The 72,089-nt window shown below is 34.7% G+C and overlaps 7 protein-coding genes across 15 annotated transcripts in view; 2 read left to right on the forward strand and 5 right to left on the reverse strand.

The window, feature by feature from the left end:
• The window catches only part of LOC114177794 (RUN/FYVE domain protein), a 7,184-nt gene extending 6,650 nt beyond the window's left edge, over positions 1-534 (reverse strand). For 3 of the 8 annotated variants that reach the window (XM_028063330.2, XM_028063327.2, XM_028063328.2), the window contains exon 1: positions 1-143. This exon is cut by the window's left edge. The gene's annotated coding sequence lies outside the window, so the exon portion shown is untranslated. The other 5 variants (XM_028063332.2, XM_085671379.1, XM_028063326.2 and 2 more) reach the window with 5 other exon arrangements.
• Positions 535-16,069: 15,535 nt separating this feature from the next.
• Positions 16,070-21,899, forward strand: LOC114179958 (3-oxoacyl-[acyl-carrier-protein] reductase 4-like). 2 transcript variants are annotated; one of them, XM_085671610.1, is made up of 10 exons: positions 16,070-16,495; positions 16,715-16,768; positions 19,943-20,023; positions 20,105-20,150; positions 20,230-20,324; positions 20,422-20,454; positions 20,616-20,750; positions 20,839-20,936; positions 21,013-21,121; positions 21,358-21,899. In XM_085671610.1, the coding sequence occupies exons 1-10, from the start codon at positions 16,238-16,240 to the stop codon at positions 21,388-21,390; spliced, it is 942 nt and encodes a 313-aa protein (XP_085527736.1). In that variant the 5' UTR covers positions 16,070-16,237; the 3' UTR covers positions 21,391-21,899. The 2 variants fall into 2 exon arrangements, with proteins under 2 accessions (XP_085527736.1, XP_027922276.1); XM_028066475.2 differs by having other exon boundaries at positions 20,839-20,932; positions 21,039-21,121.
• Positions 21,900-22,490: 591 nt separating this feature from the next.
• Positions 22,491-25,322, reverse strand: LOC114178915 (zinc transporter-like protein). The gene has a single exon (XM_028065062.2). It carries the CDS (start codon positions 25,237-25,239, stop codon positions 22,813-22,815), a length of 2,427 nt encoding a protein of 808 aa, XP_027920863.2. The 5' UTR covers positions 25,240-25,322; the 3' UTR covers positions 22,491-22,812.
• Positions 25,323-29,639: 4,317 nt separating this feature from the next.
• Positions 29,640-30,386, forward strand: LOC114175127 (uncharacterized). Its single transcript, XM_028059894.2, has one exon. It carries the CDS (start codon positions 29,640-29,642, stop codon positions 30,384-30,386), a length of 747 nt encoding a protein of 248 aa, XP_027915695.2.
• Positions 30,387-43,335: 12,949 nt separating this feature from the next.
• LOC146887568 (uncharacterized) lies at positions 43,336-43,767 on the reverse strand. The gene has a single exon (XM_085670284.1). It carries the CDS (start codon positions 43,765-43,767, stop codon positions 43,336-43,338), a length of 432 nt encoding a protein of 143 aa, XP_085526410.1.
• Positions 43,768-57,508: 13,741 nt separating this feature from the next.
• On the reverse strand, positions 57,509-59,748 carry LOC114179961 (lysine histidine transporter 2-like). Its single transcript, XM_028066479.2, has 7 exons — positions 59,681-59,748; positions 59,189-59,572; positions 58,678-59,071; positions 58,432-58,537; positions 58,243-58,334; positions 58,082-58,150; positions 57,509-57,673 (listed from the first exon to the last, which is right to left on the reverse strand). The coding sequence occupies exons 1-7, from the start codon at positions 59,731-59,733 to the stop codon at positions 57,575-57,577; spliced, it is 1,197 nt and encodes a 398-aa protein (XP_027922280.1). The 5' UTR covers positions 59,734-59,748; the 3' UTR covers positions 57,509-57,574.
• Positions 59,749-66,362: 6,614 nt separating this feature from the next.
• On the reverse strand, positions 66,363-69,399 carry LOC114178511 (uncharacterized). Its single transcript, XM_028064459.2, has 2 exons — positions 68,314-69,399; positions 66,363-67,783 (listed from the first exon to the last, which is right to left on the reverse strand). The coding sequence occupies exons 1-2, from the start codon at positions 69,028-69,030 to the stop codon at positions 66,467-66,469; spliced, it is 2,034 nt and encodes a 677-aa protein (XP_027920260.1). The 5' UTR covers positions 69,031-69,399; the 3' UTR covers positions 66,363-66,466.
• Between the last annotated feature and the right edge of the window lie 2,690 nt (positions 69,400-72,089).

A 72,089-nucleotide genomic window follows, 5' to 3' on the forward strand; every position in this document is an offset into this window, starting at 1 on the left:
CTGGAGCACCCATTAAGCAAGTTCAGAGCATACAGCGAAACAAGGCTCACCAAATTCCCAAGTCAAATAGCTTCAAACACAGTGCGAATTCTAAGATTAAAAAACAAAATATAATAAAAACAAAAACAAAAAAATAGAGCTTAAATGCCAATTACAATGCGACGAATGTTGTCCCAGACACCCGGATCTACAGCATTCATGGCTTCTTCTGAGCACCCAAAAGTACAGATCAGAACCAGTGTGATCCAACGGTTCCAACAAACTCTAAAAAAATTCCATTTTCTCTCTCCTCACACAATTCTTTTTTTTTTTCAGCTCTGAAAAATAAAAAACATAATATTGAACTGCAATTTGAGAATAATAATATTAATACTCAACCATAACCTTTGTTGTTGTCCTTTGATTTGCTGTTTTGTCCTAAATAGCAAGCATTCTTTCCTCTCTTTTTTCTGTTTTTCAGCTTCCTTTTGAGTTCCTTTTTTTTTTTCTGCCGTTACAAGTGCCTCGTAGGTTCCCTCTTGTTTTTTTTTTGCAAACCTTTTTTTTTTCTCCTAAATGGCACTCCAATATGGTTAAGAATTTTTTATGTCTTCTATTTTTCTCAATTTCTGTGTTTGCGTAGAAGAACTAAAATACATTAATTAGTCGATTTTAATGTCTAGGATTTTTAGTTCCACTTGATATTATAGCTCATGAACCATTTTCTACCTTTTTAATTGCTAAACATCAATTGGATTGAATGAGACATTAATATTATAATCGTGCTGGTCGAAGGTTACATGTGTAGGTAAATGCCTAGGGTGTTACATGCCACATTGGAGACAAGTTTGAACTTTTGGATCCTTCATCGCATAAACGAGCCATAATAATAAGCGATAATAATATTTAATGGCTGGGGTCAATTTTTGGGACTAAGCTATTAAATTTCTTATCACATTCAGTAATATTAAATGTACGTTACCTTACACTGATCCGTATAGCAACTAAAAAGTTTTGACTCGTTGAAAGCCCCAAAAGGAAAAGGAAAAACAAGAGCTATTATACTAGTAGTATTAGTAATATTTTGGCCAACCATGTTCTAAAATTTGAAGTTCAAAGTAATGAACAAAGTTAGCATTATTTAGAACAACGTTGGACAGTGTATGAGAGACCCAAAAGTGTGTATAATATAAGAAAGTCTTTCTCAGGAGGACTGAAGCATCACGGTCAGGGGTTTGATTTTGGTGAGGCTTTGCATTTTGAAATAGTTGATATGTCCTAATTAGTTTTTTTGTGGCCTAAGGTTTCTATCCATGAAGGAAGAGAATGGTATTTTAATTAAAGAATAGTGCTTGAATTGGTGAGAAAGAAAAAACTCTATTTGAATTAAAGGATGAAAAAAACCCAGAATTAAAATATTGTATAGATGCAACAGATAAATAAGGCTAAAAATTGTAATGGGAAAAACTTGAGAAGAAAGGAAGGAAGAGAGATAAAAAAAAAAAAAAAAAGTTGAGTGGGGACTAGGTAGGAAAAAGTCAACTTAACAACTGAGTTATGATTAGGCAATAGATAGGTGTGTACACTAATGTGAAGATTATCGAATCATGTCACTTTAATTGGTAGGTGATGAAGGAAACTTAAAAGGCTACTTACTATGCTAATCATTTTCATTGCTTTATGCCTTTATCTTCTCTTTGCTTTGCTTTCATTTCATTTCCTCCTTAACACATTTTCCCGAGCAGAGTTTAACTTTGCCAACGGTCGTCGCCAATTTCTACTTTTTCCGTCAAACACAAAAATCACAGTTTTTAAACAGTATTTTTAATTACAAATAGGAATTTCGATTTTCGTTTTTAGGTTTATTACTTTTCATCTTTTAAAATATTTATTTATCTTTATTCGTAAAAAATATCGTTTTTTCATTTAAATAAAGCTCTATCGCGAGCGATGAGTGCATTGATGATTTAGACTTGGTACCATTTATCATAGCAGTCCTTTTAATAAATAACCCCACAGGTTAGCTCAACTGTTATAGCATGACGATCCATTAAGACCAAGAGATAAACATGTTTTTAAAATATTTATTAAAAATTAAGATAAAAAATTATTTAAATTATTATTAATATATTTCTATCATGTTTTTCCGTGTAATTTATTATTTTTATTAAAAATGTATTCTTTTTACTTCTTAACTAGTGTAGTATATTTAGAATATTTGTTATTAAGACTCGGTATATTATCCAATCATGTGTTTCTCTCTATCTAGGTTAGGTTTCCATTCTTATAAGTGATTCAACGACTTTTCACACAGTGAGATGAAAATGAGATTTTCTGCTATATGGATCATTCCGGAACGTGAGTGTTGAATGTCGTAGTATGTTAATACATATGCAAAATTTAATTTTAGTTCATTAATTTTTGCTTAATTTATGTTAAAGTATTTTTATCTAAAAAAGTAGTTGAACTATTTAAACATATCGTAATATATTCCGTTTTTATCATTGAGTATTTTCAATGTTACACATCTAGTGTTGAGTTGAGTTAAAAAAATAAATAAATAAGTGTAAAAAGTGAATTGTTGTGAATCTTAGATAATGAAAATGAAGAATAAAAACATAGACAAAGTGTGAAAAGAATAAATCGTCATGTGCTATATATCTTTTACTTTGCATCATTTGGAACATAAAGAATGGAAACACAATGCAGTTATAAGTTAAATATAAATCCTAACTAAATAACTGAATATAATACAATGATTATCGATCATGAACAAAATATAATGATTATTTATCATGAAATAGAATATAATGATTATTGATCACTAAATAATTTATTGTTCTTTTCTATCCCTAAACATCCTACAATGAAATGGTCTATTCTAAAGTGAGTTAAGTATTCTAGGCTTGTTTGAAATTACAATCTCTTTCACCTCAAATTATTATTATAACAATCTATGTTCAATATGTGAAGACAATGCATGAACTTAATCATGAGAAATGCCTTCATAAGACATTTGACAAATTATTCTTGATGGTGATTTTCTTCACTTCAGTCATCTCCTTAATGCATATCTAGCATTGGTATGTTATCTCCCACCGTGTTGAACATGATCCTTAGTTAGTCACATTCAGACTACCATAAAAGAAAATTGTCTTTCCATCAATGAATCTTAAATTATCCGTCAAATCCTTCAACTCCCCTTTAGTCATTTTTACTAACATCATATACTCTAATTTAGTGGTAGACAAGGTTATTGTTGGTTGGAAAGTAGTTTTCTAACTAACCAACGAACATGTCAATTCTGAATGTGTAATATGTAACAGACCATCTAGCATACAAGTTCACGACAAATTAAAGTCAGAGAACCCTACCAAAGTACATTGTAAATCAGCCTAATATTGTTTACAATCACATACATTAGATTCTCCATTATTAGCGTAAAGAACACAAGATATGTATTCTTTCTCCTTGCTAGTTTATAAATAGAATTTGTTGATCAAAATCATGAAGAATGAAGGTTGTTTTTTCTTCTCTAGATTGTGGTGTGATGATGTAACAATACCATTTGTATTGAGCATTTATAGTTTTCATGCTCGAACGTGTGTGAATGTATAAATGAAAATAAGATTTATTTTAGAATAAAAAGTATAATCATTATTAGCCTTCATTTTCTATAAGATGTTTTCAAAAGTATTTAAAAAATTTTAATTGGCTATTAGTTGCCATAATTAATTATCTTAAGTAGAATAATCGATTAAACTTTAATTGATTATCTTTAATAATAATTGATTATCTTAAAGTTGTTACAAAACATCATTGTACAAATAATCCATTATGTTCATATTGAGTTATCTCATGTTTTAACTTGTGTAATTAATTGATTAAATGAGAAATAATTCATTAAATTATTATAGTGTTGTTTCCATAAATAACAGGTAACAAAATAATCAATTAGTTTTAAACAATAAAGTTTCTTCTAAAAAAAATGTATACATAGTTTCAAAGATATATTGAATTGTAAATCAATGGCTTTATACATATTACGATATTGATTTCATATATTATTAAGATATGTTTTAAAGAGTTAAAATTTCTCTTGTTTCTTTCATTTTTAAGAAACACATCCATCAAGGCTAAGTGTTGTAAGTTTGATTCTTTACTTTTTGATCTTATCTTTTAAATATTCATCATACAAATGATATATTTTTCATTTTAATGTGTGACTTTTGTTACAACTTATGGTGTAGTATGTTTTTGCATTTAGTTAGTGTTTCTTGAGAATTTGTTTAAGTGGGTTTTTGTGCATATTTTTGTGTAATTACATGTATCACATGTGTAATATGGATGTACTATGGCATTTGTGAGATAATGAAAATATCTTAGCTTGAGTAGATTGATATTGGATACAAAATCAAGTTAGTTTGAACTACTTTAAAATCCTAAGCATCTTTCTACCCTCATCTTTTATACTTTTTGAATATGTATATTCTGCTAGAATCTTATCTTCTGAAATAAATAGTCAAAATTTTTTCCAAATGTCTCTTAATTGATCAATAAAGTGAAAACCAATAATTCACCTTCCTCTTGGTAATGTTCAACCTTATTTTCTTTACAATTGACCCTAGAGTTGGTCTTTTATAGTCTTTCAAAATAAAAGATCATGGTTGGATAAAACAAACCTTTGATGTTCATGCATCTATTAACAAACCCCTTTGTTCGTTGGAAAAAATATCATGTTAAGAAAATTCACTTGAAAATATTTCTTGAATCAATTGATAAATGGTTTGTCATGTTGTTACAAATGGTCCTTTCATTCCTTTTCAACTTAAGAAAAATATGCATATTTTGAAGGACTTCTCAACTTAAATTATAGAGGAAAACAAAAAGCTGAATATGATGTAAGAACAAAGAATGTCATATCATATGGTCTAATGCTTAATGAGTAGTTCTATAAAGCATCTATATAATCAAAATGTCAAGAATGTGAAAGAGGTTCTTGAGGTAATGCACTCAAATATATTATTATCACAATAATTTCACAATACAGTTATCACAACATTGTTTAGGAAAACAACATTTTCTGTGCTATTAATTTTTTGAAAGGTTTAGGAAAAAAGAATTTTTATTAGTAGCCTTTATCATGTATTAGCTTTTACATTTTTCCTATGCTATTAATTTTTTGAAAGGTTTGGGAAATTTTTTTTTTCATTAATACCCTTTATCATGTACATTACTTTTGAAAAACTCTATGTTGCTTTTGGGAAATAAAATGTATATAAAATTTTGTTAAAAACATTATGTGAAGATAGAACTTTTAGCATTATTTGCTTATAATGAATTTGGTCAAAATGAAAAATATTTCAAAACATATTTTTGTTTACAGAAAAATATTTTGAACACTATAAGAAAATCCCTAAATAATGACCAATTTTAGTGACAAAAAATAATTAGTCACTATAGTAATCAATTTAGATACCAATTTATAAACTCAAAACTATTGGTAACTAAAATAGTTTCTAAATTGGTCACTAACATTAACTACCAAGATTTTGCTTGCCAATAGAATTAGAGACCAAATCCTTTGGTAGCTAAAAGTAACCAATTTAAAGATCAATTCACTATAGGGACCGATTTAGGGATCAATTTTTAAACTATTTTAATTACCAATATTTTTAGTTTATAAATTAGTATCTAAATTGGTCACTATACTTAAATATTTTTTGTCACTAAAATTGGTCTTTATTTAGAGTTTTTCTTGTAGTGAAACATCAAGTAAAGTTATTTGAAAGTAACCATCATAATGAATATTTATTATAATATTAAAAGAACTAATATTGCATTAATTAAGACTTCATTCTTCACTTTTGCCTATGTCTTTTAATTTATTTCTTCATTAGTTTATCACTTCAATAAAAAAACTTAATTTGGAAAATGAAGTAAAATTATGCATACCAAAAGAAAAGGAAAATTCTTTACATTAACCCATGATAGTCTTTACAAAATTATTTTATATTCTTGATTTGGATAAAAATCTCCGTAGTGTTTGCAGATTTGAATAGTGCTTATAGATTGAAATTTCTTTTAAAAACAATTATTGTTTTACTATTCATTCATGATTGTGAAACTCAAACTACAACAATGGAAGTTATTAGAAATAACTTTCATTTTTTCATGGACTTAGATGAGGATCATGATTTTACTACTACAATTGGTAATTGGTGAATGTCGATATATAGTAACATGGGACACATTGGAGTAGATCAAATCCAATAACAGAGCATTAAATTGATAGAAAGTTGAAAGGGCCTAAACGAAGTGGATTATATACATCTTAAAGATTATATAAATTTATTCTTTTAGGCTTCGGAAGTGGATTATATACATCTTAAAGATTATATAAATTTCCTTTGGTGTTCTACAGATTGTTATGGAGTGTTTTGCCTAATGGAAGAAATTCCCAGTAGACCCAATATATGCATTCGTCATGTTTTGTAAATCAATCTAGTAGAAATGATTGTTAAAACTAATGTAGAAAAAAGATTAAGGACTAACCTCCAACCATTGTCATTGTCATGAGAATCTTTTAATGTGTTTTTTAGTTTCAAACCCCCCACTCTCTAAACTTTGATAGTATAGTATATTGTGGAAGAGAACAAATTTGATGACACAAAGCACTTGTGAAATTTATAGAGCTCTTTGCCCATCACAGACTAATTGCCATAATAAATTGTTCCCAATTATATGAGATTATGATATCAAAATTTATGCAACAACTATAAAATTGATTGACAAATGGACCACATCTATGGAAATAATTTATCATGTGAATATCTCATATTATCTCATATATCACATATTTGGAAAATTTCCAACATTCTCCCACTTGGTCCATTTATCCTATTATCAATCAATACAAGAAACTAAATACAAAGATCATGGTGACAAGTCCTTCAAAAAGAGTATTATCTCTCATGTATCACAATATATCAAGTCTTTCATCAAAGACTCTTAACTATAATGAATAAATCATATGTTTATTCTATGTCAAACAAAATTTCTCAAAATAAACAAATATGTGCACAACAAAATGAGAAAAAAATTGAATAATAGGTTTATCAAAGTAAAAGTAATGATTGTCACAACATGGAACCAAAACCCGTTTATGATAAATGATCCTTAAAATTATTTAATGGCATGCCTTTGGTCAATGGACCGATAATCATCAACTCAATGCTAATATGCTCAATGACCACTTAACACATTTTCTTATGGTTAGATATTTAATGCCAATGTGCTTAGTTTGACTTTCGCTTATATTATTCTTAACCATAAACAATGCAACAAAGTTATCACATTATAACTTCAATGGCCTAGCAATTGAATCCACAACTCTAAACCCAAATATAAAACATTTCAACCATACACCAAGTGAGGTAGCCTCAAAATAAGAAACAAACTTGTTCCAACAAAAAATGGATATTTCTTACCAAAAACAAAAAACTCTTCTGAACTCTTGGTGAAATTAAGTTTACTAAAGTTAGCCTTTCAAAAAGAGACCCCCCTCCTACTAGAGGAGTATTCTTGTATTTATAGATAGAATATTTACATTAGATATTTTTCCCTATTATGTGGGGTTGAGTAGTTACAACTACCCTGCTCTTTGAACTTATTTTCGTGGCGAAAATTTCGGGAGTGTGTTGATATTTACGTCGTGCTATGGGCTCGTGAACGCCTTATAGACCCAACCTACGTGTGCTTTTGTTTATGTTTTATACTTGACCATTGGGCTCTTCGACCAACTTCCCAGGTGCATACAACATGGTTTCATCCAAGCTGCCCTCTAAGTACCTCGTTTTCTAGCCTAGCTACCTTACGGACACCTTGTCTTCTGGCCTAGCTGCCTTCTTTGCACCTCGTATTCTGGCCTAGTTGCTTTTTGGGCACCTCATCTTCTGGCCTACCTGCCTTCTAGGCATCTCGTCTTCTGGCCTAACTGCCTTTTGGGTACTTTATCCTATGGCCAAGGTGCTCCCCAGATGCTTCATTCCCTTGAGGTCGACCTTGTCTTTTGGACTAACTGTGAAAGGTCAGGTCTAGTGCAAACTTGAGCGTACATTAAACTATCAATAACTTAAGTATATGAAACATTCTTCATTTGTTCCTGCTCAAGATCATTATAATCCGATTCTTGTAAATACATTTCATAATCACTAGAAATTGTTGATTGATATTTTTATCCTTGTAATCTTCTTAGTGTTACTTTACTACCTTATGGGAAACATTTTGTTCAATTGGCTCCTCAACAACTTGATCTATCCCTAACAATTTGTGGAACTCGAATAATTAGTTGTCTAATACGCTCTTGAACTAAAGGAGCATGAATGACAACCACTCTATCATTTTATTTAGAGGATTGAACTTCATTATGATTATTTTGGAATTAAATCACTCTCACTACTAAAGTCATCCTTAGGCACTTCATCTTGTCTCTAGGATGAAGATCTCATCCCTTGGACGATCTGGTCCTCAAGTGCTTCACCTCGCTTTTGGGATGAAGACCTCATCTTCTGGATAAGTTGCTTTCACAAGCGCTTGGACTAGTCTCTAATATGAAGACCTTATCCGCTGGGTGAGCTGCTCCTCAGGTACTTCAACTTGTCTAGAATGACGACGTCATCCTTCGGATGAGCTATTTCCCAAGTGTTTCACCTCGTCTTTGGGATGAAGACCTCATATTCTGGACGAGCTACTTCCCAAGCGTTTCACCTCATCTCTAAGATGAAGACCTCATCCTCTAGACGAGCTGCTTTACAAGTGCTTCACCTCGTCTCTAGGATGAAGACCTCATCCTCTAGATGAGCTGCTCCTCAGGAAATTAAGTTCATCACCGTTTTGAGGTGCTTGACTTGCGTTGGGTGCTTGAGTCTTTAGACTGAGAAAATACATATTATGATACGTCTTCATTGAGTCGTGCTCCAAAGTAACTATGTTGAAGTCGTTCATTCCCTGGACGGTACAAAACCCAACCTCCATAGTGGAAGTAGTAGTCAAGGTATGCTTTTTGCTGTTTTAAAATATAGCTCCACTAGTTAGCATAAAAATATAACCAAATATTGATTTTCTGGTATTAATGCAACCAATAAAATCTGAATAAAAATAGCCTATCACCTCTAAACTATCAATTTGTTTGTATATGAGCATGAAATCCTTTGATCCTTGAAGATATCTTTTTACCTTCTTTGCAACTTTGTAGTTTTCAATACTTGAATTACTCTTATATCTTCCTAAAACTCCAACTATGAAAGGTCAGGTCTAGTGCAAACCTGAGCGTACATTAAACTATCAATAACTGAAGCATATGAAACATTCTTCATTTGTTCCCGTTCAAGATCATTATAATCTATTCTTGTAAATACATTTCATAATCACTAGAAATTGTTGATTGATCTTTTTATCCCCATAAATCTTCTTAGTGTTACTTTACTACCTTGATGAGAAACTTTTTGTTCAATTGGCTCCTCAACAACTTGATCTATCTCTAACAATTTTTAGAACTCGAATAATTGGTTGTTTGATACGCTTTTGAACTAAAGGAGCATGAATGACAACCACTCTATTATTTTATTTAGAGGGTTGAACTTCATTATGATTATTTTGAATTAAATCACTCTCACTACTAAAGTCATTTATAAGAAACTTCACATTTCTTGATTCCACAATTCTAGTGTTATGAGATGGACAATAAAACATTATAACCTTTGGACTTTTCAACATATCCAATGAAATATTGACTAATAGTCTTAGATTCTATAAAATGTCACTTTAGATGGACATCCCAAAGGTGTATATGTCGTAAATTGGATTTCCAACCTTTGAATAACTTAAAAGGTGTTCTTAAAACAACCTTGGTTAGAACTCGATTCACTATATACATAACCATCTTAAGTGCTTCAATCCACAAGAATTTAGGAAGCTTCGCATGACTCCTCATGTGTTTTCACCATATCCATTAAAGTTCAACTTCTTCTTTCTGCCACACAATTATGATCCAAAGAACCAGCCATTGGGTAACAATCTCATGTTCTTGAAGAAATATGCAAATGGACTAGGTGCTTGTCCCTTAATAGTGTATCTACTATAGTACTTTCACCTCTATCCCATCTCACAATCTTAAGTTACTTTCTACATCGTAATTCTACTTCAACCTTAAAAACTTTAAAGGCATCTAAAGCTTCATCCTTAGAATAAAGCAAGTAAATATATATGTTATAAGTAACCATTTATAAAGGTGATGAAATATCGTAGATTTCATAAATATATGTATAAATTATTTTTAGTAGGCTTGAACTCCTTTTTGCACCTTTTATTAATTGCTTGATTATCTTAATAGAGATATGTTACAATCTTTGATACCATAACATAAAGGAATTCTCATTCACAACACATTGTTTTAACCTAGTAGAAACATGATTGAACTATAAGTAGTGTAATTTGTAATTTACTAGAGTAAATACCATCACATACTCACAAAAACCAACAACTTTCGATTTATTCAATAAAGTAAAACCATATTCCATAAAATTAAAAGAAACACCCAAAGGTGCAAATTAGAAAATGGAAATTAAGTTTTTACCAAAACTAGGAAAAAGACCTTTTCTAAACACAAAAATAAAACCATTGTTTAAAACTAAATTGCATATCCCAATGGCCTCCACGTTGAACTCATCTTGCTTCCAAATGTAATGTTCATTTCCCATTCACCTCCTTAGGTTTTGCATACCCTATATGGTATTAAAAACATGGATTGTAGTTTTAGAATCAATCCACCATGTGTTATGATTAATACTAATCATATTAGATTCATAACAAACAAACCAAAATATATCTTTCTTCTCTAGCCATTTCTTAAACTTTGGAAAATCCTTCTTCACGTGTCCCTTTTTTTCTTTACAAAAGAAACACCTAGACTCCTTTGCTTAGCAGGCGTCTTTCCCTTCTGATTAATCTGATTCTTCTTATTCTTAAGGAAAAGTACTCAAGTTCACCATTCCACCTTCCTCCATTGTAATATTTCTTCTTCTTGAACACACATGGTCATAAAATGCATAATTGACCACTTATGGTTATGTGTGTTATAAGAAATTTTAAAATGAGCATATTTATGAGGTAAAATGCACAAAAATATAATGTACTAGAAAGGAATCAAACGTGGTAACATTCAAAGCTTTCAGTTGAATCACAATGTCCCTTATGCGCATGATGTGATCGCACCCCTCTTAATCTTGGTAAGTTTTAAAGATGAAATACATGTTCATCACCATAATTTGAGACTATAACAAACATCATGTTTTATTGATGCAAACATGTATTAATGAATAAATCTAGTGACATAAAACTTGTTTGTGGGCTAAAGTCTTACTCAATTAGACTTATATAACCAAATGATGAAACTATTATGTTTTACCGATGCAAACACGTGTCTTAATGAATGAATCTAGTGACATAAAACTTGTTTCTAGGCTAAAGTCTTACACAATTAGACTCATATAACCAACAAATAAAACTATTATGTTTTACTAATGTAAAACACAATTAGACTCATATAACCAACAAATAAAACTATTATGTTTTACTAATGCAAACATGTCTTAATGAATGAATCTAGTAACATAAAAATTTTTTGTTGGCTAAAATCTTACTCAATTAGACTCATATAATCAAATGATAAAATTACTATGTTTTATCGATGCAAACACATGTCTTAATGAATTAATCTAGTAACATAAAACTTGTTTGTGGTATAAAGTCTTATTCAATTAGACTCCTATAACTAAATGATAAAACTATATTATGTTTTAGCGATGCAAACACATGTCTTAATGAATGAATCTAGTGACATAAAATTTACATGTGTGGTTAAAGTCTTACTCAATTATACTCATATAACCACATGATAAAACTATTATGTTCTACCTTCCAAGCATTTCAAACATTTAGAATAAATATTTGCACATCAACATTATTTATAATGCAATCAAAATAAATAATAATATTCAATATATAAATTAAAAAATTAACCCATATGGTGCATTTACGTAACGAGTTCAAAGTTTTTTCTTTCTACAAAATAATTATGTCCAACCATAATTATATAAGTATTGGTCTCGTACAAAAGTCATATATTACGTACAAAATCATATAGTGATATTTTCTTTAGTTCTATCTGACGGAGTTCTTTTATAAAATAGATTTAAAATGAATATTCATATATCAATCCTTAATAAACTTGTGTCGTAATTCAAACAAAATGCACTACTTGATAATCGCACAAGAAAATATTTCATGTTAAAATATGGATATAAAAAAATTATATACTCCTCATTATTTTAACAAAATAAAATGTGCATTTTTAATTCATCTTTAATCTCAAAATAATAGGCACACCCATTGTCCAAAAAAATGGTGACAATTGTTATAGGTAAGTGATAGCGTTCTACACACTACATGAGTACATAAAACACATCTAAGACTCCTTGGAGCGATTTTGACAAAGCTTCAAAGGGTCGTAGTGTCGATGCTCTGAGACCTTTTGTACCTATAACAACAACACCCAACAATGGGTTAGCGCCACCTTATCAATGACAACACCTCTAAACGCTGATAATATTAAGTATGACATCAAACACAACGAAAGAACACAAATAAAGAATATATAAGGATAACCAGAACATATTCAAAACAAAGGTATTTAACCTTGCTTTAAAACTAATGAGGACAAAGGAATAACGACTAACCTTCAACCATTGTCATTGACATGAGAATCCTTTAATGTGCTTTTCAGTTTCAAACCCCACTCTCTAAACTTTGATGGTATAGTATGGTAGAAGAGAGTAGATTTGATGAACCAAAACACATAGCTCATGTGAAAGTTATAGAGCTCCCATCATAGTAATTTCCATAATAAATTGTTACCAACTATATAGGATTACGATATCAAAATTTATGCCATAACGATAAAATTGATTGTAAAATGTACAACATGAAAATAATTGCCATGTGAATATCTCATATTATCCTACCTATCATGTATTTGGGAAATTTTCAACAATGCCTAAATACCCTAACATTGAGGCACTAGACTACATAGCTTGCACACGAGTGAGCAAACTATTTTTTGTTGACCATTCATTTATATATTAGTTTTATGTTTGTCTATGTATTCAATGCAGTGGTTGTTAATCTGACTTATTAGGAAGGTTTATGTGTGAATTGAAACATCTTTATTTAAATCGTGATCTTTTGGTATATGGGTTGAGATACTCCAAGTGTGTCTTATATGTGCACAACGCGAACACAGACACAGACACAGACACACACACACACAGACACAGACACACACACACACACACACACACAAACACATACACACACGTACACACACACACATAGATATAGACACAAACACACACACACACAAACACACACGCACACAAACATTTTTATTTATACTTACACATATTTTTTTATTCTTTGCCAATAAAAAAAATTGTAACATGGGGGAAAGAGTGAATGAGTAATGCGTGAGAAAGAGTGAACAGGTGATCAGTGATGGATCTTTCAGGGAGATCACTAAGGAGATACAATAATATTGATATTTGAGTTTAACTCACAAAAAGAATTAACATTACTTTGAACCCAATGACGTACCATTGGAGGGAGGGGGGAGCCGTGGCCCCCCAATTTTGTTTGATTTTTTTATTTATGTTATATGAAAATTGTTCTTTTTTTCAAATTATATATAAAAAAATTGACTTTTCGGAAATTTTTAAATAATAAAAGCATGTATTGGGAATTGATGAAAGTTAAAATAGGTATCTTTTTATTTATTTTATAAAATATAACATTTAATGTTAATAAATAATAAAGTATAAAGTATAAAATTAAATCTAATAAAAAATAAACAAATTTATTAAGATATTTTTTATTTTTTCTCTCACCGTTTTCTGAGTTTCTCACATATTATACCCACTCTAAACTTTTACTTGTTTTGTTTTCTTTTGTTTATAAAGAAAAAAAGAAAATTGAACACAAATTCATTATTTTGTGCTCACATTTTTTGTATGCTTTCATCCATTATTGAAAAAAAAAGTAATTTTTTTTCTCAATTGATAATGAAATATTATTTTAATAATTAATATTATTTTTTATCTTACGAGCATTTCGTATATTCAATTTTATAAATATAGAAGAAAAAGTAATGCACTAAGTATTTTTTATATCTGATTTTTAATTGTGATTTGATTATCATATATTTTTCTTTTATTAATTATGTATTGCAATTTTTATTTAGATTATGATAAATTATCTTTTAGTCTTTTTTAAACATAAGTATATTGATGAAGAAATAAAATAATAAATTAATTATTTAGAAGTAATAAAATGGAAGATAACGCGAGGAAGAAAATAGAAAAAATCAATCTTTGACAAAAAATAGGAAAGGCAATTACATCTACTTGATTGATTTTTTAATTCGTCTTGTCTTATTTTAACTCTTCTTGGTTCTACAACTATAATAGAAAGATAATTTTCTACAATGAAAATTATCAAAACAAGATTGCGAAATAAAATAGATGATAAATTTCTTGCTGACGATATGATTATTTACATTGAAAACAAAATATAACTGAAAATTTTAATACTGATTCAATTATCAATGAGTTCAATAATTTGATTTTAAGTGTATTTTGGCTCTCGACAAATATTGAGTAAGATCCGCCACTATCTGAACCTAAAATCTTAATTTAATGAAATTATGGATCTTGTTACTCAATTTTCTCGTTTGTATTTAATGTAGGACTTAGACTCACATAGATTTTCAATTGTATTCAATGTCAAGGGTGAATTTGTTGTATTTGAGTCAAATGTGTGTTTTAGGAGAATTTTATTTATAGAGAGGCTAGAGAAATAAGATAAAAGTAGTTGGAATATGTATGGAATTATAATGTGGAATAATAAAATTATTAGTATGACAACTATTTAGTGCAACAAGCGTTATGAGCTAAAGACAACATATGTTATGATCTAAAGACAACATAGTGACATGTCATTCTACAAGAGTAAAAATAGGTGTGAGGTTGATACAAAAGTCAAAATTTGGAAAAATAGTATTTTAAAGCATACTTTTCTATCTCTGTATCTTAAGACAGTGATTGGTACATCTTGTGTTTTTGCTCTTCTTATATGTTAGTAGTGTCTATTTTTCCTCTCCAAAAAAAAAATGGAAGTTATAAACATTAACTCGAAGTCATACAGAAATGAATTTGAGATGACAAATCTAAGACATGGTTTTCAAATATAAGAACAGTTAAGTTAAATAAATACAAATGATAATGATTTAAGCCGGAATAGAATAAAAACTGATGAGTAAGTTGCTAAAATTTGGAGCAAGCACTTTTAATACAAGTTCTTATGGAGCCAAAGATTGCCATTTTGAGGACAAATCTCAAGGAGCAATATTAGATTTATGATATTTTGTCATACTTCGAATTTTAAATAAATTTTAGAAAATAATTTAATTATTTTATAATTTTTATTTATTATGATTTCTTTTAGTTAATTAATTCAAATTTTAAATAAATTTAGGGATTCTAATTTAATTTAAAGTCTCTATATAAGTATTCTTATTACGACTTTTACGGGTTATTCTTTATGTAATTTTAGCTTTCTATTTTGTGTACAAATTTAACTATTTCTATATTTTATTTTACAAAATATTTCCAAACCCATGAATGATTAATCCAAACAGGGCACTTCCCCGACATAACATTCGAATAATTCTTTTTCCTTTAGCGCGATGGATTTCTTAATTTTATCTCCACTTTCCTATTTTCTTAAATGAGCCAACATAACTTTTTATATGAAATTCATTCATGGTAATAGTCTTATTATAATGATAGGTGACATTCATTTCTTATGTATTATAGATTTCATCAACAAGTTAAGTTTGATGAATAAAGTGTTGTTGTTGTAATGTGTGATTATTGTAATGTTGTTATAATCTTATACTTACCCTTTTGTAGAAATTGGAATCAGAATTGGTTGAAAAAAACTATTAAACCAATAATAACATCACCTCTTCAATTGCCTCTTTGTGACTTCCAAATGGTAGCCTCACCAAGAAAGAAATGAGTGTTTGTTGTTTGCAAATTACAACCTCATTGAACTTGTGCGTGTCTGAGAAAGCATAGGGAACTTGATGATGATGACTATGGGTTCTCTGGCTCGACCAAACTCCCTCTTTTTCCGAACCAGTGGAAGGGCATTTACCCATAAAGTAGGGAGCAACAAGGTTGTGTCTTTTCAGAAGTTTACATGGAATGGTTCATTTCCCTCTGAGAAGCTTGAAGTTGAAGCAAGACAGAAGAACAAAGAAGCACCTGTTGTTGTAGTCACCGGAGCCTCCAGAGGCATTGGCCGTGCCATTGCACTTTCCTTAGGTAAAGCCGCTTGCAAGGTAAGTTCACCAATTCAGAAAATTTAACTATCTTAATAACAGATAAAGCCAACAAAATAGTGTATATAATCATAGTAACTCTCACTTCAACGCTTTTGTGAGGTTAAGTAGGAACTCCAAATTTGAAGATTTAGTGCATTTTGCATACATGATATATACTACTCTCACACTCTCATGTCATTCTCTTATTGGGGTTGCATGTTGTCTACTCTATTACAGGTTTTGGTCAACTATACCAAGTCATCCACGCAAGCCGAGGAGGTTTCCAACTTGGTAAGTACAATCTCAAAACTTCTTCCTCTTTTTATGGTGCTTTTAATTCTTATACTTTGTGACCAAGTGCATGCATAATTTATAAGATGCAAACGACTGTGTATGAAGAAATATTGGAGTAACATCGAGTGATGAAAATATGATAGAAAAGCAGATATGATGACTTGAACATATGTAAAGAAGACTATTGACACCACAGTGGTGTGAATGGTGTGTGATTCCAATGTTGGGTTTTTAATAAACTTAAATGTATTAATCATTATGGGTAACTAGCCGTTGTAAGAAACTAGCCGTTGTGAGTAGTTAATGCACTAGCTATTGGAGTCTAGATAGTTAATAAGTTAGTCGTTTGTAGCCGTTTATAGCCATTGAGAGTACAACGGTCAGGAAATGTGGGTCTATAAATTGTATTGTGTATTGTATGAATAAACAACAACAAGAGGTGAATAAAGTTTTTTCACAAGATTAGAGAGTTGTTGTCTACAAAGTGGTAACAAAATGGTATCAAGAGCTAGTTAGCTTGAGTGTCCGAGTGAAAAAAAGAGAGAGCTAGAGAGTTTGAGTGTTTGAAAGAAGAGAGCTAAAGACCTAAGTGATTGAGAAAAAAGAGAGTGAGATGGCCAGTCTTACAAACAATGTTTCCTCGCCCAAGTTGACAAAGGTTGTCAACTATGACAATTGGAGTCTCAAAATGAAGGCCCTTCTTGGATCCCAAGAAAATTGGGAGGTGGTTGAAGATGGTTTCGATGAACCAGCCAGCACTACAAGTTGGTCAAATGTCCAGTTGAAACTGCTGAAAGACGCACGTGTGAAGGACAAGGCAGCTTTGTACATCCTGTACCAAGCTGTGGACGAGTCTGACTTTAAGAAGATTGCAAGTGCCAAATCTTCAAAAGAAGCGTGGGATATTTTGGAAAAGACGTATAAGAGAGATGACCGAGTGAACCAAGTGCGACTTCAAACACTTAAAGGTGAATTAGAGAGCATGAGAATGAAAGAGACAGAAGGAGTAGCTGAGTACATTACTCGAGTTGAAACCGTGGCGAACCAACTTGCTAGAAACGGAGAGACGTTACCTACTAGCCGAGTTGTGGAGAAGATCTTGAGGTCATTGACAAACGACTTCGAGAATGTGGTGTGTGTGATTGAGGAGTCCAAGGACCTATCAAAGCTCACGGTTGAAGAGCTTGCAGGATCTCTTGAAGCACACAAACCACGAAAGAATAAGAAGTGGGAGCCACTTGATCAATTACTCCAAACGAAGATGTCAATTAAAGATGAGAAAGCTCAGAACACTCAAGGTAGAGGACGATATCGAAGAGGTATAAGAAGCGGTCCTGGTGGTAGAAGCCGAGGATCAAGAACAAAAAGAACAATCTGGTCAACAAAATTGGCACGGAGGAGGACGAGGTCCATGGAGAGGAGGTCAATCAAGCAACTCAAATGTTGAGTCCTTCAAGTGTGGCAAGTATGGTCATTATGCAAAGAAGTGCTACTCGGGCAAGTGTTTCAGTTGTGGTAAGTCCGGACATTTTGCCAAAGATTGTAGATCTGAAAGTAGAAAGGAAGAGACGATCAACCTCACAAAAGATGTTGAAGAAGAAGCAACATTGTTGATGATGACGCGTAGCTCGAGAGCATAAGCAAGTGCTGAACTCGGCAAGAAGACCGAGTAGCGTGGAGAATTCAGCAAGAAGGCTGAGTATAGTCGATAACTCGAAAAGACAGTCAAGTAATGTGGATAGCTCGGTAAGACAACCGAGTCGGTTGCATAGGATGGTGAGACATGTAGATAGCCCACAAAGGGTGGTGGAGCATGAGGCCAAACGCCTACATAGCTCGGATAAGTTGGTGGAGCAAGTGGATTACTCAGATAGCTCGGTTGAGCATGTGAAAAGCTTGAGTAGCTCAGAATTTGAAGAAGAAGAGCTTCTAATCCAAAGGTTAGAGATTGCAAAAAGAGACTTGCAATAGAGTATTGAAAAGGATGTTAGAGACAATTTAATTCTACAAGCAAGTTTAGAGAGAAGGAAACAAGCTTTGCAAAATCGGTGCTTGGAATTTGAAGAAGATGTTTCAAGTTTGCAATAACAGTTACAAGTTGAGAAGGATTTGAGAGCTGCACTGGAGGTGCAAGATGGGAAGTGGCTACTTGAAATGGATGAGGAGATTGAGCACAACAATACGTGGGTGTGTTTGATCTTTCAAAAGGAAGTCGGCCTATTGATAAGAACTCAATTAACGACAAGTCGGCCACAAAGACAAAGAACCCAATGAGTAACAAGTCGGCCAAAGAGAAGAACAAGTTTGTCAGTAAGAATGCAAAAACTGAGAGAGCAGAGAACAAGTTAGCCACAGGGAAAGCAAAGTACAGGTCGACCATAGATAAAGTGAAAGGGAAGTCGGTCATGAAGAAAGCGAAGAACTTAACAATTCATGAAAGGGACAAGCACAATGTGAGAAGAGTTATTGCACGTTGGAAGCCATGATGAAGAATAAAGAAACAAAGATGGAGAATAAAAGAAGCATTTAAGTTTACGATGGAGTTTTGTTGGGTTTTTAATAAACTTAAATGTATTAGCCATTATGGGTAACTAGCTGTTGTAAGAAATTAGCCGTTGTGGATAGTTAATGCACTAGCCGTTGGAGACTAGATAGTTAATAAGTTAGCTATTTATAGCCGTTGAGAGTACAATGGTCAGGAAATGTGGGTCTATTGTGTATTGTATGAATAAACAACAACAAGAGATGAAAAATTTTCACAAGATTAGAGAGTTGTTGTCTACAAAGTGGTAACATCCAATGTCAAAAGAGGTAGATTATATTGATTTATAGTCTTGGCTTAATTATGTTTTCAGTAGTTGAAATTTGGAATAATTATAACCATATTGCTGATCTTGCATGAAGAGGCCATATTGTTGTACTTATATGTCTGTCATATTGATAGATCCACGGTTTTGGATTTGTAAATTATTATATATTTTCTTATTAATAGGAGTTGAATATAGGTATTAGGTAGTTTATAGCAGCTCACTCACTGTTCAACTGTCTAAGCTAGATTGTTATATACTTGTACTGAACATGAGTTTGGTGCTATATAGAAGTATGTGTTCAAGCTAGATCGGTTATGCTTTTTGACTAAACTGCATTAATTTATTTGATTATTACTTTCAGATTGAGGCATTTGGTGGACAAGCTCTTACCTTCGCTGGAGATGTTTCAAATGAGGCTGATGTGGAGTCTATGATTAAAACTGTGAGAAAATTTTCTTTTATTCATTAGATTGATGAAATTATACCACCTGGTTAAGTGACTAATTCGTACGTCCAATTGCAGGCAGTTGATGCATGGGGAACTGTTGATGTATTAGTGAATAATGCAGGTAACTTGGATAAATTATGCTACCCCTTATTTATTTGTGTATTTTAATTTCAGATTTCATAGATGAATCATGGGTTCAGGAATTACACGAGATGGGTTGTTGATGAGAATGAAGAAATCCCAGTGGCAGGACGTTATTGATCTGAATCTTACTGGTGTTTTTCTCTGCATTCAGGTGAACATGTTCAAAATTTGAAGTTCTTGTTGTTAAATCAAGTATAGCTGTTTTTCTTTTCTTTCATTACTGGTGCCGATGGTTTTCTTTTTACCAGGCAGCAGCAAAGATTATGACTATGAAAAAGAAGGTGACAACTACCATCATAGAACCCCCTTCGGCCATTAAGTTGACTTTTTTTTTCTCAATTTTCATCAGTTTGTGTTTTATTATGTTTATATGCTAACAACAATGTCTATGTAAATACTAGATGTAGGAATATGTTTTCATAGTTTCCTGTTACTTTTGCAGGGAAGAATAGTTAACATTACATCCGTTATTGGTCAGGTTGGTAATGTTGGACAAGCCAACTATAGTGCTGCAAAGGCAGGGGTAATTGGCCTCACAAAAAGTGCTGCAAGGGAATATGCTAGCAGAAACATCACTGTAAAATCTTTGAGCCTGATAGTCAAAAGGAAGGTTTATTATTGGTTGACAAGGTTAATTAAATTTAAAACTCAGCATTTCATTACAGGTTAATGCAGTAGCCCCTGGATTTATTGCATCTGATATGACTGCCATGCTACGACCAGACATGGAGAAAAAAAGATTAGAGTTAATCCCCTTAGGTGAGTGACTGAAATACTTTTAACTCTGAAACACTTTAACTAAATTTTTAAATAATTGAAAATGTGCATGTTGCTAATAGATATTGTTCTTTTACTTCGGATTCAGGAAGATTTGGTCAACCAGAAGAAGTTGCTGGACTTGTGGAATTCTTGGCTCTTAATCCTTCTGCTAATTACATCACTGGACAGGTCATTTATTAATTTCCCTCTTAATATTGATGTTCTAAATATAGAACTAACTATTGAGTTCTATCACTAAACTATTTGTTGTTAAAGAAATTCTTTTCATGTTGAAATGAAAATGGAGTTTATTCTGATAACCTGTGCTAACATCATCTTAGGCTTTTTGTATCTTACTTTGTTTACATTTTGTCATCCAATTATTCTGCCTTCAGTTTATGTAAACCATAATTTCCACGTAGCAGGTGTTCACCATTGATGGAGGTATGGCAATGTAAGTCTCAGGAACCTGTTTCCGAATATAGCAATTTGAACTTCTTTACATCACAGTTCATCGCAGGCCACAGAATTTCAACTTCTGTCGTATGGGGATAGTTTGTCCTATAATGTTCTATGTTCTACGCCTAAGCTACCTGGTGACTTGTGGTAGAAGTTCAGTTTAGTTTTCTCACAGGTTGCTTCTTCAGATGAATTTAGCATATCGCTGGTGACTCTTATGGTCACATTACATTTTACATTTCATGCAATTTATCATTTTGGTCATTACCTTTCCTTAAGGACGAGACGCTTGAATTTCTGTATTTTGTTTTTCTCCCATGGGAGAGGGTGTTTGGTGTTGTCTTTTCTTTAGGTACAGTATTCTAGTTGCTTATTCCAGTTTAATTCTGATTCAATGATATCAACAAAAAGGTCAACAGTATTTCTCATCTGTAATCAAGTCGGCTGTAGGCACTGTTTCCAGTCTGGTACTATTGGCGAAGTTGGTTCTTATAACACTTGATAAAACCAACCACAAGTTTAACAAATTATGATCACAACAAATATAAATTATGATGACAGTATTCCTAATCACATTTAGCAGTTTGAAATTCGAAATTAGAATTAGTACAAGAGCATGAAGCATCTGTGCATTCTTGACTCCGCACAGAACCATAAAGAAAGTTCAAGATGCTTGGTGCCCTAAGGTCAATAGTACCAACGTCAATCATGTAACGTTAAACCATAAAAGAATTGCAAAAACAGTATAAGAAAGATCAAAGACATTACACATTTTACTGAAAGAATATAATATTGTGAGACCAGATTATTAAAGATAAACGGATAGCATTTTTATCAGTTCAAAAAGAAAAAAAAAAAAAAAGAGGATTGCAAAGTGAATGCAATTCCTAAGAAGGATTGGGTTGCTTTGGTGGTAGAGATGAATATTTTTAGCTTAGTGAACCTCTCTAAGGTTTGTGGATTTCTAAAGATATGACGGCTTAATTGCAGTATGACTGTTCTAAGTTTGATTGGAAGATGATATTGATGTATAACATTAATAGTTGTTTGAGGTATTAATTTACATCCATAGTAAAGTAAAGAATGGTTAAAAAGACAGTACAGGATAAAAGAGTGTAACATTAAGAGTTGATAGAAGTTATTAATCTACCAGCTATGCCTGTGTCTTTACATTGCTGTATCCTAAGCAAGCTACAACTGTGCTACTTGTGAGATCCTGACAGACAGATCCAAAACAAAAATCCTCACCCTTCACGAATTTAAATAATCACTCTCCTTCCCGAATAAAAATAGACAGGTGTTGATGTTGTAAAGTTGTGAAGCATTCGGTATGAAAATAGTCAGGAAATTTGTTTCTCAGTTCCAAACAATGTTAGTAATCCTTGGACAACCTTCACTGGCAACAACTATTTTGAAAGAAACTAACCAACACACTCCACCTGCACGGTTACATCCTTGATTCCAGCATTATGTAACAGATGCAAAACCTGAGACTTGGCGGATGTCTTGTCTGTATCTGTCGACAAGTGAAGATGCAGAGTACCAACAACATCTGTGTTCGTGAAGCTCCAGGCATTAAACTTTTGAATGCCATAAACACCTTTTATCTTCAAAACGTTAGATAAGGCATCCTTCAACTCACGCTCTTGCACCCTTGGCACCCTTTGGAGTAAAACTTCTGCTGAATTTTTCAGTAAAGGTATCACGGAGGATACAATTAAAATAGAAATAAAAATTGAGCAGGCAGGATCAGCAATAAGCCATCCCTTGTACTTAATTAACAGTGTAGATATAACTACACCAACACTTCCCAAGGTATCAGCAAGAACATGCAAGAATATCCCTTCCATGTTGTGATCAATATGGCGATGGCCATGCTCTTTGTCGACAAGTGGAGCTTCTTCATGGTCATGACCGTGATCAATATGGTGTTCACCATGGTCATGACAGTGAGAAGCTTCAAGATGCTTAGGACTCCGAATACTGTGATTGTCTTCATGATCGTGACACTCACCATGATGCCTACTCCCATGGCTATGATGATTATGACTATGATGATCGTCATGATCACTAATGGATATAAATTTATTATGGCTTACATGTGTTGTTTCGTAAGGATGGCAATGCAGATGATCATGATCATGATCATGGTGGGTGTGATGGTGATTATGTAACTCAGAGTGTGAGTGTGAATGGGAGCATGATGATCCAGACCATCCATGGCCATGGGCGTGATGATGCTCCTCGTGAAAGAATATCAAGCCAATGACATTGACTATAAGCCCTCCTATAGAGACAACCAACAAGCTATTAGTTGATATCTCTTGGGGATCCAATATCCTCTCAAAGGACTCGACCACTATGAGGGCTCCCACAAGAACTAGAAACACAGCATTAGCATACCCTGATAGCACCTCAAATCTTCCTCTTCCATAGTTATAGTGATTATTCGCAGGCAAACGAGATATATACGAGGCATACAACCCGATGGCCAAAGCAGCACAATCAAACAACATGTGACAAGCATCAGATATCAGCCCAAGACTATTGCTCATAAAACCAACAGAAAATTCCACAACCATATAAGCAGCATTGATGAGAAGAAAAAGCGCGATTTTCCTTGATTTCCTCTCACTCAAAACATGTCTAATAGGCTTCATAATCACGTCACTAAAAGACTCCTCTTCATTGGAATGAAAAGGATCCAAGTCTCTAACACCAATATAGAGCAATAATCCACAGAGCAACAAACCCCAGAGGGAAAGTTCAGGGAAGTAAAAAAGTTCCAATACCAGGGTACACACGAAAGTGACCAGAAACTCCCTCTGAGAGTCTCTCAAACTCACCAAACCATCATCATCGTTGTCATCGTCGCTGTAATTCTCACTCAGCAGCACACCGAAAATAACAGTGTTGGCCAGGGGCCATAGCAGATTCCCAAAGGCAACACTGTCTTCTTCAGACTCAAACACAAAGAAGCTAAAAACGGCGGGAACAAAGAGAATAAGAGTGGTGAAAAAGAGAGTAATTAACCGAACCCGTTTGTTGCCAAGCTGTTTAAGCGTGGTTCCGGAATCAACGAGCTGGTACCGAGTGAGAAAGCCGGAGATGAAAGGAAGAAACAAAGGCCAAATCCTGCCAGAGACGCAGGTGGGAGAGAAAGGAAAGCATTCGACCCGGTCCCAGCCGAAGGAGAGCATGAGGAGGCCAAGGGAGAGGAAGAGGAAGCCGCGGAGGTTGGGCCGGCGGGGGTTTCTGGGCTGGGCCGCGACGGAGCCCATGAGTTCGGCAAGAATCATGGAGGCGGTGCTGCAGTAGCGGAGGGCTTGGAAGCGGAGGAGGAAGACGAGGGCGAGGAGGAGAGATTTGGTTAGGAGGATCCTGTGGTGGGAGTGGGGGAGGGAGAAAAGAGAGTGTTTGGGCTTGTGGTGGAGAAAGGGGTTATCTTTGGAGGAGGAGGAGGAGAAAAGGGAGAAGGTGAGGGTGAGGGTGAAGGAGAGGAGAGAGACAAGGAAGGAGAAGGGGAAGAGAGAGAAGGAGGGAGAGGAACGGAGGAAGGGGAGGAGTGAGTAGAGGGAGCGGAGGGAGAAGAAGAGGAGCAAGAAGAGGGAAGATCTGGATTTTGATTTCGATTTCGGGAAGGAAAAAGAAGCCGGTGGGCGGCGGCCTTTCGAAGGGGTGGGCGTCGGAGTAGGGAATGATGAGTATCGAAGGGCGGGGTAGGGTCCCGGAGTGCCGCCGAATGTGGCGGTTCGCGGAGGAACTGAGAGGCGGTGCGGGCGATGGTGGTGGTGATGAGGGTGAGAGTGACCGTGATCGTGATCGTGATCGTGATCGTGATCGGCCATTTGGGGGTGGACTATGGGTCTGCGGTTGTTGAGTCGACGGGCAAAAGGGGTACTGTTTGGCTGAGTTCGAGTGAATTGGGTTAACAAAAATATTTCTTAGGGTTAACTATCTTGTGAATACTCAATAATATATATTTTATTTTATTAGACAAAAAATAATTGATTTTTTTTATTGAAATGTAAAACGATGGGTTTTTCTTAAACTTTTAATGTACTTCAAGATTTTAATAATTTTCAATCATGAAATAAAGTTAATAATAGAAAAAAAAAAAGAATGGTAGACAATAAGATAATAGGGAGTAATTTTTTTATCTTATTATTGATAAGGAGAGTTATATGGGTATCAATCATATCAATAACATGAGTAATTGTATCATTGTATCGAATCAATGAACGACCATTAATTCATAACACTCTCCCGTGGGTGTCCATTGATAAAAGAATGAAAGAATGTGCTTCATTAAAACCTTAATAGAAAAAACTCTTTGGGATAAAAACAAACCTAGTGAAGGAAAAAAAATGCATCATTTTATATAATATTGTTCTTTACATCTTCTATTTCTTCCCTTCATGTAAACTTACATCATTAAGATGACGGAGTTCAATCTTGAGAACCAATTGCTTAAAAGTTTTCCTTGACAAAGACTTTGTAAATAAATCTGCTAAATTTTCACATGAGCAAATCTTTTGGATCTCTACATTACCATTTATTTGAAGAGCATAAGTGAAAAAGAATTTTGGAAGAATATGTTTTGTTCTGACTCCTTTAATATATTTTTCTTTCAATAAGTACTCAATAAGACACTTATGTCACACACGTCCTCATTACTTTAATTAATAAAAGGGCTTGTTCAATTTTATTGAATAACCCTCTTTAGAATTTGTCTTGTTGGGCAAATAAAATCCTTCAGGGATTTTTATAACATCATCCATTAGATGTAAATGCAAACCTTGTTGTGCAATTAGGATAATCAAATATTGCAATGTTGTTGTATCCAATACCAGAGAATATGTCTTTTCACAAATTAATATCAAGTTTTTTGAAAAACCTTAAGCAACCAATTGTGTTTTGTATCTAATAATTCCATCATTCTTAATTTGATTTTTGTGCAAAAATTCATATGTACCTAACGGGTTTCACACCTTGAGGTGTGCGAACCATAGGTCCAAAAAACCTTCTGTTTAACAAGTCAACCTAATTATGCTTATTTACATATTTTCATCTTGGCCAATCATTTCTTTGTCGACAATCTTCAATGATCATTGATTATTGATCCTCATTGTCATTCATAACATTTATCGCTATATTATATGTAAAAGTTTCGTCAATGTTAACTTCATTTTGGTTCCATATTATATGATTCATGACATTATTTATTGAGATCTCATCATTTTCAACAATTTCAAGTACCTAAGGTTCTTCTGGAACCGAATCATTAATTATGTCAAATGAGTCTTTTTGAATTTCAACCTTTTCGATTAGGTCAACTTGCATTTTAGCTCCATTTCTCATTCAAGAGTTTTTATCTTTGGAACCAATAGACCTACCACACTTCAAACGTGTCTTTGGAACTAACAAGTCTACCACACTTCAAGCGTGTTATGAATTATCCTTTGAACTTCCAGTTCACATTCTTTTGTACGAGGAACAAGATAAGATAATGATAATTCATTGCAACCAATATTCTTTTCCAATTGTTTTCTTTATCCCCTAATGTTGGAAAAACTTATTCATCAAAGTGATAGTCGAAAAGTCGAACTATAAATATGTTGAACTATTGGTAGTTCAAGATATTTTATTATTGAGGGAGAATCATATCCAACATATATTCTTAATTGTCTTTGTAAGACCCGTAGGATTTAATTAATTAAATAAATAATTAATTAATAAATGCGAGTGGGGAAATAATTATGAAATTAAATTATGGTTAGTATGATGTGGAAAAGTTCTAACTTAAGTGGTTGAGAGTACTTTGATTGTGTGAAAGGACTTGGGTTTAAGTCCTATGTATGCTAACATTTGTGTTATTGTTTTATTATTTAAATCTATCTAATCATGTTCTGGTATGATATGATGTCTGAATTGGATTTGTTAAGCATGAAACATGACTTGGTTGAATTGGTTGTGCAATTGCTTTGTGATTGAATGGTTATGGGTTCAAACCTTGGAGAACTAAACTAAAAACTTTATTTTTGGCATTTTGGCTTTGAATTGAATATGAAAGGTTGGGGAAAAACCCTAGATAGTTGAGAGGTAGCCTTGGGTAGCTGAAAAACAGATGATAAAGGTCAATTAAATGGTAATTAACAGTACCATTAGGTAAATTTTCGTTTTGGGTAATTAAACTCTACTAAAAGCCAAGTTTAAAAGGGTAAAAAGTGGTCATAGTGAAGGTTTTGGCAAGCTGGAATAGCAACCTGAATTAGAGCACGAAAATAAGAGAGATTGGTGAGGTTTGAGTGAGGTTCTGGTGAGGTTTGAGTGAGCACACCAAGAAAGGGGAGACGTGGTGATCATTGGAGTATCTCGAACATTTCAATTTAAGCGAAGGAATTCCAAGTTAGGGGAGCTAGACTCTGTTTATTTTTGTTGTTATATTAAATTCCATGAATGATATGATGATGTGAATGCATGACTCTCGTTTTGATTGTGAAATTCTGATTTATGGAAATTTTTCAGAAACCGCCTGGCGGGCCATACATAGCCACTAGACGGCTCATGCCTATTATATGAGTTTTGGAGTGTTTCTGGGGGCCGTGCCTGGCGGTGAAACCCTGTACCGCCAGGCGACGCAAATGGATGGCTAAATTCTAGGCTTATTTCAAGATCTGCCTGACAGTGATGAATTTTCGCCAGGCGACGCGAGTTTGTCGATGCGATTTTTGATTATGTGCTTCCAGGGAGGATTCTAATCGAGGGGAAATTTGGGGATTGGTGAATATAAAATAATTGAGGTGGTATTTTGTTGATTTCCGGCTTGAATGATCTGTATAAGTAATGGAACAGTGTTAGGGTTGGAAGGAAAGGAGACCTTGCTATTAGACCAATTGATGTTGAAATTGTAAGGGAGAAAGTGGTAAAGATTGAGTGGGGAATTACACATGAGTCTATATGCGAGTGAGTGAGAGTGTGAACTAAGAGAATATTTGACAGGAAACGCAACAAGAGAATGGGGGAAAATGTGATAGGCTGTAACAGAACCTTGAATTTCCCAAGCCTGGTGTACCGCCTGGCGGGCTAGAGGATACCGCCAGGCGACAACGTGGAAATCAGGGGCATGTGGGAGAGTTTGGAGTGCGTTAGGTTCAGGTTAGATGCGATGATAATCTGGTCATGAAATGATAAAGGTGGGTTTGCTGGTGTTCCTTGAGTTGTGGCTCGGAACGTATCCCTTGAGTTATGGCTCGGGATAGGGGTTAAACACGTGGTATTCCTTGAATTGTGGCTCGGAATAGCATCTCTTGAGTTGTGGCTCGGGATGGCGGATGAACACGAGGAACCCTTGAGTTGTGGCTTGGGTTGGCGAGTGTTGCCGGTGTGAGTGTGCTGGTTGTGGCCAGTACCGATGGGTCCAGATAGATTGCCCTCCTTAGTTGTTGGCTGACGAGTTAGGTAGTCTTGGGACGATACGGACTATGTTCGTATATGGGAACTCTACCTGGCGTTACGGTGTATGATCCGTAGCATTATTTCCCGCACGTGTTCTATCAGTTGTGGCCGATAGGTATGGCAGCAAGTCACCTTAAAGTAATCATTAGACGATGTAGAACACGAATAATCTGATTGGGGGTCAGATAGTAGGAATTAAAGTATAGAACAGATGTAGAATGTTTAATTATTCCTAGTGATATGTGAATATGTATATGAAACTATATAATTATTATGTTTTATCTGTTAAGCTCACCCTATCTGCGTGTGTTTGGTGATGATCGTGTACGCGGTACACGGGAGCAGATGTTGTTGATGCAGGTGGCTCTGGTGAAGCTTAGTTGCGGAGAGGGTATATCTTGGGGATTTTACTTTATGATTCTGAATCAGTTGTAAACATTTATGTTCTTGGACTTTTATTTTATAATTGACGAATACTTGTTCGAAATTTTCATTATCGATGTATGAAATAAAGACTTAAATTTCCCGGGTTTTGGGAAATGAGGAATTATTAAATGTGATGTTATTATCTATTTTCTTTATTTATTTATAAATTCGTAACATCCTGACAGGATGTTACATTTGGTATCAGAGCAATGGTTTTGAAAAATGATTTTTGGGGTCTATGGGGAGTGAGCTTATCGCGTTACGCTTACGTGACTGATTGTTTGTATTATTGTATTATTTTGGATGTGAAATCCTAATTTGAGATGTGTGTATGAACAACTATAACATATGGCACGCACAAGCTATGGCCTACAGGAGGAGAAAGAACGTTGTTGGAGCTGATGACATAGTCCAAGCGATTCATCGCATGGTGGACGCGATGCAGCCCATAGCTGCGCCACCCAGAGCCATAGTGGCACCCACTAGACCAGTATCTATGGAGGACTTCATGAAACATCAGCCAGCTAAGTTCTCCAGCAAGGCCACTCCTGACGAGGCAGATGCTTGGATTCGGGAATGTGAGAAGATTTGTCGAGTGCTGGAATGCACAGATGAGCAGAAGCTGTCGTTTGTCACATTTCTCCCGGTGGCAGACGTGGAGTACTGGTGGCAGGGGATGCAGCAGTTGATGCAGACCCGTAAGGAGCAGGTAACATGGGCTACGTTCAGGACGAGGTTCTTGGAGAAGTACTTCCCCAATAGTGCGAGGCACAAGCGAGAGGCAGAGTTCCTTACCCTTCAGCAGGGAACGATGACCGTGCAGGCATACATTGAGCGGTTCGAGTACTTGGCACGTTTCTACTCACCCGCGGTTATAGAGGAGTGGAGGTGCAGGAAGTTCGTGGGCAAACTAAAGCATGAGTTGCGCCGCTTCATTGTGCGGCTCCGGATTAGAGAGTTTCCAGTTTTGGTCGAGCAGGACAAAATTGTGGAGCAGTTGGAGACATGGTCTAGCAGGGGAGGGAGACAACAAAAGAATGCTCTAGATGTCAGATCACAGAAGAAACCATATAGCAGGCCACCAACTACCTCCAGGAGGCTACATTGCTAAAACTGTGGTGGGGAGCACTTGAGGAGAGATTGTACTAGACCTGCCATCAGTACAAGTGGAGGCAGTAGCACTGGTAAGTGCTACGTGTGTGAACAGACAAAACACTTTGCACGTTAGTGTCCTAACAGAAAACCAGCTGGAGGTGCGCCAACCAAGAAACCTGTGGGAGATCGGCCCAGAGCTTCAAGGCGTGTGTTCGCCTTGACGACTACAGAGGCAACCCAGTCAGGTAACTTATTGTAGTTCTTGTGTTTGTTGTGTGACCACGAAGTTGTGGTGTTATTTGACTCAGGGGCCACCCATTCATTCGTATCCAATGAATGCGCGGGGAGGCTCGGGCTTGCGATGCGAGAGTTGGAGTGCGAATTGATAGTCGCGACGCCAGCATCTGGAGAGGTATCCACCACTTCTGTATGTGTGGGGTGCCCCATGGAGGTGGCAGGCCGCAGGTTCAAGCTGAATCTCATTTGTCTGTCGATGGAGGGTCTGGACGTGATTTTGGGCATGGATTGGCTGTCGAGCAACCATGTAGTCATTGATTGCGGACGGTGCAGGGTAGTGTTCCTAGATACAGCAGGGTTGGAGCTTATCTTGTCTAATCAGGCGGTGAAGGAGATTGAGGCTGGAGTTACATGTTACATGATTGTGGTTCATGCGGAGAAGATGAGTACGACCGAGAAAATCAGCAGGATTCTGGTAGTGGATGAATACGCAAATGTCTTTCCGGATGAGATTCCAGAGTTACCGCCTAGCAGGGATGTGGATTTCTCCATTGATCTCATCCCTGGCGTTGGGCCAGTTTCTATGGCACCGTATAGGATGGCGCTTGCTGAGCTAGCCGAATTAAAGAAACATATTGAGGATCTACTTAAGAAGAAGTTCATCCGACTAAGTGCATCACCGTGGGGATCGCCTGTTCAGTTAGTGAAAAAGAAGGATGGTAGCTCCAGATTATGTGTTGATTACCGGCAGTTGAACAAGTTAACGATAAAGAATAAGTACCCGCTGCCGAGGATTGATGACTTGTTGGATCAGCTGAGGGGAGCTGCGGTGTTCTTGAAAATAGACTTGAGGTCGGGATACCATCAGATCCTGGTCAGGCCGGAGGACGTACAAAAGACTGCTTTTAGGTCACGTTATGGCCACTACGAGTATGTGGTGATGCCATTTGGGGTGACCAATGCGCCAGCCATATTCATGGACTGTATGAATAAGATTTTCTGGCCATATCTAGATCAATTTGTGGTAGTGTTCATCGATGATATTCTGATATACTCCGAGAACAGAGAAGAACATGCAGAGCATCTGAGGGTGGTGTTGGGGATCCTTCGAGAACATCAATTGTACGGGAAGTTATCTAAATGTGAATTCTGGTTGGAGGAAGTACAATTCCTGGGCCATGTAATCTCAGCCCAAGGAATATCAGTTTATCCGGCTAAAATCGAGACAGTGGTGAAGTGGGAGAGGCCCCAGACAGTTACAGAGGTGCAGAGTTTCCTAGGTGTGGCAGGGTATTATCGACGATTTGTGGAGGGTTTCTCCAAGATGGTGAGTCCCCTCACACAGCTTACCAGAAAGGACCAGCTTTTCTCATGGACAAATGAGTGTGAAGCGTGCTTTGAAGATATGAAGAGAAGACTGACTACCGCACCGATACTGGTAATCCCTGACACGACTAAAACATTTGAAGTGTACTGTGATGCCTCGTATAAGGGGTTAGGTTGTGTACTGATGCAGGATAAACGACTTGTAGCCTATGCATCGAGACAGTTGAAGGTGCATGAGAAAAATTACCCGACACACGACTTGGAGTTAGCGGCAGTCTTATTTGCTCTCAAGACATGGAGGCATTATTTGTATGGGGCGTAGTTTCAGGTATTCAGCAATCATAAAATTTAAAATACTTGTTTGATCATAAGGAATTGAATATGAGACAGAGACGTTGGATGGAGTATCTAAAGGACTACGACTTTGAGCTATTGTACCACCCTGGTAAAGCTAACGTTGTAGCGGATGCCCTAAGTAGGAAGAGAATTCATGTGTCAGCTATGATGATTAGAGAGTTGGAGCTGATAGAGCAGTTGCGGGACATGAATTTTGGGGCTGGATATGGGGCCTGGACATATACGATGCAGCATGCTGAGGATCACGAATGAGTTCCTAGATGAAGTTTGAGTGGAACAAGGTAAGGATCAGGAGCTGCAACAGATCATTGGTGAGTTGGGCACTGAGAAGAGGAAGGATTTTCGGATGGGCAAGGATGGTATTCTACGGTTCAGAGAGAGTGTGTGTTCCCAGCAACAGAGTTTTGAGGAAGATGCTCCTTGATGAGGGGCATAAGAGTCATCTTAGCATACACCCAGGTATGACTAAGATGTATAAAGATTTGAAAGTTACTTCCTGGTGGACAGGCATGAAGACAGATGTGACCGATTACATCGCTTCCTGCTTGGTATGTCAGAAAGCGAAGATTGAGCATCAGAGGCCGGGTGGTATGTTGGAGCCTCTGGATATTCCTCAGTGGAAATGGGACAACATTTCTATGGACTTCGTCATACATCTACCGAGGTCAGTAAGGGGGCATGACTCCATCTGGGTGATTGTAGATCGGTTGACGAAGTGTGCGAACTTTTTGCCCATAAATCAGAAGATGTCCCTGGATAAGCTGGCAGAGTTATACGTAAGAGAGGTGGTCCAACTACATGGTGTGCCTGCGAGTATTATATCGGATAGAGACCCAAGGTTCACATCGAGGTTTTGGCAGTCTTTGCAGAAGGCCTTGGGTACTCAGCTGAGAATGAGTTCAGCGTATCACCCTCAGATAGATGGACAGTCTAAGAGGACTATCCAGTCATTGGAGGATCTGTTGAGGACTTGTGTGTTAGATCATCTGGGCACTTGGAGTGATATGCTGCCATTGGTAGAGTTCACGTATAATAATAGTTACCATTCCAGCATTGGAATGGCACCGTATGAGGCATTGTATGGTAGGAATCCTATGCAGACAAGAGGAGGAGGCCACTTGAGTTTGAGGCTGGTGATCACGTATTTCTCCGAGTGACCCCTACAGCAGGCATTGGCAGAGCACTTAAATCGAGCAAGTTGACTCCACGATTCATCGGGCCATATCAGATCATGAGGAGGATTGGTCCTATCGCATATGAGATAGCCTTGCCACCGCACTTGGGAAACTTGCATAATGTTTTCCATGTGTCACAGCTGAGAAAATACATAGCCGATCCTACGCATGTTCTGGAGGATGATGATGTGCAGGTACGAGAGGACTTGACCGTTCGGGCCGGACCAGTGAGAATCTTGGATTCTCAAGTAAAGCAGCTCAGAGGGAAGGAGATCAGAACTGTGAAGGTGCTATGGGATGAGGCAACTCAGGAAATGACATGGGAGATGGAAGATGTCATGACGCAGTCCTATCCTCATCTTTTCACTAGTAAGTTCTCTTTTTCGAGGACGAAAAATTTTTAAAGGTGGGAGTATTGTAAGACCCGTAGGATTTAATTAATTAAATAAATAAATAATTAATAAATGCGGGTTGGGAAATAATTATGACATTAAATTATGGTTGGTATGACGTGGAAAAGTACTAGCTCAAGTGGTTGAGAGTACTTCGATTGTGTGAAAGGACTTGGGTTCGAGTCCTATGTATGCTAACTTTTGTGTTATTGTTTTATTATTTAAATCTATGTAATCATGTTCTGGTATGATATGATGTCTGAATTGGATTTGTTAAGCATGAAAATAAGAGATGGATTTGTTAAGCATGAAAATAAGAGAGATTGGTGAGGTTTGAGTGAGGTTCTGGTGAGGTTTGAGTAAGCACACCAAGAAGGGGGAGACGTGGTGATCATTGGAGTATCTCAAACATTTCAATTTAAGCGAAGGAATTCCAAGTTAAGGGAGCTGGACTCTGTTTATTTTTGTTGTTATATTAAATTCCATGAATGAGATAATGATGTGAATGCATGACTCTCGTTTTGATTGTGAAATTCTGATTTTTGGAAATTTTCCAGAAACCGCCTAGCGGGCCATACATAGCCACTAGACGGCTCATGCCTATTATATGAGTTTTGGAGTGTTTCTGGGGGCAGCGCGTGGCGGTGAAACCTTGTACCGCCAGGCGACGCAAATGGATGGCTAAATTCTAGGCTTATTTCATGATCTGCTTGCCAGGCGACGCGAGTCTGTCGACGCGATTTTTGATTATGTGCTTCTTGGGAGGATTCTAATCGGGGGGAAATTTGGGGATTGGTGGTTATAAAATAATTGAGTTGGTATATTGTTGATTTCCAGCTTGAATGATTTGTATAAGTAATGGAACAATGTTAGGGTTGGAAGGAAAGGAGACCTTGCTATTAGACCAATTGATGTTGAAATTGTAAGGGAGAAAATGGTGAAGATTGAGTCGGGAATTACACATGAGTCTATATGCGAGTGAGTGAGAGTGTGAACTAAGAGAATATTTGACAGGAAACGCAGCAAGAGAATGGGGGAAAATGTGATAGGCTGTAACAGAACCTAGAATTTCCCAGGTCTGGTGTACCGCCTGGTGGGCCAGAGGATACCGCCAGGCGACAACGTGGAAATCATGGGCATGTGGGAGAGTTTGGGGTGTGTTAGGTTCGGGTTAGATGCGATGATAATCTGGTCGTGAAATGATAAAGGGTAATTCAATGAAAAAGGCTTCTCTTTGATATATTTTTGAGTGGGATTACAAGTTATGAAGGATAAAGAATGGAAAATCCCGAGTGGGTCGTGAGGTTTGAAAATAGGTTTTAATTCGGAATGAAGTATAAAGCACAATTAAGGTTGGATGGGTATCGAACATAAGCCAGTCAGAGTCTAAGATAATAGATTAAGATGATTAATCACATGCACAACAGGAGCAATAGTATATTATGAGGTAAAATTTATGTTTTGTGTGGGTAGGAGTGGATTAAATATCATGATAACAGGTAATATTGACCTTAATCTTAAGCTTGGGTGTGGAGTAAGGGATGGAGAGGTCCGTGGAAGGGAATGAAAGATCATTACAGGTACTAAAACATGTTAAACCAGAAACAAGCTGTTCTGGTATAGCGTCTGGCGGGAGGGAACGACTCCGCCAGGCGAAAGAGAGGGAATTAGAGAGAACCTGATAGCGCAACGCCTGGTGGTCGGGTCTGTGGCGCCAGGCGATATATGCGCAACAGTGAGCCACTACTACGTAGGCACCTGGCGGTGAGGGTAATACCGCCAGGCGGTGACTACAGCGAGAGAGTTTATTGAGGCGCTGTGCGCCTGGCGGTACGAGACACCCGCCAGGCAGTTTGGGAGCTGGCAGCGCCTGGCGGCACGTGTCCTCCGCCAGGCGATTTGTACTGCTGCAACTTGGTATTTTTATTGCGAAATTGTGATCTACAAGGTGTCTAGCGGTGCTTTAAAGGTGGGTTTGCTGGTGATCCTTGAGTTGTGGCTCAGAACGTATCCCTTGAGTTATGGCTCGGGATAGGGGTTAAGCACGTGGTATTCCTTGAATTGTGGCTCGGAATAGCATCTCTTGAGTTGTGGCTCGGGATGGCGGATGAACACGAAGAACCCTTGAGTTGTGGCTTGGGTTGGCGAGTGTTGCCGGTGTGAGTGTGCTGGTTGTGGCCAGTACGATTGGGTCCAGATAGATTTCCCTCCTCAGTTGTTGGCTGACGAGTTAGGTAGTCTTGGGACGATACGTACTATGTTCGTATATGGGAACTCTACCTGGCGTTACGGTGTATGATCCATAGCATTGTTTCCCGCACGTGTTCTATCGGTTGTGGCCGATAGGTATGGCAGCAAGTCACCTTGAAGTAATCATTAGACGATGTAGAACACGAATAATCTGATTGGGGGTCAAATAGTAGGAATTAAAGTATAGAACATATGTAGAATGTTTAAGTATTCCTAGTGATATATGAATATGTATATGAAACTGTATAATTATATATGTTTCATCTGTTAAGCTCACCCTATCTGCGTGTGTTTGGCGATGATCGTGTACGCGGTACACGGGAGCAGATGTTGTTGATGCAGGTGGCTCTGGTGAAGCTTAGCTACGGAGAGGGGATATCTTGGGGATTTTATTTTATGATTCTGAATTAGTTGTAAACATTTATGTTCTTGGACTTTTATTTTATAATTGACGAATACTTGTTCGAAATTTTCATTATCGATGTATGAAATAAAGACTTAAATTTCCCGCATTTTAGAAATGAGGTATTATTAAATGCGGTTATTATCTATTTTCTTTATTTATTTATAAATTCGTAATATCCTGACGGGATGTTACAGTCTTTGAGGACCCAATATAGTCCCTTTTGGTGGGGAAATTGAAACATATACACCACACTCAAAAATTCTTACATGAGAATATTAGGTCACCAACTGCATAATAAAGTATTTGTGATAACTTGTTGGCTTGATGCATATCAGTAATGCAACATGCAAAATTGCATATCTCTAAGTAGCCATCAAAAGATTAGCTCTCATAAGTAATGGTCTTGCAACCAATTTTAGACGTTCTAGTAATGATTTCACAAGTCTATTTTAAGTATGAACATGTGCTACTAGATGCTCAACTTCAATTCCAATTGATATACAATACTCATTAAAAGCATGAGATATAAATTCACCAGCATTATCAAGAAGAATTTTCTTAATCGGATAATCTAAGATGAGCTCTAACTGTACTAATAACTTTGCAAATATGTGATTGTGAGTTGATAATAAACAAATATGTGACCATCTAGTTCATGCATCAATTAAACCATGACATATATAAATGATCCATATAGTGGGTGTATTGGACCACAAATATCACCCTTTATTCGTTCTGAAAATGAGATTGACTCATTTCTAATTTTTCTGGTGATGGTCTTATATCAACTTCTATGAATGTATAGTACATGAGAACTCATTGGTTTGAAGAAGTTTCTTGACTGTTATGTGGGTGTCCACATGAGTTCAATATTGTTCTCGCAGGAACAAATTAGTTGCTCAGATGCTTTATTTCTTTCTTTAATGGTATCATCAAGACCCACTACATCTAAATGTATTTCAACATTTCACATCCAATATAAGTAATTCTTCCTTGTAATATCAAGGGTCACAAATTCCACAAATTCAGAATTTGTAAGGTTTGACATGTTTAGAATTAGCATAACAAATAATAGTAATAATAGTCATCATAATAATAATTATCATTATAATAATAATAATAATAATCAGACAGAGATGAAGATTGATAAAGTCAAACCATTCTTATGATAAAAATAACAATATAAGATAAAATTGATAAAATTATAAATGAAGAAAGGATTAGAAAGAGTCTGGATTAAGACATGCAGAATATTGTCCTTAGAGAGAAAAAACTTCCACTAGCCCATAATTGGTTGGAGCATGGTGTTGATAACGTGTTATGAAATAAAGTTATTAACATAGAGAAGAAGGAAAGGAAGGATAGAGATTAAGATAATAGGGAGCAACTTTATGTGTCTTATTACTGATAGGAAGAGTCCTATTTATAGATACAATATGGTAACCCCAGAAAGAAATAAATCAAATAGTTAATACATAATACATAAAGAAAAAGTAATGAATCATATAAGTATCAATCATATCAATCACATGAGTAATTGTATCAAATCAATGGACGGCCATTAATTCATAATATAATCAATATTTATACGATACTTACCAACGTATCTTTATCTTTAGGAGGTCGCTATAATTTTTTTAAAAGTTATAAAATTAAAGTTAGAAAAGTACTTATATTTTGTAAGACTCATTGATAATTGATAATGTTGAGTCACACTTATATAATCGTATTAAATGGATCATGAAAATAAGTTCAGATTACGCTTATTATTAAATATTTATAATTGTGGATGCTTATTTTATTTGTGGATATTGGAAATGTGTTTAAATTTAAGTAAACTTAAAACTCAATTTACGGTATTAGTGTTTGTTTAGCTTTTGTTTGTGCTACATTGAACATTGGAAAATCTTGCAAACTTGAGAATATTAGAAAAATAAAAAAAATGTTCATGGATTTGTTAGCTATTGTTCCAAACTGAGAAATATTTTTAAGATTCTTACATAATCTATTTTTATATATGAATATATCAACATATAAACTACAGGGTAAATAGTATATACAATCAAACCGTCCTATGCATGATTAGATAGGTTACAAATTATGCATTAGACATGCATCTAATCTTACCAATACTCGATCCTTAGATGAGCTTATCAAATACCGAATAATACAAAATCTTAATTAGGAATGACAAATAAATTTGCTCTTGTGAGTATTGTCTAAATTCGTTTTCGTTCTGATGAAAAATTATTGCATTAACTAGATATGAATATCGTGTAAAATCTTTTATGTAGTTTCAATTTTCTAACAATTCAAGAACTACTCTATTATACAGGAACTTTTAGAAACTATGATTCTCACAATTATATTATTAGAAGAGTTTAAAAAACTTACCTGGGTCGATTACAAAGTTCTCTTAATCAATGTTTTCCCTTCTCTTACTTTTCTTTAATGGCTTCTTAATGATATAGAATTACCAAGTACAAAGTTTTTTCCTGTCAAAGTCACTTTTCTTTTACATTCTCTTTTGGAACATAATACTCTTCAACTTTTCAAGAGCAATTGTCATATTTTACTTCTAGTATTTTAAAAACTTTAATAAAATACTATAATACTCCTATGAAGTGAGAAGTGAGGGAATTAATTTAATAAGCCTAAAATAATCACCATAACTTTAATACCTTTATATTATAATAAACGACTTTGACACTTGACTCAACGAACCCAACAGCTTCAAAAACGGACCAAAGAGTTGTGAATAAAGACATAAGAAATAGCAAGGTTGCTACAGTAAGCCCAATAGAACCATGAGAACCAACTTAGAATGCAAAGAACACGGTTCAAGAACAACTTACGTGACAGGAGAACGAGGTTTGGCTAGCTTGAAAGGGACGTAGGATCAAACCCTAGCAGAGCTTTGGAGGAGATAGAAAGCGTGACGGCTACGTTTTATGTAGAGTGAAAGGAATGGGTGAGACTAGGGCAAATTAGGTCTGAATCTTCTTTTTGGGCCAGCCCTTCGGCCCAAACGATTGGGGCAGCCATTAAAATAAAAGGCAGAAAATAAATGGGCCTTACATTCTCCTCAACACAAAATTTTCGACCTCGAAAAAAAAACTTACCAGGGAAATAGATGCGGATGTGACTTTCTCATATCCTCCTCCAACTCCCAAGTAGAGTCACCCGTTCTCCGATCCTAGATGACTTTGACAATATTGACTGTTTTCCCTCGATGTTCCTCAACTCGGCTCTTCTCCAGCTCCACTGGTGGTACTTCCACAGTGAGATCCTCCCTGATCTGCACATCCTCTACTTCAAGCACATGAGAGGGATTAAAGACATACTTCCTTAACTGCGACACGTGAAACACTGGGTGAAGATTTGCCAACTGTGGGGGTAGAGCTATCTCATAAGCCACCGGCCCAATCCTCCTTGAGATCTGATAGAGGCCAAGGAACTTAGGAGAGAGCTTCCTTGAGCGGAGCGCCTTTCCCACACCAGTGGTTCGGGTCACCCTCAAGAACAGATGATCTCCAGCCTCGAATTCCAAGGGCCTCCTCCTGCGGTCTGCATAAGCCTTTTGTCTGCTTTGTGAAGCCTGCATCTTGTTCCTCACCAATCTCACCTTCTTGATGGTCTGCTTCAACAACTCTGGTCCAACCAACACTACCTCCCCATCCTGATACCAATACAAAGGAGTCCTACACTTACGGCCATAAAGAGCCTCATAAGGTGCCATACCTATGCTCGCATGGAAACTATTATTATAGGTGAACTCAATCAATGGTAATACTTCATCCCAAGTGCCCAAGTGATCCAATATGCACGTCCGTAGTAAGTCTTCAAGTGACTGGATCGTCCTATCAGACTGGCCATCGGTCTGGGGATGATAGGCTGAACTCATCGCGAGTTTGCTTCGCAGAGCGCTCTGCCAAAACTATGATGTGAACCGTGGATCCTTGTCTGATACAATGCTCGAAGGCACCCCATGCAACCTCACAATCTCCTTGATGTACAATTGAGCCAACTTTGCCATAGACATCCTCAGGTTCATCGCCAAGAAATGTGCGCTCTTGGTCAATCGGTCCACTATGACCCAGATGGTGTCATGCCCTCTAAAAGTTTGTGGCAAATGGGTCACAAAGTCCATCGAGATGCTATCCCATTTCCATACCGGTATCTCCAAGGGCTGCATAATCCCACCAGGTCTCTGATGCTCCACATTTGCCTTCTGACAGGTCAGATAGGCAGACACGAACTGTGTCACATCCTTCTTCATCCTTTGCCACCAAAAAGCTTCCTTGAGGTCTTGATACATCTTAATCATGCCCGGATGCAAGCTAAGACGACTTTTGTGCCCTTCCTCCAGGATTACCTTTTTCACCTTGACATTATCAAGCACACACACTCTGCCCTAGAACCTGAGTATTCCATCACTACCCAAAGCAAAATCCTTCCCTTCATCTGACCCAAGCTGTTCTCTCACCATGTTCAAGCTGGCATCCACCAACTATCTCTCTCTAACTAAATCTAGAAAGTCATTAGATATAGTCGGGGTACTACATCTAATGAACTCTGATCCCAACTCTACATGCAGTTTCATATCCTTGAACTACTCTAGTAGTTCCACCTCCTTTATCATAAGATGAACGACGTGTACTATCTTCCTACTCAAGGCGTCTGCTCCAAATTTGTCTTCCCCGGATGATACAAGAGTTCAAAATCGTAGTCTTTCAGAAATTCCATCCACTTTCTCTGCCTCATGTTCAGCTCCTTCTGATCAAACAAATACTTAAGGCTTTTGTGATCGCTAAACAAACGAAACTGGGCACCGTAGAGGTAGTGCCTCCAGATCTTCAAGGCAAACACAATAGCCGCCAATTCCAAGTCATGAGTGTGGTAGTTTATCTCATGCACCTTGAGTTGCCTAGAAGCGTAGGTCACTGCCTTATTCTCCTGCATCAACACACAGCCCAATCCTAGATGAAAGGCATCACAATAAACCTCAAAGGGTTTTCCAACATTGGGGATCAATAGGATTGGAGCGCTGGTCAATCTTATCTTCAGCTCTTAGAAACTTTCCTCACACTTATCTGTCCAGGTGAAAGGTTGATCTTTCCGAGTGAGTTGTGTCAGGGGCGCCACTATCTTGGAGAATCCCTCTATGAATCTCCTATTGTAGCCAGCTAACCCCACAAAGCTCCTGATCTCTGTAGCTGACTTGGGACTTTCCCACTTAACCACTGTCTCGACCTTTGTCGGATCCACTGCAATACTGTGCGCAGATATCACATGCCCTAAAAAATGAACCTCTTCCATCCAGAATTCACACTTGGATAACTTGACATACAACTGCTTCTCCCTCAAAACACTAAGCACCAATCTCAGGTGTTCTGCATGCTCCTCCCGAGTCCTGGAACAGATAAGTATATCGTCTATAAAGACTACGACGAACTTATCTAAGAATGACCAGAAAATCCTGTTCATGTAGTCCAAAAACACCACTGAAGCATTGGTCACACCGAAAGGCATAACCACATACTCATAGTGGCCATATCTGGACCTGAAGGTCGTCTTCTGCACATCATCAACCTTCACTAAGATCTGATGGTAACCCGATCGTAGATCTATCTTCGAGAATACTGATGACCCATGCAACTGATCCATCAAGTCGTCAATCCTTGGAAGCAGATACTTGTTCTTGATCGTCATTTTGTTCAGTTGCCTGTAGTCCACACACAGGCGTGAACTCCCATCCTTCTTCTTCACCAACAGCACTGGTGCTCCCCAAGGCGAAGTGCTGGGTCGGATGAACTGCTTCTCTATCAGCTCCTCTATCTGCTTCTTGAGTTCCACCAACTCTACCGGAGTTATGCGATATAGGGCCATCGACACCGGACATGTTCCTGGTACCAGATTAATAGAGAACTCTACCTCTCTATTTGGAGGCAGCCCTGGTACCTCCTCTGGGAATACATTCTCGAACTCGTGTACCATTGGTATGACCGATGTCCCCTCCTCTTTCCCCACCTCCATATGAGTGAAAATTATGAAGCATTGTGTGCCCCTTTGAATCTCCCTCACGACTCCTTGGGATGATAACAACTCAGGCTCCTCTGAGTTGAGAAACAACAACCTTTTCTCTCGACAATCTATAAGGATGCGATTGGCAGAGAGCAAATACATCCCCAAGATCACCTCCAACTCTTGTAGAGGTAGGCATATCAGATTCACTTTGTACCTTTGTCCCTCTACCTCCACTGGACACCTAGCGCACAAGGACGACGTCCTGACCAAACCCGATGCTGGAGTAGACACCACAAGTTCACACTACAGCTCACACATCGGTAGACTCAACTTTTTCACACATGCATCCAACACAAATGAGTGTGTCGCTCCAGAGTCATATAGCACACAATAAGCCTCCTCGGCTATCATACAATGGCCTATAACGAGGTTACCTGAACCCGTTGCCTTTGCTCCGGTCATGGCGTATACTCTGCCCGATGCCTGAGGCCTATTACCTCCCCTCCTCTGGTGGTTTTGGGTTGGGGCCAAAACTGGGGTACGCGTCGCTGTCCTCGCGAGAGTAGGGCAATCCCGGCCTAAGTGGCCTTCTTTGCCACAATTGTTGCACATCTTGAAGCCTGCAAGCTAGGGGAAAACATTCCTCTTGTGTGGTCCCCCACGCTGTTAGCACTAAATCCTGCTTTGTTGGGAAGAAGACTCCCTAGACCCCTGAGACTGGAAATGGGGCCTAGTATAGGGTTTCCTCCTCTCCTCGTGCCTATGCCTGGACCTAGATGTCCCTCCCACTCTCTACTACGATGGGTGCTGAGTTTCCACCTCCACCTTCATCTTCTCCATGACCCTTGCCTTTTCCACCAAGGCTACAAAGTCCTTGATGGATAGCGGGACCACTATCAAACGAAGGTCTCCACTGAGGTCGTTCTCAAATTTCTTGCATCGCAACTCTTCATCCAGTGGCATGGTGTAGAAACAACTGAAGTGCTTGAACTTTTCTGCATACTCAGCCACAAACTTGGCTCCCTGGGTCAACTGCAAAAATTCCACCTCTTTAGCATATTTGATGCTGCCAGGGAAGTACTCGAAGATGAACTTCCTCCTGAAGACGTCCCAAGTAACTGGTTCCTTCATCTCCTCCATGATGGACTTCATGCTGATCCACCAGTGCTCAGCCTCACCCGTGACCATGTATACCGCGAATGCTAGTCTACTCTCCTCGGGGCACATCTTGGCATCGAATATCCTCTCAATGTCCTTCAGCCACATTGAACTTGACTGGATAGTGCTTCAAAAAGTCCTCCAGACTCCATTCCTGATGGCGAGGTCCTGGTTTAGGACCGTGGACAGGGGCAGTAGTCCTATTTTCCTCCAACTGACGGAGGGCCTCCATGTGTTGTCTGTGAGCGTCCTCAACAACCACCCTAGCAGCCTCCATCTATTGCATTACCAGTTGTTGCTGCTCAAGCGATGCAGTCTGCCGCTACATTGATGCTTCATGTTGTTGCATCATCGTTTTACTCTACTGCGTCATAGCAGACACCATCACTTTTATTGCCCTGACGATATCTAGTGCATCGTCCTGAGAAGGCTGAGAGTTCCTATGCTGAGGTGCCATGTCACTAGCACACAAGAAAAACAAGAGTTAGACTTGGTTGGCTTAGAGCTTAGCTAGCAACACACAAGCTACAACGGTAGCTAACCAGGCACACTAGACCATAGATCCTAAGGAACGACCGCTCTGATACTATAAATGTAACATCCCAAAAACTGGATAACCTCGGATTAATAAAACGCCACATACATGAATATTCAGAGGCTATAAAATTTGGAGTATGAAGGTACATAGAACACCAAACATGCCCCCTTACATAAAAAAAGGCCCCACACGACCCAAAACAAAGTACACCGGTGAAATAGTAGTTCTAGGCCTTGTACAGACAAGACCATCATAACTAATGAAATTCCTTCTACGATGGGCCCCACAATGGGCCCAATACCCGTCCATAACCATCAAGCTGCAACATCTCTACTATCATTGCCACTGCCAGGGGTTCTCACATCTGCTCACATCAATAAAATTGATGATCATCACAAAGGAGGAAAACCACACACAAGCATACAAACAAGCGAAAGGGTAAGCTAGAGCACATGATTATTACATCATAACACACAACGTCTAATCACATAGTCAAGCATAAATAATGGAAAACCACACAGGAGATACCAAACCATTTAAAACTCCAATACTAGACATCCGGATACGTATAATGAGGCACCACCACAAAATAGTGGAATTATGTCCTAGCAATGAGGCGTCACCACGAGGCCTTCGCGGAATTACACCCTTGCAAGAGGCACCACCACGTGGCCTTCGTGGAATTACATCCTGGCTGTGAGGCACCACCATGTTATCCTCGTGGAATTACGTCCTGTTGTGTAGGCACCACCATGAACTCTCACCTCGAGGTTTGTGGAATTAAGTCCAATAGATGAGGCACCACCATGGACTCCCCCTAGGAGGGCCCATGGAATTACGTCCATTAAGTGGGGCACCACCATAAGCTCTCCCTACAAGAGCCATGGGATTACATCCTACTCACACTTTGTACGTGTTTCACCAACCAATCAGAAAGTTCCCATAATACCAACATCGTGCATAAACAACAATTCATACGTCTCATGCTTCCCAATTCATACAAAAAAAACAATCATATCAGTGGCCATTCACATCATAGCACAAAACCTGCCCCAGTCTCACTCAAGCTAGAAGACCTCGCTCAAGCGAGAGATCCTCTCGCTTAGGCGAGCTCCTCCTCACCTAGGCGAGAACTCGAGCCTTTGAACAGTGGTCCCTGCGGATTCTCGCTCAAGCGAGTCCATTCTCGCCTAGGCGAGATCACACCTCGCTCAAAATGAAATCCAGTCGCCTGAGCGACAATTTGCACGTAAAAGCTTGGGCGAGCCTCTATTAGTCTCGCCTGGGCGAGACACGCTCGCTTGGGCGAGAAAAACAATGCCCACCATTGTTCACTCGTGAAAACACAAAACACAACACCAAAAGGAATCACGCTTTCACCAATATCACATAATCAACCATGAGCATACATCACGCATATGATTCAGACCTAGAAGCATACAAAAATTACAGATAACTATAAGCTCAAGCTTCCCTTACCTAGAAAGGGTTTAGCAAACGACTTTGACACTTGACTCAATGAACCCAATAACTTTGAAAATGGACCCAAGAGCTATGAATAAAGACACAAGAAATAGCAAGGTTGCTACAGTAAGCCCAACAGAACCATGAGAACCAACTTAGAACGCGAAGAGCACGGTTCAAGAACAACTTACGTGATAGGAGAACGAGGTTTGGCTAGCTTGAAAGGGACGTAGGATCAAACCCTAGCAGAGCTATGGAGGAGATAGAGAGCGTGACAGTTGCGTTTTGTGTTGAGTGAAAGGAATGGGTGAGACTAGGGCAGATTAGGCCTGAATCGTCTTTTTGGGCCAGCCCTTCGGCCCAAACGATTGGGGCAACTCTTAAAATAAAAGGCAGAAAATAAATGGACCTTACATTCATCCCCGCCAATAGATTAATCAAAATTTTTGGAAGAGTCAATGCAATATACACAAAATTTATATATTTAATTACTCTCACTAATTAAAAAAATATAATTTAATATTGCTATAAATATAAAATAAATTACACATATATAAAGAATTGTGCATTGTTTTTTCATATTCTTAAACTCTTCAATAATTGAATTATAACTAAATTTTTTTAGCTATTTTTTTTCAATATAAATAACCATATTATCTGCAAAATATTCATCTTCATTTTATTAACGTACATAGATTGATTCAAAAGTTTTCACAAGCTTTCATTTGATTGTTATGCGATGAACAACTATTTTGTCTTCTTTTCATCTTCATTGGTAGTTTCTCTTTTATCACTCTTAAAAATGAATTTATTCTTTTATCTTTTTCATCAATATATCTATTTAAAAAAGAACTTTAACACTAAAAAATAAGTTATCTTAATCTAATAAAAATTGAAAAATATAATTACTAAAAAAAATAAGTTATATTAATTCTTTGGAACGTGTTTATATTTACATTGAAAAAGAAATAGTTAAAAATTTTAGTTCTGATTCAATTATTGATGAGTTCAAAAATCTGAAAGAACGAAGGACAATATTTTGTATATGTGTGATTTCTTTTGTAGGTACATTTATACTAAATTATATATTCATTTTTATTTTCATTTTTATTGTGTCAATGGTAATAATTAAATATATAAATTTAGAATTTTGAGTATATTATTTTGGCTCTCCAAAATTATTAATCAAGATGTCACTGCCAAGGTTGGCTCACCAACCCACTGGCAGATAAAGGGTTATACAATTTTTTTGTATTTGGGTTGGGATGAGCTATTATTTTAGTCAACATATAGGGTTGGTAACATAATATATTTTTGTGATTTTGGTTTGTATTTGGGGTTGAATATTATTTTGGATTATATATAGATTTATTGAAGTTTATGTAGATTTTAATCACAATTATAATATAGTCTTTTTTCGGGACTAAAGAAAAAAAATATTTTTTCAATTAAGTGAGCCAGTGACCCCACCTGTTTAACTCGTCAACTTGGGATGAATCGGGCCAGGTTCAAATTTTTTTGGCTCGCTAACAAGTGAGTCGAATTGGGTTGACTCACTAAGTGACTAACTCGTAATGGGCTGGGTAGGACTAGGCCGGATGGACCATTTTAACAACTCTAGTTTAAATTATTAAAATACTCACAGTGTATTAAGTATCCTTTTATTTATATATATACGTCTCACATTTGATATTTCTCACATTTGATATTTCTACTATTTTTTTGATATTTTTATTTATTGTATATTTTCCGTTAACATGAAAATGTTTAATGCTTTCAATTTAAGTGTTTAATAGCATAAACTTTTCATTTACTAGGTAATATAAAAAAAAATCCACCTTCTTTATTCTATTATTATTAACTTTTGTTTTATTTGCAGAATTCTTTTGTTTCGCTAAAATAATTTTCGTTACTTTTCTTCGATCTTTAAGATATTTTAATTTTATCACACCTTTATTATACATTTATTTTCTTTCCTGCAATTTCATTCATTGGTCTCTCAACTTGATATTTTGATATTATGTTTTTAATATTTTTATTTGTTGTTCATTTTTATCATATATAATATTATTTTGATATTTTGATATAGTTTTTTTTATTTTCTAATTTATTATTATATGTGTAATTTTGTTACTATAATTGTATAAATATATTTTATTTACTATAATATAATAATTTAATGTAATTTCCGTTAATCATTTTATCATCATCCAACATATATTGAAGTTCAAAAGATGAAATATCTATATAGTGACGGATCCTGATCAAAAAGTTTGAAGGGGTCAAAATAATATACTCAAATTTTATATATTTAATTATTATTACTAATATAACAAAAGTATATATAATTTAGTATTAAAATCCCTGTATGTTTTTCTTTGAACAAAATTATAGTTTTAAAATTGTATTTGATATAAAACTCATTTTAAATTATAATTTCATCTCTTTCTCTGGATATTCCCATATTTGAGGATGTTTACTTATGATAACTTCTAAAGAATTAATATGAAACATTCCGCCTATAATTTAAAAGAATTAATATGAAATTTCACACTTATAATTCTTTGAATATTAAGAAATGGTTTTCTAATTCAACAATTGAATTCTTAGTATCATGCTTGAAAATAGATGAAGAAGTAAATTTGTATTGTTTTCATCTTTAAGGGTATCTTCTCTTTTATCATTTAAAAAAATGAATCTATTATTTTATTTTTCATCAATATAACTATTTAAAAAAAGACTAAAAAATAATTTATCAAAATCTAATAAAAAAGTGAGAGACGTAATTACTAACAAAAATATGATAATCAAATCACATTTAAGAAATGGGCATAAAAAAACATATAGTACATAAATTTTCTTTTTATATTCATAAAAAAATAAATATACAAAAAAATCATAAGATGAAAAAAAGAAGTAAATATCAAACTAATATTTTCCTAGAGAAATGAGAGAATTACCTTTTATCTTAACAGAGAACGAATAAGAACTGAGAGAGAGAAAATCAATTTATGTCTAACTTTTTATTTCTTTATTAAAACAAAAAATAAAAGAAGAGATATAAGAATAATAAATGAACACAATACGTGAGAAACTTAAGATGAGAGAGAACAAAACAAAATATCTCAATAAATTTTATTATTCTTTATTATGTTTAATTTTTTAATTTTATTATTTATTAATACTAAATATTATTTTTTTATAAAAAAATAAAAATCAATTTTAAAATTAAAAAAAAAATATTTTTGAAAAAATTTAAAAAATCTTGGGAGGGCCATGGCTCCCCTACGGACCTTCTAAGGTTCGTCCGTCACTGGATCTATGTTATAATTATATTATTATTAGTGTATTCTTGTTCTTTGTGTGAATTTTATCGAGTGATATAATATAACAGTGATTATATATAAACAAAAGATTTAATTAGAATTTAAAGAATTGAAGTAAACATACATTTCAAATATTTTCTAATTTGAATATTTATTTTTCTTTTATATTTTTTGAAAAATATTTTAAATTTTATCAACAAGGTTTCATTAAATTTAATAAATATTTTGGTTCTCATTAAATTCTATTTGGTATTCTATTTTGAAATGTATACAATTCTAATTTCTTTCTAAATATTTGATAGAAAGAAACAACCTTCATTTTAAAATTGAATATTTGATAATATTATATTTTATTTACGGTAATTTTTTATTATTTTATAATAATTAATTAATTGATATTGAAATAGTGAGAAAATGGGTACGGGTATGGTACTACAAAAAAATAAAATTATTGACGAATTTATCGATGGATTTTTCCGTCGGTAATTATCAATAGATTTATCGACGAATGCTTTGTCGATAATTACCGACAAAACATGATTTTCATCGATAAAATTTTACTAACAAGTGTTTCACTAACATATTTTTTAGTCTGTTTGGATACACACTTAGAAATGAGCATCTCAACTAGAAAAAAAAAAACTATATTATACCATGAGGCACATGCATAGAATCATATCCGTAAATATTGTTGACTCATGGGATATGGTAATATGTACAATTTCTAAATCACATATTAAGTATTTATCATTAAAAGATTGTTGACTCAACTATTCATAGTGTAGATTTTCAATGACGCATCTCCAATGGATCAAGGAGTCTTGAAGGAAGTTCGTGAGCAATGGGCTTCGTTTCTTTTAAGTGTTTATATAAGATGATGTTAGGTGTTTTATGACTTATAGAGTAATTCGGTTTGGAGTAGTATTATATTTTATATAAACATTAGATTCTATTTCATGTAAATATTAGATTAAATGAGATTTGTTTTCTGGATGTTTTGGATAATTATATACAAGTTTGGTATGTGGTAGGAAGCATAAACGATTTTTCTTAAAAAAATAAAAAATCACTTTTTATACCGGTTGAGGTCATACTTGGTGTAAAATGTGTAATTTTTTATACCGGTTGGAACCATAATTGGGTATAGTAAGTCCTTTCTTCTTACATAACTTTTCTTTTCCAAGAAGACTTTCTATACCGGTTTTAAAAATGGTATAAAAAATAATTTTTTTATACCTGTCATGTAACCGATATAGAAAGATCAAACCTTCTATACCACCTACATCTATACTGATGCTAGAACCGGTATAAAAGCCTTTTTAACCGGTATAAAAAGTGTATTTTACACTAGTGAATAATTCAAAATCCACAAAAACATAAATATCAAAATACAATATTCAAGTCTAACAATATAAGTATTTACAAAGTCTTTAAAATCCATCAAGTAATAAAACTCTGTAAAAAGAAATCTCCCCAAGCTAGTCTCACTCCAGCTCTCTGCCTCACCAGCACCACCTGCAACATCATCTGTTGCTGTGTAACGCATTACACAATCATCACCAAATACAAGCAAATAGGGTGAGATAACAGTATAAAGCATATATAACATTACAGTTTAAATATAATCACACACATCAAAGGAACTCCTATCCTTTGATTCCACACAACATGGCCACCACCATGTCATCCATGCTCTACATCTTTAGATGGATACCTCAAGATGTTTTGCTGCCACACCTATAAGCCACAACTTGTAGAACATGTGTGGGAAACCTTCTACGAACCACACTCTGTAACGTTAGGTGGAGTTCCCAATACGAACATAGTTCGTAATGTCCCAAGACTACCAAACTCGTCAGCTAGATATAGAGGAGGGCAATCTATCCGGACCCATCCATACAAGCTACAACTCACACACTCACACCGACAACACTCGCTAACCCAAGCTACAACTCAAGGGTTCCTCTTGTTCATCTGTCATCCCGAGCCACAACTCAAGAGATGCCATTTTGAGCCACAACGCAAGGAATGTCATGTGTTTAACCCCTATCCTGAGCCACAACTCAAGGGATACGTTCCGAGCCACAACTCAAGGAACACTCCAACAAGCTAACCTTTAAGGTATCACCAAAGCCTTGTAGACCACACACATCCAACACATACAAAAGTCTTGCCTCTACATTATCGCTTGACGCTGCACCAGAGCCGCCAGGCAAAACCCAGTTCCAGATTACCTAAAACTGCATAAGACTTGCAAACCATGCACTCCCTCAACCCGTGTTATCTCAAATAGAAGAACCTATCCTTGCACTGTGGTCACACTAACCTCACAAATACAGATTTCCTACAACCCAACCATCGCAAACGAGACTACCCTTATTCCTAGAAGGTGTTCACGTAGATATTCTCCTAAGAATATCTCACGCAAGGCCAGCAAGGAAAAATGGAAAACAATAGTGCATACATATCACAAATGGTTCGAAGAAAAAAAAACAAGAAACAAGACACCCTCATTCAAAAACTTGTGATACGTATAAAAAAACAGTAAAGAGTAAACGAGAGCCATGCATCACTTTGTACAAAAGAAAGGAAAATAAATAGGTACAACCCCCCTTACAGGTTCAAACACACAACCATGCCAATGTTAAATAAATGCACAACCATTCACCCAATTCATGTTTCGTGATAATTTAATAAACAATTAAAAGAACACAAAATTGGCATACACAAGACTTGAACGCAAGTTCTTTTAACATGACCAAGTACTCTTAACCACTTGAGCTAGTACTTTTCCACATTGTACAAGCTAACATTAATTGCCATAAAGGCTCCCACTACCCGCATTTATTAATTATTTATTTATTAATTAATTAATTTTTTTGGGTTTTACAAAAATGTTGTAATTAGTCTCCCTTTAATGAACAAGCTTCATTCGAGAGGCTAAAAGACTTATCAAATAATGAATAATACAAAGTCCTAACTACCACAACAATACAAAGTCTATGAGTCTTAAGCTAAGTGAGGCTAAAATGTTGTAATTAGTCTCACTTTAGTGAATATGCTTCATTTAGGAGCTAAAAGACTTATCAAATAATGAATAATATAATACCCTAACTACTACAACAACACAAAGTCTACGAGTCCTAAGGTAAGTAAGGCTAAAATGTTGTAATTAGTCTCACTTTAATGATTAGGCTTCATTCGAGAAGCTAAAAGACTTATCAAATAATGAATAATACAATACCCTAACTACTACAACAATGCAAAGTCTACAAGTCTTAAGCTAAGTGAGGCTAAAATGTTGTAACTAGTCTTAAGACTACAATGATATACTATGAAAGAGTAATACAACATCAATGAAATAACTTGAAAAAGCTAATTCGTTAAGGACTCTTGATAGTTTTATTAGATCCATTTGATAATAATTAACATAACCTATAACTAACTTGTTAGATAAGTTATATTCCCTTTAAGAAGATCATACTAACAATATACATGTTATGTCTATAGAGGGGGTTTCACTAGGGAGTACAACACCAATGAGACTTGAGCTCAACCACAAAACCTTAAGGTAATGGGTTTATGAGTCTTTATTCTTATATAGTGCTCTACTTTCTCATTTCTAGCTAATGTGGGACTTAGACTCACACTTGGATTCCTAACAATCTCCCTCTCAAGTGTGGGTTCCTTCCACCACATTGGTACATTCCCCCCCTCCAGTGGAAGCATTCCCAACCACGAGTACTCTTTTTCTATCTTTTTTGTACCGTCATTTTTTTTAACACGGCGTGCTTACTTGGAACCCTTACAAGGAAGACTTTCGATACAAGGATCATACTACACTCGTCTGAGCCAATTTTAACCATCGGCTCTGATACCACTTGTTAGGTCTATAGAAGGGGTTTCACTAGGGAGATACAACATCAATGAGACCTGAGCCCAACCACACAAGGCATTGCCAACATTCTCAACCCAAAACCTTAAAGCAATGGGTTTATGGGTTTATATTCTTATATAGTGCTCTACTTTCTCATTTTTTAGCCAATGTGGAACTTAGACTCACACTTGGATTCCTAGCAATACATGGCCTAGAGGTAATCAACAATTTGGTTACGGGATGACTTAATTGCTTTAATGAAGACTCCATGTTAAAAGACTAAAACGTGAGCATTGGATCTTGATCGGACTTAGTCATGGGGGAATAGGCATGATTCATTATCAAAATATACCTTATTTATTTATAACAGTACATCAAATATAAAAAAGAAGTATCAACTATTTTTCTAGTTAAGTATATTTTAGGCTTGTAATTGTTTTTTCCCTATTATGGTTTGCATTCCTAATTTGTTACTTTTATTGATCATTTTCTTAATTTAATGATTATTTGGTCCTAATTTCTTGTACTAGTATCTACTAAACTCCTTACCAAATTTTTTTCAAATTTGTTTGCAATTATGTATTTATTCCAGTTTGACTATGATAAAGTCGTTCTATGTTTATATAAGAAAAATGCACTCCAATTTATTTTTTAATATTTGTATCTTTTTTCTAACCAGTGTTGAATGATAAGACTCCTTCAAGACAAGTTTAAATCATACCTATTATTACACAATCCCTTACTCTTGAGCTATAAGACTTCTTCATGATAGCTCGGAATCATACCTATCATAATGCAATCCCTCAATCTCGTTTCTTCTTTTGGTTTTAATCAAAAATTATATCCATGTCTTGAAATTTTGAATGTTTGTAGTGCAACACTTTTTTTAATAGAAAATTGGACTCATATTTCTTTTGGGTTTTAATTTCCTCAAGACTCTCTCGTCTTGGGATTAAAGTCTTTAGGACTTATTGTCCTTATACCAAGCATTTGTTTAGGGTTTTTCCCTCTTAATTAGAAGAAAAATGGCAAAGACTTTTAGCCTTTCTTCATTTGCAAGGGACTTGTTAGCCCCTAAAAACAAAATTCATTGAGTACATGTTAACCATTTTGCTGATTATGGTTTAAGATAGTATCTAGAATGTTCTTCAAAATTGTGTTGGCCAAGCAATTCCATTATCTCTAGAGGATTTATTTTGGTGAACCTCTCTTAGGTTCACTTTCATTATTCCTCCTCTCCAGCCTCATCATTATTTTTGTTATTAGGTTGACCCATTGTATTTAAAGTATTATCTTTTTTTGTGAAGTTTACTTTTTCTATTCTAAGGCCCTTTCCTAAGGGTTGTTTTTTTTCTTTAGCTTTTTAGGAAAAAAAATATTTCAACATCACATCAACTATTAAGATAAATTCTTTCATGTTTTCTAACCATATGTAAAATTTTTGGTGGAGTCAAATAAAAAACGGGGTATAAGCGGAATTTAGGAAAAATACATATGTTAAGGTATAATTTACTCTTATTTGAATAATTATTGCACAAATTTTTTGTATAATTTATTTTCAAATATATTATGGGGATACCATTGCATACCCCAATCATAGACAACAAAAAAAGCATCTTTCCAATTCATATATGGAGTAGATGCCTTGATCCCCGTTGAGTTCAGAGAATCCTTAAGGAAAAGATAAAACTTTGGTCAATCTCACAATGATGATAATTTACAAATTGGACTTAAACATGACGAGAACAAAATACTTGATGCTTGAGAAGGCTAATAGATCGATAAATTATCAACCGTACAAGAAGAAACTCAGATGAAGTACGAGTGATATTCTCTAGCAAAAAGTATCAATGTCATGACTGAGAATGTGAAATTTTTTTGAGGATTTCTATTAGGTCTTGTTCTTTTGAAATGAATTAATGTTCAAAGGTAATTGCGAGCAATGATTCAAGGGATTTATTGTGTTCTTTTTTATTGAATGGAGAGTGGTGGAAGGCGCTGATTTGCGATATTGGTCTTGTAACAACATCCCGCTTTGTAGGTGATATTTGAGAGTGATGGTGCTCCTTTTAATAAAATATCCTTGTTATTTTATTAGAATAAACTAATGGAAGAAGTTGCACTCTCTAATTGCTCAAGGTCCGCCCTCCTTTCCACCATTGTTGTTGGTGGAGGCCATGCATGGTTTGAGACAACACAACTTGGAACTAGATCTGTTTTGTAACCATATTTGTGAGTGAGTGGAACCAATTCCATTTTAATTGGAACCTATTCTATTTTGGTGTAGCACTCATGGAACCTGCTCCGTTTGACTTGTATCCTATTCCCTTTTCATGCATTTTTATAACCTGTTACCTTTTCATGGAACCTGTTCCAAATATTAAATTTTTCAAATCAAATTTATTATAATATTAATTTTTTCAATTAATAAATATTATTAACAATTTTATTTATGATAAAAAATATATAAAAAATTGATTACAACTTATCTAAATATCATTTTATATTACTTTTTTAACACCAAGGACAATTAGGTAATTTTACATTTTTATTTATTAAATTTAATTTTTTTAGTCACATTAATCAAATCTTTCATAAACTTTCACAAAAATTACTCTCAAATTCACTCCACTATCACCCCAAATCCATGAAAAAGAACAATATACACATCACCTTCTAATCAACCCAAACGAATCATCTTCCCCTCTCTCAAATCATCACTCACATAAGAATATGCTCTTAGGAAATTTTTAAAAAGGGTCTAAGGAAAATCTGGCTAGGAAAGACAATGTTGTTAAGTTTGTCCATTGTGACTCACCTATCTTTTCTAGGAGTCTACTTAGTAAACCTTCAACAATATTTCCATTTAGAAATTTCTATGCACCATATAACTAACAATTTAGGTACTAGTATCAACTTACACCTTCCTTCATTAAAAGCCCATAGTTTCACCAAAATCATTTTCAGAGAAAAAGTGAGTTACTCTCTACTAGTACTTGACAAGACAACACTTTGACAAGGAACACAACAAGGAAGATCGCCAAATTGATCTAAACTTCAGACATGAAATACAAAAAGAGTCTCAAATACGAGAAGAGGTAGCAAAGCAAAGAGTTGCACAACGATACAACACATGAGTAAAAGAACGAGCTTAAGCTCGGAGAAGTGAGAAGATAAATTTAAAATTCCTCATAATGCCACTTCATTAAAGACTTTGCAACTTTTGGCATCAAAGACAACAAACAGTACCTTGACTAGAGATAGGAACATTATATAGGGAGGACTAGGAAGAGATCGATCTAGATCCTGAATAAAAAATTAAAGACCAAACCCAAGTACCAAAAGTTCGCATTTAGAATTAAAATAATCAGGAAGCATAATATGCTTACCACATAAGCAAACTATTTCTCATACAATAAATATAATGTGACAATAATTAGATAGATGATCAACAATTATACTCTATAATCCAAATTAATTATTCTACTTACAATTGCTTAATACAAGAGAAATTAAATCGCAAAAATACGAGAATTCAACACACATATACTCCAAACTTTATGGTCAAAATCTTAAGAAATTTTTTTAATACTTTAATATGCGTAAATTTATTTTATTAAAAAACTAATATATATATATATATATATATATATATATTATAAATTTTTTAATCATTATAAATATTAATTATATGGTGAGTTGCGTATAGATATCTAAAATAATATAGAAGTTTTTTTTTCAATAATAATTTCAAAAGTAATATATATATATATATTAAAATTTTCAATTTTCTATAAATGTTAAGTATGGTGGTTTCCGTCTTGATATCTATTAGATAAATTTAACATTAACTATTTATCATATATCAATTTTATAAATTTATTTATTTAGTATGTTGAGTATCGGATTCACTTAATAGTATAAAAATACAAATTAAAAATTTTCTTTTTCATAAACATCTCATATTAGAAATATATATAATTTTAACTTTAAATCTAAAATAAAAAACACAAAAATTAAAACAAAATTTTAAATTTGTGAATCAATAAATTTATTTTCTAATAACAGAATTACATCCTAATTTTTTTTTATTAATTTTTCATATATTTTCTTAATTGAATTTACATTTGAATTTGATTTCAAAAGTCATTTTTCTTTTTTGAGTTACTTTACATTTTTTTAATAAATTATGATGACATTTTTTTTTACCATGTTGTCATGACTCCTATTACAACGTTATAACAATGATAGCCTATCTAAAAACTTCGTTTTCTCATTTGCACAAATTATTTTAGATAATATATATATATATATATATATATATATATATATATATATATATATATATATATATATATATATATATATTAACATAACTATTTTATGATATGATGAATTTTAATAGACAAATGAAATAGAAGAATTCAGAAAATCCTAATAACAAAACATTATACATCTCAACGTAAAAATGGAAACATCTAAACCTTTCTTGTAAATGTTGTAAACATTAACGCTATCCTTAGTTATCACTTTCCTACATTGAAATGGACAAGAATCTACACTAACTATTGCCTACACTACTTAGATTTTTCTAAGCAATTCATGAAAAGAGCTTGTAGTGCTAAGCTGAGATAATGACTTCATTCTAACTATTGTCTAATAAATGATGGTTCATGAAAAGAACTTGTAGTGCTTAGCCGTAACAATGATTTTTCTTAATGAACCAATCGGAGCTAGTGTCATCAACAGAATTCCAAGCACGATGCATGTCTGCAACATAATAAAAAAAGTTCGTATCAATATACACTACTAAATTTTTCACATTAAGAGACTATTTTTACTTGTTATAAAATTTTACAAAAAAAAAAAACTTATTTTTACTATTTTCTAAAAATTTTAATTGATAAAAAAAATTGTTTATAATTATTTCTTAAACAATTATAAAATTCGTAAATATTTTTTACGAATTATCTGTGAAAAATATTTTGTAGAGTATATTTTTCAAAAAAATTGGAAACAATTTCTCTCAAATTATTATTTTATAACAATTTATAAATATTTTTTAAGAAAAAATTTTAAGAAAAAATTTTCAAAAACAAATTGATAAATAATAATAAATTACTAAACACAAGAAGAATATCTAATAAGGAAATTTGACATTAATCTCAGTTAACATACCCAATTCACTATCCAAGATAAGCTAAATCTCTTTGGTTTGTGCAGTCTAAGCCATATGATACATGGTAGCTGTAACAAGAATATATATAATCAATATATATTGGTAATTAAATAATAATAAAAAAAACAACAAAGAAGAACTTCCATATGCTTTTACTTACAAAGTAAGATGTTGGGGCAAAGGCAAAGCCTCCTAAAAATCCAAGAAGAGAACCAAAGAAGGGGATGCATATGCCAATTATCATTGTCAATGCTGAAATAAAAAGGATAATTATAAAATATGTATGTATGTATTTATTTATAATCATAATAACTCAAACTAAAGATAAAGTTCATGAGACCTCACTTACCTACAAAGATAGTACGAGCAACAAAACGGAGTGTAAAACAAGGAGGGAATTTCATTCGCTTCACCAAAAAGGTTTCCATCATATCAAACACCGGCATTGAGAATACCTATTATGATTTTTGAATGTTTCACATATTATCAATGAATTTAGTTTGTGAAAGAATGAAAAAAAGAATCTGATTTAATCTAAAATAATTTTTGGGTGTAATATTTAAATGAAGAGTGTTAATTATGTAGTGAAAGTTACCTGGTAGCCTCCAATAACATGGATAATAACAAACATGTTAGCTGCAGCAATAAGCCAAGTAGGTTTCTCTAGTGTGATGAGGATATTGTCATCAACAGAGTTTCCAAACACATAGTATCCAATGAAGGCCACAGGAAAGTAGCAGAAGCCAACTCCCAAATATGCAACTATCACTCCTTTCCACATTGCTATCTTGGAAGGTTTCTCAGGCGTAGAAGGTATGGTTGCTTGGATTTCCAAAACCACATTGTGACCAGCATAAGCGAACGCTACATCTCCCATTGCAGTCATGAAGTTGAACACAGCATCCGCAGTGCTATGCGCTTTGTACCCATAGTCCACATTAGGTACAGTGCCCCTCTTAAGGGAAGCCACCCATGCAATCGTTGAGTAACTTCATGCATGCATCATATAAAGTTATAATAACAATTAGCAACACTTTTCAACACCCTCAATTACTTACTTACTACTACTACTACTACAGTTTAAAGAGACTGAGTTTGATGATTACGTTATAGACATGACCGCTGCGGCCAAAGACACTGCAGAAATAGAGTTGAAGTTTGGCAACAGAGAGAGAGCGAAGTTGACAGAAGCAAATATCATGATCCAATAGGAGCTCCTAATTTTTTGGCACGAGGGACAAACAGTTTCTAGAAACTTCTTCAGTGATTTCCCTCCCGTCACCATGTACACAATGCACGTGCCAACCTCAACAAGTAGCTGCTGCGGAACCACGATGTAGAGACCCAGCTTCTCTCCGAAAGCTTTCTGCCCTAGCTCGTGATACCTGTCGGATCTCACACCAGGTTCCATTTCGTGCATCTCCACCATTTGCCATAGCGTGAACAACGTGATCACCCATGACATGATCAGAATCACACTCCCTGGACCCCTGTTGTTTTCGATCCATTGTCATCACACAACAACAAATCACGTCAAAATCATGTTTTTCTTTTTATTACAGTTATTGTTGATGATGAAAAGTAAAGTTTTAATGTACCAGCCCATCATCGACATGGCATAAGGGAGGGTGAGGACGCCGGCACCCACCATGGCGGTGAGGTTGTGGAAGGCGGAGTACCACCATTTGGCATTTCGTGAAGCGGTGACCGGAAGCCAAGCATTGATGGCATTGTTATCAACAGTATTGATATTCGTCATTTTGTTCGCTTCCACTGTTTGACGAAGATGAACTCATTTTAAGCAACAGTTCCCACAAAACCCGCAAACTAGAGTTACGGTAGTAGCAGAGACAGTGACAAAACATGTGGCTTGGGTAGTGGATCAACTTCTGCTACCTACTTTTTCGTCACTGTAGGACCACTCAAACGTTAGAACTCAGTGTTGGGATATTCAGACTATTTTTCGTCTCTACTTTTGGTTCTCTTATCTTTCCAATTTTACATTTTATCTTCTTTTCTCAACTAGTTACGCTATTATTATACATTAAAATTACTATAAATTAAAACTTCAAATGTAGGAATTTATTCAAAACACACATTATTATATTTTAGGCTAAATATACATTCACAGTCCATTTTTTCAAATTACAACTATAAAATATTATGTTAAAATAATAGTATAATAATAATTATCAATAAATTATGTGATTGTTGAAAAAACATGAGTCTGGAATGATCTTGATCTTAGGTTTTACTATTCATCTGTGTTATAACGAAGGTTTAATCATGTTTTTGTCCATAATAGCGAAATCTTAATTTGGTCCCATGGTACGATGACAGCTTGACACGTGGCAAAACTTTTTAAATTAAAAAATAAATAAATAAATTGAGTAACTGACACGTGATACCCCATTTAACGCTGTTACTATACCACTAACGGAAAGGACTACATTGAGATCAAATCTCCCAAAACAGGGACCAAATTGAGATGAAAAAAAAAAATAAAGAGACCAAATTGAGATTTCGCTACAAAAATAAGGACCAAAGACATGATTAAACCTATAATGAACAAGTCTATGATCAAGCAGGTCAAATTTAAATAACTAAATTTGTTTAAAATATGATATAAGTTTACATATTTGTAATTAAATTTTTATTAAAAATGTTTATTTATTTAAACTACTTTTTTTTTAAATATTCTATCATTTATGTTTATGATCACTTAGATAATGTAAATTTAAATATATTGACTTTTACTTCTTGAAACACAAAACTAAATGAAATATTCACTTTTTGATAACTAAATTCTGATATCATTTTCTCTTTCGTATAAAAATGTCCATAGAAATATTTTTAAATAATTATTAATTAAATAATACATTAAATTTATAATAGTTATTAATTTAATTTTAAGATAATAATTATTTAAATTTTAATTCTTTCTCATTTTCTATAATTTAGTGCAAATTTTCTAAAGGCTTTTAAAAGTTTCATTTTTTTTTATGCAAGAAAGAATGTCCAAACATATCTAGAAAAGTCATAAAGACTAATGCATGTGAATTTTCATCAATATTAGTTTTATAAGGATCAAATAAATCAAGTGAATTAATTCAAGAGGTTTATAATTAATATAAAACACTTTTAAATTTGAAAGAATGTTGATTTCTTTTCTTTTTTGACGTGCAAAACACAAATTATCATTTTAAAAATTGAGTTTTGGTCGATCAATTATAAGATTTTTTTGGATAAAACTTTTGAGAGGAGGGATATGAGTATATGAGTTTCTCTTCTATGTCATAATCATGTACAATCATAATTTATAGTAAAATGGCATATTGGAAAAGGCATGATTTAGATTTATCTCGTAGATGTTGTCATGTCTCTTTTCAATCCAAACTAATATGAAAGGATTTGATTAAGTTTAGTTTTCTTTAACGAATCAAATTAAAAAGTTGTCAATTTTTAAGTCAATTATAATCCTAACCAACATATAAATTTTATAGTCAAAATTTTCATCATAACTGACATAAATTTACATCAACTTTGACTACTTCATTTTTATATTTGTTGAAATCTAACGTAAAAATACTTTTATATTAATTATAAGTTTCGTGTATTAAATATTTATGTAATGTAATTTAAGTCTAAAAGATTTAAGTCAAAAAGGAGACGCAAAAGGGCTATTTTATGAGGGAAGGAGACTTTAGATTGTATTTAAGAATGTTTGGCCAACGAGGAAAATGTTGGACAGAGTGAAAGATAAGATTTTTACGGCCTTTTCCATTTGTGTGACCATGAGTTGGAGAGAAGAACGAGACAGGATTTTGTCTCAAATTCTTTACAACAAACCTAACTCAAAGGGGGAGGGTAAAAATTAAAAAGGCTTCTTTTGTCTTTGGTTACACTTTATGCCGAAAATTTTACGGAAGAATGAATTTGGCTCAATTGTTTTTGGGCTATTTCTTCATGCAAACTTCATAATTTCAACTTATATTTTCATAAATTTCTGGATTTTAAAATATATAATTCAAAATATAATTTTTTTAATATTTTAGATTATGTATTTTAAAGTGTACAGCTTAAAATATAAATGTTTATTATATTATATAATTCAAAATATAAAATTATATTTTGAATTATGCATTTTAAGATGTAAAAGCTTGTGTTTGGACTATATATTGTGTAAAAGAAGTAAAAAATATTTTGAAATACAAAATTTACATTAATTATCTAATTTATTTCTCCTTGATTGCACTCTAGGCCGAAAATTTTGGGCAACAAACGACTTTGACTCATTAGTTTTCTTATTTCTAGTTTTAAATTAAGGATTGTACCATATAAAATAAAATTTTATATTATTATTGTATAATAAGATGAATGCAATGAAGGTTAAGGGGCGTAGATTCTCACATAGACTAGATTATAACCGGTTGGATATGAATAATATCTATTCGATTTATAACAAAAATATTTATTCGTTATTTATTTATTTACCGGTTGAGTATTGGTTTAAAAATATTTATGAATATTTTATAAATTGCAAATGTTAGTGGACATCCACAAATATTAAAAAAAATTACAAAAAATATATAATAAAATATAAATTAAATTTAATCTAATAAAATATAAATTAAATTTTAATATTAATTAAATTTAAAGTTAAATTATGACTTTATCTCTATTTTTATGTCGATTTTGTACATTTTTATTTATATGTTTCAATTAAGTTACTATTTAAAAAAAATTTGTATCGAGTTAAACGTGGTTAAAGTAAGGGTGAATGTGAGTAAGTGACTAGGCATGTGGAAACACTCACCAGGAAAAATGAAATTATTGATGTGGAAGAACATTCCCCCTTAGTGTCAGATGCACTTTTCCTTGTTATCAAATTCTTCATTTCTTCATTCACCATCTCACACCCAACAAACAATCAAACAAAAATGTTCAAACCAAGAGCAAAGGGGCACTCAATCTACTCTCCCATCAATGGCGGGTTCAACCCCCTACACCAAACCCCATTTCCCACTTTCATGGATCCAACCAAAACCCACCCACCAAGGTAAGTCTTGCTCCGGTTTCATTTTTCTCCCACTTTTTCCCTCTAAGCCCTTGACTTTGTGAAAATGAAAATCCATGTGGGGTTGATGAGAACAGGATGAAGATGATGATGCAATGAAAGTGACCCCAGTTTAGGTTCAAGGGGTTCTTCCAGGGTGTTATATAAGAGCGGAGATAAGGAATTTGGGGATCTGGGTCCTTGCAATTTGGAGAAACAATTTAGTGATGCAATGGTGTAGTGTGTGTGTGTGTTGGTTTCTCTATAGCATTAGTCATAGCCACAACACACTACTATGTTTTCCCCAAGAGACATGCCTTATCATGCTCCTGCGTTCCATGGCCAACGAGCTCATTCCCCACCCAATCCATCGCTACCTTTTCAACACCTTCACTCTCATCATCGAAGAGTCTACCACCATAGCCCGTCACCAAGTCTACAACGTCACAGAGGCTTACCTCTACACTCGCGTCAGCACCCAAAACGAGAGACTTAAGATCAGCAAGAGCCCAAAGGAGAAGAAACTAACCATTTGCTTAGAAAAAAGGTGAGAAGGTGGTGAACTGCTTCAATGACGCCTGCTTCAAGTGGAGATTCATCTGTGCAGAATCCGAGAAGAACAAACCCCAACCACCACACCAACAACATCTCTCTTTATTAGAAAACCCTTTTCTATCACTTTTTTTAATATATTAATTATTAAAACACAATAATCCACATCACAAATTTCATTCTGCGTCGTCCTACATAACCATGTCTAGTCCTTAACGAGGTTTAACTCAATTTATCATAATGGATATGATCGGGTATGATCGAAGGCAAATGATAAAATGACTATTAATTTTTATTACTTTCCTTACTACTTTATGTGTACTGACACATTCATTCTATTTTATTTTCCTTTTTTAATTTAATTAAAAGCTGAACAATGTAGTAGATGAAAGTGGAAGCTCACTTTCGCGTATGGGTCGAAAAATTCTCACTCTCTCACCTTACCCCATTTTTTGAAACATTTTTAAATAGAACCCCTTTTCTCTTCACTCTAAAAAATTTCCAAACCTCTCACACTTCCATTTAGAAATCTCACCCCCATCCCATTTGTTGTAAAACAAGTATTGGTTTCCATTGTAGAAACTGCAGTTGGAAAAATAATTCCCTTCCAAACTTGGTGGACTTTCCAAATCTGTTTGAAAAATGAACTTAAAAGGAAATTTTTTTTCCAAAATGAACTTAAACCTCGTTTACAACCACATTGATGGGTGAATTATTGGTGTGCACGGGTTGTGGTCCAACAAGTTTGGGAGGCAATTGTGGATGCAGTTGCAATTTCCAAATCTGTTTTTAAAATTGTCCAAAAAATAGTTGGTGGATTACACCTTATTTAATCTTGGGTTCCAAGTTTTGAAGGGAATTTTGTATCCACTTGCACTATCCATATATGTTATGACCTTTTTGTTCAAAAAGTTGGTTGTGGATTACAACTTAATTGATCTTGGGTTGCAAGCTAATTATCCACATGGGTCAGGAAAGTTTTCCCACAATGAAAACCAATACTTGGTTTACAACATATGGGATGGGGTTTGTTATTGGTGTGCACAGCTTGGGGTCCACCAAGTTTGGGAGGGAATTCTGTATCCACCTGCACTATCCAAATATGTTATTTTACTTTTGTCCAAAAAGTCGTTGGTGGGTTACAACTTAATTGGTCTTGGGTCGCAAGTTAATTACCCATATGGGTCAGGAAAGTTTTCCCACAACAGAACCAATACTTGGTTTACAACAAATGGGATGAGATGTGTTATTGGTGTGCAGAGCCTAGGTCCACCAAGTTTAGGAGAGAATTCCTTTTCCAGTTGTAGTTTCCACAATGGAAACCAATACTTGGTTTATAACAAATGGGATGGAGGGTGGGGTTCCTAAATGGAGGCGTGAGAGGTTTGAGAAATCTTAAGAGTGAAGAGGAAAGGGGTTCTGTTAGAAAGAGAATGGGGTAAGGGTGAGAGAGTGGGAATTTTTCTAAGTGAAAAGAAAAGAGATTCTGTTTAAAAATGTTTCAAGGAATGGGGTTAGGTGAGAGAGTGAGAATTTTTCATCCCACGCGCGAAAGTGAGCCTCCACTTTCATCTGTCAAATTGTTCAGCTTTTAATTAAATTTAAAAAAGAAAATAAAATAGAATGTGTCGAAACACGTAAAGTGGTAAGGGAAGTAGTAAAAATTAGTAATCATTTTATCATTTTTTAAGATGAAATATTTTTTTAAAATAGAAACCTAATTGAAATATATAAAAAATAAGAGACATAATTTAATCTAAATTTAATTTAATAAAATATAAATTAAATTTTAATTTTAATTTTTTATGGTTAACAAATATTCGTCGATACTATTATTGTATAATAATCGCATTATCCTAATTATAAATGAATATTAAAATATTTGTTACACGCTATTTACAAGTATCAATTATTCGTTGTAAATTTTATTTGTAGATATACATAAACGCTAATATTTTTATCATTCCTGCACATGATGGAGGGAGGTGCAGAGGGCGAGGAGAATTTGAAATAAATTTAGGATTTTAAATTAGTTTTTAATAAGGAGTAACGAAGTGATTTTCAGTTAAGACTATAGACTATGGGTGGAGGAAGAAATCCTCCCACTGAGTGCTACAAACACCTATACTAGGCCCATGAACTTGTGAGGTAATTATTGAACTATTCAATTTAGGTGATTAACAATAATTGATTAAAACTATTTTTTTATTTTTTTTATTTGTAATAGAAATGTTTAAATCACTTGTTGAAGTATTCAATTTATCTGCAAAACTAAATCTAATACTTTTACAAAAAACCCAATTAATTTCACACTTAACAGTAAATAAAATAATTCTATAGGCTATCACAAAATGAAGTTCATAAAACTTAGAACTTGAAATTTTTATACGTATAATTTTCATCAAAATATAGGTATTACATTAATTGTCTTAATTTTTTATTATTAAACATGCAATAGTTTCTTTGTAAGCACAATGAGTATGTAGTAGCACGCCAAAATACCTTGCCAAAATTCTACAACTTTCTTCTTTACATGATATACCCTTTTGGTGGAAAGAAATGGGATATGAAATCTAAGGGTAAAAGATAGTAGAAAGCCTAATCAATATCATACCGAGTCAATTCGAAATCATTCCTACAAATAGGACAAGCGTGTTGAGTTTAAAAGTATATTTGAACACTAAACATATAATTTTATCAGTATTATTAATTCTAATTCTTGCATATTCCACATGAAGTTTTCAAAGTGATCATCACAAAAACTACTATTTACCATTTATGCAACTAAAGAACTAAAATTCTTAGAGCTTCGATTAGACTTTGTGCAGCTATTTGCATCTTCCAAAGCCTGGCCATGTGCTCCAAAAGAAAAATACCGGTTCATCATTTTCTTATTGAAAGAGCCACGCTTATAGTTCAACTGAAGGCTTCCACCACCATCCATGGATCCATTGGAGCAAGAGGGTCTCATTATATCAACACCATTTTGCTTATTATTAGAAGCATGAGAAGAGATAGATAGTTCTTGAAAAAGACCAGAAGTTGCATGAACAGGTAAAGGGCCTTGTGGCTTTACCTTAATCACACCTTGCATTAAGCCTGCATGAAAATATTTTCTGTCCGAAGCACTTGGAAGATAAGTCCTTATAGACACTGTTCTTTTATTGTTTGGGAGAGAACACATTTTTGAGTATCTTTGCCTCAATGGGATGGGAAGTTCCTCCAAGTTGTTCCTTGAATTAAAAGAATTCTCAGAAACATCATCTTCCAACTCCGAGGCTGCTTCTTTTGTGTCTCTTATCCCATGCCACTGCAGCAGAAACTTCAAACGCCTTGCACCATAATTAACAGAACTATTGTTGCTGTTGCATGGTGAATTGGGTGACTCATAATTGTTTATTTCACTTGACCATGAATTTGATTCCATACTTGCCTGATCATAATTGGTATCACATGAATTCTCAATGCCCGTGTACAACAATATCTCAGAATCTGGTATTCTAAATGATGTTCCAGGACTTGCTCCAATACCATGAGTTCTGAGATGGTTAACGAGAGCATTTCTTGTGATGTAGTCCGTACAATTAGAGATCCCTCCAGCTGAAATTAATTGTTTGATTAAAGTGTCAGAAGATGCTGATCTTGATCTGGATCTTTGTTGCCTAAGATGATCCAAAGGGGTCATGCCATCAGTGTCACGAATATTGAAATCAATTGATGAAACAGACATCAGCAATTCCACCACATCACATTTGATGTTATGCATCACAGCAACATGAAGAGCTGTTCTTCCTTCATTGTTCCTCACATTGATGATGTCTTTCATGCTCACAATGTTTTCACTTGTCAATTGCTTCATCAGCTCAATGTGCTTGTCCAGTCTACAGAAACCAGGGCTTCTGAAACCAACCACTGCCATGTGAAGAAAAGTATCTCCATAGTTATTGTTTAAAGTTGCTAATGAGGGAGATGCTCCAATCAGAAACTCTACCACAGGTAAGTAACCTCTGTAACAAGCTATATGTAATGCTGTATTTCCTTGAGTATCAGTTGAATTTACAATATCATAGGATTCGACTAGATTTCTCACAACCTGCATCGTTAACATGATGAAAATAAGTAATAATGAGTTTATAGTAACATTGATTAGATAGTACCACACAATTGTATGGTACTATCTGAATATTTCACAAAAAAAAAATTATATTTCACATTCATCTTTGAGGAGCCTGAACATGATCTACTGTGTAGTATCAATAAACATTTTGTTCATACTCTACTTCTGCAGTTATCAATTCTCCCTAGCCAAATGAAGAAAAGAGGGATTCCAGTGAACCATAAAATGAACCAGGTTTTTCCATAATTTATTAAGGATCCAATATCAGGACTTTTGAATTCTAACTATAACATTATCATTAAACAAGTAGGACTCCTGAATTTTCTACAACCACATTCAGAGTGTGTTTGGTTTTCCATTGAGAATCTCTCCAACTGCAAACCATGATTTAGACAAACATGCACTAAATGCTAAGGCTATGTTTGAATTTTCAATTACACATATTGAATGATCCATGAGAGTGGAATTGACACAAAACAAACACAGTCTTAAGTAATCTGGCTCACCTGAACCTGGCCTCTTGCAGCAGCTGCATGCAAGAGAGTAGAACCTTGGGCATCTCTATAAGACAAAATCTGAGAAACAGAAACACCAGCTAGAAGCTGCTTCAGTATTTCCAAATTCCCTCCTCTGGCAGCAGCATGAATGGCCCTATTCATCACATCCCTCTTGAAAACCTTAGACCCTTCATCCAACTTCTCTTCCAATTCTGCTCCACTGCCAGAAAGACTCTCCTTTCTTGACAGAGCAGAATGAAGCAGGAGCTTAAAGACCTCACAGTTCTTGCCCCTGGCTGCAGCATACAGCATGTCAGTGACACCATACTCTCCTTCACCAAACACCAACAAAGGGTCTCTCCCCAACAACTCAAGAACAAAGTCAGCATCCCCAGCCGAAGCAGCAGTGTAAAGAAGCCATCCACCATAGCCTGCACGGATGAGAGAGTTGTGCCCTTTTCCCATCTCACACTCAATCATGAGATTCCTAGCAACCTTGGACCGGCACTTGGCAACATCCTCAAACTTAGACTCATCGTCCCACACGGCTTCAAGGCGGCGAATGCGGCGGAGGGACGTGAGCTTGATGAGGAGGTTGGTGTCAAGGTGGAGAAGCTCAGTGACCAAATCATAGAGCCCATTTGCAGCGGCATAATCAATGGGAGATGCATACCACCATTGGGAGCCAGTGCTTTCCCAACGAAGAGGAAAGTGAGAGGGAGGCATAGTCACTGTTAAAAGTACCCCAAATCAGAGATGACCCTTTTGCAACAAAGGACAATCACAACCAGTTTGTGCAATTCTAGTTCCGAGCAGCGGTGAAAAAGAGGCCTTTGAGACCCCTCATAAAAGCGAAAAGTGAAAGCTAACAGAATAAGTGCTTATTCTCTTGGACTAAAAGTTGTTGAAAAATGAAAAATGAAAAATCCTTGGAACTGAGGGTGTGTGATGGATTAACCTAGTAAACAGTGAAGTAGAAGGCAACAAAAGTTTGATTCCGTAATAGGCCAACATGTCATGAACTTAAACAGTAGCAAAAGCAAAATGGTGAACGATGTTATATGACAAAAGGAAAATGTGCAGTAGATAGGATTTGTAAGGGAGGCCAAGGCCACGCACTTATCTTTGATGGAGGAAAAGTTAAAAAGAAGGCTTAGAAAGATTAAGATTCTATGGTCCGTGAGGTCACAGCCAAAGGCTATTTTTTCACTAAATTATTGAAATTCCGTAGACCCCACTATGGTGGAGGTTGCTTTCATTCACTTGGGAAATTTCATGGATCTTGTCATCATTTGTAGAGGGACATGGAGCACCCATTTAGATGCGCGGAATCTTTTGTTCTTAGCTTAAGGCGCAACATTTCCTTCATACATAATTGTTTTGCATGAATTGCGCCCTCAGAAATTATCGGCATCGACAACCATAAAGTTTTGTGGTGTTCATAATTGGATCGTTAGTTTTGCACAGCATGCATTGTGGATACAATAACATTAGTTTTACTCCTTCGGACCAATGATTTGGACAAAAGGAGAAGGGAACAAAGAAATGTAAATACCGAATGGAATGCTTGGTTGTCGTATTAAAGGAAAATAATTAACAATAATAATAATGTTTGTCATTTCTGTAATGAGTATAGAGAGAAAGACCACAAACTTCGACTTTTATATTCATTTGTAAATGTCGTTATAGTTATGAAATGCATAAAAGAAGTCTATATAGTCTAGAGGTGTATAGATGAGTTTAAACCTATTTGGTAATCTTGCTTACTATGGGGTTAGTAAAATTTCAGTGCTTTTAAAAGAGTCAAATTGAATCAACAATAATTCTTTGTTATTTTTCTTATGATTAAATAATTTAAATATTTAATTTTTATTTTTATTATATATTATGTAGGTTGATATTTTAGTTTTTAATTATCATATTCATAGTAAAGTTTGGTTAAATTAATAAATACTTTGATTAGATTGAATCAATAAATTTTGAATGTAATATATATATATATATATATATATATATATATATATATATAATAAATTAAAAAATAAAATATTTTTAAATGAATTAATTCACTTAATTCACAACTTATTATATATTTGTTGAATTACAGAATTTCTTACTAAAATAAGTAAATAATACTGAGCTTATCCATTTTTAAATCAAATCATGATTAGTTCATTTTTCAGCTGAATTGACTAACTTTAACATCATACTATGTAAGAATTTCCGTCACTTTTAGTTATATTAATTTTTAATGTTACCGTGTCTTCATATATTCATTTTGAAAAACACTTAGGTATTTGATTCTCTCTAATCCAAAATTAAATTCATAATGTAAGCGGTTGATCGAAATTTAATTCATAATTAAAACATTTTTAAAGTTAATATCTTATTAATTTTTCAAAAGCGTGGTTATTCATATTATTTAAAATTAATATAACATACTAATAATTTCTTAATATAGTTCACTATTTAGTTTTTCTGCACGTTACATTTTTCCTATTTTTAAAAACTGTAATAGCTTTTCAAAATTAAATTTATTCTTAATAAAGAATTAAATTATCCATAACATTTATTGTGAAAAGTAGAAACTTTTAATGCATTACGCCACAGAACTTGAATATATACACAATTACTCCTCCTGATTCTTTAAACATAAAACCACATAGAAAATCTGATACAGTTTAAATATAAAATTATTAAGTATATAAATTACATGCAATCGGTTTTAAAAAATCATATTAATAGTTATCTGGAACTAAAATGTTGCATGATCTCTTACCTATAAATTAGGTTAAATTACTCTTTTGGTATTTCTATTTGTCAAGTAATATCAGTTCGGTTCTCAAGGTTTTTTTTGTCTTGATTTGGTCTTCAGTTTCTTAAAAGTGATTCAATTTGGTCCTTAACTTTAATTTTGCCTAAATGGTGTTAAAGTCAACACCACGTGTCAATTTCTGATTTTTTTTTTATTTTTTATTTTTATTTTTTTGATTTCACAATTGTGTCACGTGTCAGAATGATTTAATTCGGTTCCTATATTTGTTTTTAGTTTCAATTTAGTCTCAATTTTTGTAAAAATGAAGCAATATTGTTCCTTTTTAAATTGACACTCAATTTAGTTTTGTGTATAAATCTTATAATTATATTCTTACTAAAATTGAAATTTTTATTAAATATTTGTAGAAATATTTTTCAACAAACTTTTTTCTTTTAGTTTTATTATTAAACAAAGATAAACCCCCAAACTTAATTTCAACAATTAACAATTTTTTCATCATATATAAAGATATCAAGTGTATCATATTATACAAACTTAGTGAAAATTACAAGTCAAATAACTTGTCACACATAAGTTTAGAAACTAAATTTCAAGTTTAATACAAAACCAAAGTTTAATGTTTTGTATAAAATTTAAAGTTAATTTAAAATATTTATAGAAATATTTAATAAAAACGTTAATTTTGGTAAAAGAAAAAAGTAAATTGAGTGTCAATTTAATTGCTTCATTTTAAAAAAATTGGGACTAAAAACAAAGAAAGGGACCATATTGGATCATTTTAACACGTGACACAATTGTGTAATGACATGTGTAAAAAATTAAAAAAATTCAAAAAAACTAGAAATTGACACGTGACGTTGACTTTAACACCATATGGTCAAACTAAGGACTAAATTGAATCATATTTAAGAATATAAGAACCAAATTGAGACAAAAAAATTTGAGGACCAAACTGATATTACTTGACAAATAGAAGGATAAAAGAGTAATTTAACCTATAAATTAA

The sequence above is a fragment of the Vigna unguiculata genome, chromosome 3 (assembly GCF_037176805.1).
Source record: "Vigna unguiculata cultivar grain cowpea cultivar isolate G323 ecotype 2 chromosome 3, ASM3717680v1, whole genome shotgun sequence".
Taxonomy (NCBI): Eukaryota; Viridiplantae; Streptophyta; class Magnoliopsida; order Fabales; family Fabaceae; genus Vigna; species Vigna unguiculata.

Excerpts from the sequence above, each read along its gene's own strand:
- LOC146887568 (XM_085670284.1), bottom strand. The coding sequence starts at position 43,767 with ATGTGCCCCGAGGAGAGTAGACTAGCATTCGCGGTATACATGGTCACG.
- LOC114179958 (XM_085671610.1), top strand. The coding sequence starts at position 16,238 with ATGATGATGACTATGGGTTCTCTGGCTCGACCAAACTCCCTCTTTTTC. Across the intron at positions 16,769-19,942 it reads CCGAGGAGGTTTCCAACTTG|ATTGAGGCATTTGGTGGACA; the intron begins GTAAGTACAATC and ends TATTACTTTCAG. Across the intron at positions 20,751-20,838 it reads ATGCTAGCAGAAACATCACT|GTTAATGCAGTAGCCCCTGG; the intron begins GTAAAATCTTTG and ends ATTTCATTACAG.
- LOC114178915 (XM_028065062.2), bottom strand. The coding sequence starts at position 25,239 with ATGGCCGATCACGATCACGATCACGATCACGATCACGGTCACTCTCAC.
- LOC114179961 (XM_028066479.2), bottom strand. The coding sequence starts at position 59,733 with ATGGTGGGTGCCGGCGTCCTCACCCTCCCTTATGCCATGTCGATGATG. Across the intron at positions 58,538-58,677 it reads ATGTTATTGGAGGCTACCAG|GTATTCTCAATGCCGGTGTT; the intron begins GTAACTTTCACT and ends AAATCATAATAG. Across the intron at positions 57,674-58,081 it reads TATCTTGGATAGTGAATTGG|ACATGCATCGTGCTTGGAAT; the intron begins GTATGTTAACTG and ends ATTATGTTGCAG.
- LOC114178511 (XM_028064459.2), bottom strand. The coding sequence starts at position 69,030 with ATGCCTCCCTCTCACTTTCCTCTTCGTTGGGAAAGCACTGGCTCCCAA. Across the intron at positions 67,784-68,313 it reads CTGCAAGAGGCCAGGTTCAG|GTTGTGAGAAATCTAGTCGA; the intron begins GTGAGCCAGATT and ends TTAACGATGCAG.
- LOC114175127 (XM_028059894.2), top strand. The coding sequence starts at position 29,640 with ATGGCCTACAGGAGGAGAAAGAACGTTGTTGGAGCTGATGACATAGTC.